Source organism: Vicia villosa, linkage group LG2 (assembly GCF_029867415.1).
Source record: "Vicia villosa cultivar HV-30 ecotype Madison, WI linkage group LG2, Vvil1.0, whole genome shotgun sequence".
Lineage (NCBI taxonomy): Eukaryota > Viridiplantae > Streptophyta > Magnoliopsida > Fabales > Fabaceae > Vicia > Vicia villosa.
Genome location: NC_081181.1, coordinates 114,322,871 through 114,394,959, shown reverse-complemented (window position 1 = coordinate 114,394,959; position 72,089 = coordinate 114,322,871). Strand labels below are relative to the sequence as shown.

General features: G+C 34.9%; 1 protein-coding gene and 1 long non-coding RNA gene across 2 annotated transcripts; both read right to left on the bottom strand.

Annotated features, from left to right (window-relative positions):
* Positions 1-24,420: 24,420 nt before the first annotated feature.
* LOC131646642 (uncharacterized) lies at positions 24,421-25,775 on the bottom strand. The gene is made up of 3 exons (XR_009297551.1): positions 25,396-25,775; positions 24,781-25,319; positions 24,421-24,646 (listed from the first exon to the last, which is right to left on the bottom strand). It is a non-coding gene; the product is annotated as an uncharacterized LOC131646642 (long non-coding RNA).
* A 7,530-nt stretch (positions 25,776-33,305) lies between these two features.
* Positions 33,306-35,561, bottom strand: LOC131646640 (myb family transcription factor PHL11-like). Its single transcript, XM_058916624.1, has 6 exons — positions 35,142-35,561; positions 34,973-35,049; positions 34,771-34,831; positions 34,446-34,518; positions 34,022-34,091; positions 33,306-33,946 (listed from the first exon to the last, which is right to left on the bottom strand). Exons 1-6 carry the CDS (start codon positions 35,284-35,286, stop codon positions 33,566-33,568), a joined length of 807 nt encoding a protein of 268 aa, XP_058772607.1. The 5' UTR covers positions 35,287-35,561; the 3' UTR covers positions 33,306-33,565.
* Between the last annotated feature and the right edge of the window lie 36,528 nt (positions 35,562-72,089).

The window sequence follows — 72,089 nt, the reverse complement described above, 5'->3', positions numbered from 1 at the left end:
TTGTTGGAACAATTTAGAGATTTGAGTTTGGTTTGTGAAGCGACGACTACGTGTGTTAAGCTTGGTATGTTGAAGCTTACTAGTGGTATTTTGGATGAGATTAGAGAAGGTCAAAAATCGGATTTAAGATTGGTTGACATTATGACATTGATTAACCAAGGTGAAGGTGGTGATTTCCGGATTGACGAGAATGGTATTATGAGGTGTCAAGATCGAGTTTGTATTCCGGATGTTATGGATTTGAGAAAGAGAATTCTTGAGGAAGGGCATAGAAGTGGTTTGAGTATTCATCCCGGTGCTACTAAAATGTACCAAGATTTGAGGAAATTGTTTTGGTGGCAAGGTATGAAGAAGGTGTCATACCCCAAAATTTGCCCTCCTATATTCAATCAAAGGGTCTTCATTACATCTCCGATACTCAAAACTCACAACTCGAGCAGGGAAGCCTCAATTGAGACAAAATCAAAGAGGTCATTTAAAGGACTCTTTGAGCTTTCTAAAAAGTCTTAGAATGCATTCATATGATTAAAAGGGAGGGAGATATGAGGCGCGCAAGTTGGCAAAATTTCAAGAAATACATAAAACCCTAAATAATGAATTTTGAAGTTCTTGATTAATGGGCCTAATATTTTTACTTCAAACATGGTCATGATTTTGTAGGAGACCTCTAAATCCATATTTATCACTTTATAATTTTATTTACTATTTATTTGAATTTTTTCATTTAAATATCAAATAAATTTACAGAAAATATCAAGATAAATGGATTAATTATATGGATCACACAAAGGCCCAACAAATGCCATAAGGAGGTCCAAATGTGAAGGGGAGGTTTTTTAACCAAAATTAGAAGGGATTTTTTCCATGCATATTCATGCAAAATATCAAGGGATTAAAACTCAACAATTAAAGCCCAATGAGAAACCCTAAAATACACATATATATTCTGAAATAATAGAAGGAGAGGGGGGGACGAAAAAGAGAGAAGGAGGCAAGCACAATAGGGTTTCCCACGTATGAAATTTGAGAGTTTGAGGGCAAGATTGAGAATCGGTTCTGGAGGTGGCTTAAGGTGAAGAGAAGCATCCAAACATCATCCTGGAATTCCCAGAAGGAGATCCAAGCGTTCACTCAAAGGGAAAGCACAATAGAACCACACGGTTCGCCCTTGCCAAAGGTAAGTGATCTTAAACTTCGAATCACTTAATTCGCATGTTGCAAATCTGTTTTTTGCGCAGGGTCACGTTCATGGAGGTGTATGAGGCAGTCTGGATGCGTCACATGCGAGTTTAAGCTCCTGGACCGCTATTTGCCATTGTTAGGGCAAAGAGCACTTTCGTTTTCGGGTAGTTTCAGCCGAAAATAACACCACCATTGAGTTCGTAGCGTCACTTTTAGTCAATCTGGGCTATCTTATATTTCGTTCATGACTATTTTTGTGAGTTTTGATTTGTAAGTTATTTAGCCACGATAACTTTGTAGCAAAGTTGCAGCAATTTCCTAGCAAATCTGGGTTGTTAATTGGAGAAGATGAAGACCAGCAAGGAGGATCCCCAAGAAACACATGGAGAAGCGTGACTGGGCCGTCAACAAGTCAACCGTCTCCTCCCTCTCTCATTCATAAGTCCCAACGCGCGTGGGCCCCAGCGCCAGATTTGTTGGCTTTTCCATTTATCCATAATGCATTATATTTATTTTATTTAAGGTATCTTAATAACGACATGTAATTCTGGTTCAGATGGCAAGTGAGCAAGACTTTGAGTTGGAGAAAGGGGGTTCGAGCCCCTGCTGTACCAATTTAATTTTTTTACAAAGGTTTTCTTTCAGATCCAGCGTGGCATGCCCTTCGCTGCCCCACAGTGCACCATCAGCATCAACCCTTAGATCTCCTATGATTCCAATCTAACGTACTAGGGTTGCAAGGCTTATCATGGACCTTCAAAGGCTATACACACAGGATCTGGGCCAGGTTCCTTTATTGTTTTTATATATATTATTTATATAATTATACTAAATTTAATATATTTGCTATATAAATTGATTTTTTAGAATTAATAATATAATCAGGGTTAGGATAATAAATTAGGGCTAGGGTTTAGAATTATATTTTCCCGATTATTTTGATTACTCGACTATTCGAGTTAATTAATGTAATTAATTTTTAACTATAAAAACCACAGAAACCCTAGAAAAGTTTATACTATTAGGGTTCGTCCAATCCCATTAGCCAAAAATCAGGATTTAATTTATTATTCGTTTCGACTAAATCTATTGGTCGTGATGGTTAATAATCGATTAATTTAATTAATCAAATCCTATAAATTAAAATACAACTATTTTGCTAAATGGTTTTAACCATCTTATTGGTTATGATGATTAGCATACCTTATCAATTTGTTATTATTTGTAATCGAATCTATCGATTATGAGGGGTAACGATAAATTAATAAATCAATAATAAAACATATTAATTCATTATTAGTGATAATCGAATCAATCGATTTGAATTGGTAATGATGCAAAACCCCAATCTTTTGACTATGGTGATCAAACCTATTGATCATTGCGGTTAATTGTGCCAAATCAGGATTGTACGCCCGAAACATCTAAAATACACTAAACCACGATACTACAGGATTTTTATCCTAGGCAACTCAAAATGCCCTTTCAAATCAAATTCAAAACTAAGATAGGTCATTCAAAAAGCCTTCAAACCATTCAAATCAAATTCAATTCTAAGGCGTAAAATCCTGTGCCCCGAACTACGTTGACTCTGATTCTCCCTAAGGAGATACGTAGGCACTTGGCAACAAGGCAAGTCCCCCTCCCTAAAATCTCATCTTTCCCCTAGTTCAAGTTTTTAGCCATAAACCTTTATCTTTGAATGTTAGCCTTTAGGAAAGGGTTGAGGGTGCCTAATACCTTCCCTCGACCTGATTATAATAACTTACCCCGATCTCTAAACTGCGTAGGGTTTCCTATTCGCCCTTCAGAATAGGTGGCGACTCTAAAAGTCTAATTTTTAGGGCAGGTTGCTACAGAAGGATATAGCGGAGTTTGTTTATTCGTGTTTGACTTGTCAAAAGTCAAAGATTGAACATCAAAAGCCGTCTAGTCTGATGCAACCGTTATCTATTCCCGAGTGGAAGTGGGATAGTATCTCTATGGATTTTGTTTCGGGCTTGCCAAGAACATCGAGTAATTGTGAGGCAATTTGGGTCGTTGTAGATAGATTGACGAAATGTGCTCACTTTATTTCGATGAGGATGGACTATTCGATGGAAAGACTTGCTAAGTTACACATTGAGAAGATTGTGTGTTTACATGGTATTCCGTCAAGTATCGTTTCAGATAGAGATCCAAGGTTCACTTCTAGATTTTTGGGAGGGTTTGCAAAGTGCTTTGGGTAGGAAGTTGCGTTTAAGTTCGGCGTATCATCCGCAAACTGATGGTCAATCGGAGAGGACTATTCAGTCGCTTGAAGATCTTTAGAGGTCATGTGTTTTGGAACAAGGAGGAAATTGGGATAGTTTCTTACCTTTGGTTGAGTTTACTTATAACAACAGTTTTCATTCGAGTATTGGAATGGCACCTTTTGAGGCTCTTTATGGTAGAAGGTGTAGAACTCCTTTGTGTTGGTATGAATCGGGAGAGAGTGTTGTGGTTGGACCCGAGTTAATTCAAGAGACTACGGATAAGATTAAGATGATTCAAGAGAAGATGAAGGCTTCTCAAAGTCGTCAGAAGAGTTACCATGATAAGAGGAGGAAGGCTCTTGAGTTTGAGAAGGATGAACATGTGTTTCTTCGAGTTACGCCAATAACGGGTGTTGGTAGAGCATTGAAGTCGCGTAAGTTGACGCCGCGTTTCATTGGTCCTTATCAGATTTCAGAAAGAGTAGGTGAAGTGGCATATCGTTTTGCATTTCCACCGTCTCTTTCTAATCTTCATGATGTGTTCCATGTGTCTCAATTGAGGAGGTACATTCCGGATCCATCGCATGTGGTTCGATTAGATGATGTTCAAGTGAGAGATAATTTGACAGTTGATACATCACCTATGCGAATTGAAGATCGAGAAGTGAAGAAGCTTCGTGGTAAGGAGATTGCTTTGGTGAAAGTAATATGGGGTGGAGTCGCCGATGGTAATATCACTTGGGAACTCGAGGATAAGATGAAGGAATCGTATCCGGAGTTGTTTGTTTGAGGTAATTTTCGAGGACGAAAATCTTTTAAGTGGGGGAGAGTTGTAACATCCTATTTTTATTAGATTTTATTTAATTATGATTATTTGATATTTGATAATTGTTTGTGTGTTTATTTAATTATTGTTTGAGTAATAATTATTTGATTGTGTGGTAATATATTACTTAGCTAATTAATAAATGGTAGAATTTTATTAGAATTAGCTATTGGGCCTAATGGGAATTAGAAATAAGAATAGTGGATGGGTTAAGCCCAATGAGATAATGAGAGTTAGAATAGAATTCTATGAGTTAACCTAAATTAGATAGAAAGATGGAAAGAAGAGTAGAAAGAAGAAAAGAGGCATAGAGAAGAGAAGAGGATTGTAGTTTCTTGAAGTTAGAAGGAGAAATTCAAGAGGTAAGGGTTTGAATCCAAGTTCTTATAGACTATATGATTGGGTAATGTGTGTTTGTGTAATCTTTCATCTCTTCATCTCATAGTTTTGGAAAACGTTAGGGTTTATGATAAAACAATGAGATTTTATGATTTGTTCATGTTTAAAGTGTTGTATGAATGACCCATGGTTAGAAACATGATTAGGAACATCATATGTGTGCTAATTTTGCTTTTAATTGATGTATGGATTGTGTTTGGGTTAATATGTGTTGTATGAGGGGAATGGGGAAGAAAATGGTGATTTTCTGAGTTTTACGCAGCATAGGTCGACCTACACAGAGGTTTGCGTCGACCTGTGCAGCCTAAAAGGCAAAAATCTGGGTTTTCTGATGAATGTGTCGACCTATTGGGTCAGCGTGCGCATACCCGAGGGTGGCAGGAGTTCAATGCATCGACCTAAGCTTTCTTTGCGTCGACCTGCAGATTCTATTTTTGGCAGATTTTTGTAAAGTCCATAACTTTTGATCCATAACTCCGTTTTATGCGCCGTTTGAAGCGTTAGAAAGCTAATGAGATTTTCTACATGATAGAGTAGGTTTGATTGGCATTTGTTTAATTTAATTATGATGTTAATTGAAAATAACATGTAATTATATATGTATGTTATGGATGAATCTTGTATGATCGATGTTCATGGATGCCTTATGAGATGTTAATACCATGAATTATGTGATTGATTGCTAAATGCTAATTGATGTGTGATATTGGATTGAATTTCATGTTGTGTAATGTTGTGCAAAGTTGTAAAGATATGATTGTGTAGTTTAAGAGATAGAGAGATCGTCTTAAATGCATGAGTCTTGTTTTGTTGCACACGTACACAAGCATGAGTCTTTGAAAGTGGCGGTAATCTCGCGAAGGTTATTTACTTGTCCTAAACCTAACGAGTATGGGGTTTGAAAGCTTAACGAGTATGGGGCTTTGAGGTGGTTATCTAGTCTTGAGAGAATGACAATCGGCATGACCGGAAACGATAACAGAGGGATCCACACGCATATCGCATAGAGTCACACTTGAGTCGCACGTGTCGGTGTGAAATATTGTTATGTGTGATTATGTGGTATGAATGTGTGGATGTGAATTTGATTGATATGCATATATGTGTAATGATGAATCATTTTATATGAATTAGAGAATGAGATGAGAATGAGATATATGTGATTGATACATATTTGATGTGAAATGTGGAATATATGTATATGTATGAGTGATATATGTGTATATATGTAAATCATTAATATATGAGGTTGTGAATTTGATTGCGATGCTTGATGGTATGGAACATGTTAACTTTATATTGGAGATAAATACATGTTTTGTGAAGAGTGATGAATTCTTGAAATGTATGCTTAATTATGCTGCATTTCCCATTATTATGTTTTCTATAAGAAGTTGAATTCTCACCCTTCTGTTTGAATGTTATCCTTTGTTGATAACGTGCAGGTTCCGACGAGTAATAGCTTGTCCGAGGATTTAGCCGAGGAGCTCCTGAGTTTGTTATTGGATTAGGTAGCGAGTCATATGCTCTGATCATGTAACACTTGGGGGGATTTCATTTAGACTTATGCTTATGTTTGGATATTGCTATTCCCTATGTTTTGTTGGATATTCGGATGTATTTGTTTGAGATTTCAGACATGTTGTTTAAGGCTATGTGGCCAAGATTGTGGATTTAAATGTTAATTCGAATTTGGTAGATGAATATAGTATGGGATATATTCATTAAAATTTTAATAGCAATTCAACTGTTTCCGCAAGCGTTTATGCATAATGTATGAAAGCATGAGATATACATTTGTGTTACAGATATGATCTTTGCGTATTAAGAGTGTTGGATGTTTTGTTTTAGGTTTTCATTGTGATGAATATAACATGTGACGCCCTTTTTCCTTTATGCATGCTTACTCTGTTTGATTGTATGATATATTTGGGGTTAGAAAAGGGGTGTTACATTAGTGGTATCAGAGCATGGTCGACCAGTCGGTCAGAGTCGTTAATGTCTTTATCTCCATTGTATTAGATTTGTGTATCTGACACGATCGATACTGTTTTTTTTGCTTCGGTTGTTGGTTGTCGTAGGACGATGGTTGGTGGAAGGAATGATGATGCCATTGCTGATGCATTGAGGATGTTGGCTAGATCTCTTGGCCAAATGCCTCAAGCTAATGCTGGAAATCAGAATGGTGATGATGATGAGTACCGTGCTTTAGGGAAGTTCCAGAGGAACAATCCTCCTATCTTTGAGGGTGAGCATGAACCGGATAAAGCTCAAGCTTGGTTGAAGGCGAATGAAAAGATTTTTCGAGTCATGAATTGTACCGATGCTCAGAGAGTGTAGTTTGGTACTCACATGCTGGAAAAGGAAGATGAGGATTGGTGGGGCAATATGGCTCAGAGATTTGATGAGGAAGGTATTCAGGTTACTTGGGATCGTTTCCGCGATGCATTTTTGGAAAACTATTTTCCGGAAGATTGTCGTGGAAAGAAAGAAGTGGAATTCCTTGAGTTGAAGCAAGGAAATGGTACCGTGGCGGAGTATTCTGCTAGATTTCAAGAGCTTATCAAGTATTGTCCTCACTACAATAATATGAATGCGGAGAGGTCAAAGTGTTTAAAGTTTGTCAATGGTTTGAGACCGGATATCAAGAAGGCAATTGGTTACCAACAGATTACCTGTTTTACTGAGTTGATCAATAAGAGTCGGATTTATGATGAGGATAGTAGGGAGAGTGCTTCTCACTACAAGGCTATGAATGATAAGAAAGGTCAATTCCGTGGAAAACCGTATGATAATAAGAAGAAAGCTGGTTTTGGCGGAAAGTCAAGTGGGGGAGGATCTAGTGCTCCGATCAAGTGTTTCAAATGTGGTGTTGAGGGACATCGTGTTGTTAATTGTTCCAAAGTTGAGGTAACATGTTTCAAGTGTGGCAAGAGTGGTCACAAGCCAAACAAGTGTAGAGGTGGTTCGAAGGTGACTTGCTACAACTGTGGTGAGCAAGGCCACATTAGCACCAAATGTGATAAGCCAAAGAAGGAACAAGCGAAAGGGAAAGTGTTTGCATTGTCTGGAGCGGAGGCTTCTACCGATGATAGGCTAATCCAAGGTACGTGCTTTATTAATGGTACACCTTTGATTGCTATTATTGATACCGGTGCAACATATTCTTTCATTTCTTTGGATTGTGCTAAGAGATTGAATCTTGTGTTATCTGATATGTGTAGAAGTATGGTTATTGATACACCTGCTATGGGTTCTGTTTCTACTTCTTTTGTGTGTTTGAATTATCCTTTGAGTATTTTTGATAGAGATTTTGGGATTGATTTGGTTTGTCTTCCGTTAGAGCAACTTGATGTGATTTTGGGTATGAATTGGTTGGAATTTAATCCTGTGTATATCAACTGCTTTGATAAGACTGTTATCTTTCCTGAGATTGGTGTTAAGGACGATTTGTTTCTATCTGCTAAGCAAGTTGATGAATCTGTGAAGGATGGTGCTGAGTTGTTTATGTTATTGGCAACCTTAGATATGCATGAGAAGAGAACCATTGAGGAATTGCCAATAGTTTGTGATTTTGCGGAGGTATTTCCTAAAGATGTAAGTGATTTACCGCCGGAACGTGAAGTTGAGTTTTCGATTGATTTAGTTCCTGGAACTAGTCCTGTATCGATGGCTCTGTATAGGATGTCTGCTTCTGAGTTGAAAGAGTTGAAGAGTCAACTTGAGGATTTGTTGGAGAAGAAGTTTATTCGTCCTAGTGTATCGCCGTGGGGTGCGCCTGTTTTGTTGGTTATGAAGAAGGAAGGTTCTATGAGACTTTGTGTTGATTATAGGCAATTGAACAAAGTAACGATTAAGAACAAGTATCCACTTCCAAGGATTGATGATTTGATGGATCAGTTGGTTGGAGCTTGTGTGTTTAGCAAGATTGATTTGAGGTCTGGGTATCATCAGATTCGTGTGAAGGCGGAGGATATTCAGAAGACTGCTTTTAGGACGAGGTATGATCATTATGAGTATTCTTTTATGCCGTTTGGTGTGACTAATGAACCTGGTGTATTCATGGAGTATATGAATAGGATTTTTCATGATTATCTGGATAAGTTTGTGGTTGTGTTCATTGATGATATTTTGATCTATTCCAAGAGTGAAGATGATCATGCTGAGTATTTGAGAATTGTGTTATCAGTGTTGAAAGAGAAGAAGTTGTTTTCTAAGCTTTCTAAGTGCGAATTTTGGTTAAAGGAAGTTAGTTTTCTTGGCCATTTGATCTCTAGTAGAGGTATTTCTGTTGACCCGTCGAAGATTGAAGCTATATCTCAATGGGAAGCTCCTAAGTCTGTTTCTGAGATTAGAAGTTTTCTTGGTTTGGCTGGTTATTATAGGAAGTTCATTGAGGGATTTTCTAAGTTATCCTTGCCATTGACGTTGTTGAATAGAAAGGGTAAAGCTTTTATTTGGACTTCGCAATGTGAAGCGATTTTCCAAGAACTTAAGAGAAGATTGACTTCTGCTCCTATTTTGATTTTGCCAGATCCGTTTGAGCCGCTTGTGGTGTATTGTGATGTTTCATTGTTGGGTTTGGGAGGCGTTTTGATGCAAAAAGGACAAGTGGTAGCTTATGCTTCAAGGCAACTTAAGATTCATGAGAGGAATTATCCGACACATGATTTAGAGTTGGCCGCCGTTGTGTTTGTGTTGAAACTTTGGAGGCATTATTTGTTTGGATCAAGATTTGATGTGTATAGTGATCACAAGAGCTTAAAGTATTTGTTTGATCAAAAAGAGTTGAATATGAGGCAACGAAGATGGTTGGAATTCTTGAAGGATTATGATTTTAGTTTGAACTACCATCCTGGAAATCGAATGTTGTAGCCGATGCATTGAGTAGGAAACCATTACATATGTCTATGTTGATGATTCAAGAATTGGAATTGTTGGAGCAATTTAGAGATTTGAGTTTGGTTTGTGAAGCGACGTCTACGTGTGTTAAGCTTGGTATGTTGAAGCTTACGAGCGGTATTCTTGATGAGATTAGAAAAGGTCAGAAATCAGATTTGAGATTGGTTGACATTATGACATTGATTAACCAAGGTAAAGGTGGTGATTTTCGGATTGACGAGAATGGTATTATGAGATGTCGTGATCGAGTTTGTATTCTGGATGTTGTGGATTTAAGAAAGAGAATTCTTGAGGAAGGGCATAGAAGTGGTTTGAGTATTCATCCCGGTGCTACTAAAATGTATCAAGACTTGAGGAAAATGTTTTGGTGGCAAGTTATGAAGAAGGATATAGCAGAGTTTGTTTATTCGTGTTTGACTTGTCAGAAGTCAAAGATTGAACATCAAAAGTCGTCTGGTTTGATGCAAACGTTATCTATTCCCGAGTGGAAGTGGGATAGTATCTCTATGGATTTTGTTTCGGGCTTGCCGAGAACATCGAGTAATTGTGAGGCAATTTGGGTCGTTGTGGATAGATTGACGAAATGTGCTCATTTTATTCCGATGAGGATGGATTATTCAATGGAAAGACTTGCTAAGTTTGCATTGAGAAGATTGTGTGTTTACATGGTATTCCGTCAAGTATCATTTCAGATAGAGATCCAAGGTTCACTTCTAGATTTTGGGAAGGTTTGCAAAGTGCTTTGGGTACGAAGTTGCGTTTGAGTTCAGCTTATCATCCGCAAACTGATGGTCAATCGGAGAGGACTATTCAGTCGCTGAAGATCTTTTGAGGTCATGTGTTTTGGAACAAGGAGGAAATTGGGATAGTTTCTTACCTTTGGTTGAGTTTACGTATAACAACAGTTTTCATTCGAGCATTGGAATGGCACCTTTTGAAGCTCTTTATGGTAGAAGGTGTAGAACTCCTTTGTGTTGGTATGAATCGGGAGAGAGTGTTGTGGTTGGACCCGAGTTAAGTCAAGAGACTACAGATAAGATTAAGTTGATTCAAGAGAAGATGAAGGCTTCTCAAATTCGTCAGAAGAGTTACCATGATAAGAGGAGGAAGGCTCTTGAGTTTGAGAAGGATGAACATGTGTTTCTTCGAGTTACGCCAATAATGGGTGTTTAGGGTTTTGGGAGTCTTGTAAGTTTTGTGTGTTTTTCTTTGTATATCACTCATGTATCTTCTAATATATTTAGGTTGACTTATTGTTTTTACTCATGAGCTTTTAAGCAAAGAGTTGAGTATTGATCTTAGTTGAAGCTTTTAAGCAAAACTAAGTATTGTTTATTGGAAGTTTAATCTTCTGTTTTTTGGTCAACAGTTAGTGACATATTTATCACTGAGGTGATTGGTTCTAGGAAGTGAGAGGGGATCTCATATCTAGAGGGTTCTAGGTAGAAGTCGCACAAGGTAGTGATTAGGCGAGAAGTTGTAAACTGAGATTGTTTAGGTTTTGAACTAATATTATCATAGTGGATTTCCTTCATGGCTTGGTAGCCCCTAGAGCAGGTGATGTTGCACCGAGCTGGGTTAACAATTGATTAGGATATTTCTTCTTCTACAATTTTATTCTTGCATAATCTCCTATTTTAGCAAGTTTTTCTATCAACAGATGATATCATAACATCTTTCTTGATATTGTGTTGGTGTTGGGAAATCTGTATTGCAAGTGCCAGAATTTCAAAATTCTAAAGACACAAGGATGATTCATATTCTGCTCTCAATTACGGAATGAAAAGGATTGTTAAATTGGTAGAGTCAAAAGTGATAAAGGTGGAGAATTTAAAAATAAAGATTTTGAAAAACTTTTTGACAAAAATGGCATTTCTCATGATTTCTCTTGTTCTAGAACTCCTTAACAGAAGGGAGCTGTAGAAAGAAAAAATCGTACTCTACAAGAAATGGCTAGAACCATGATCAATGAGACAAATATGGAAAAATACTTTTGGGCATAAGCAGTTAGCATAACATGTTATATTCAGAACATAATCTATGTAAGAACTATTCTGAATAACATTCCATATGAATTGTGGAAGAATAGTTTGATTATAAGGCACAAAAGTGTCTCAAGTTAGGGCACTCAAAAGGATACCTAGTGTACAACACTGAAACACGAATTGCTGAATAATCAATTCTTGTTAAGTTTGATAATAAGCTTGACCCTAAAATGTCAAAGCTAGTTAAAAATTTGGCAGATCTGGAGATCACAAATTCATACTCTAAAGAAAAGGATTCTGAAACCAAAGATTTTGGGCATTCTTAATAAGAAGCAACCAACACTCCACCACCTTTGAAGAAGCATAATAAAAGATCATCATATTCTAAGGAACTGATTTTCAGTGATAAAGTCGAACCTATGAGAACTAGATCTTCATTCAAACAAGATGAAGAATCTCTCATGGGTCTGGTGTTTATCATAAAACAATCATCCATCAATCAAGCTCTTGTTGACTCTGAATGGATTATGGCTATGCAAGAAGAATTAAATTAATTCTCCAGAAATAAGGTGTGGGATCTAGTACCTAGACCAAAGGGAAAACATATTATTGGAACCAAATGGATATTTATAAACAAGCTGGATGAGCAAGAAAGGGTAAGAAATAAAGTCAGACTGGTTGCACAAGGCTATAGTCAACAAGAGGGAATTAACTATGCTGAAGCGTTTGCATTAGTGGCCAGGTTAGAATCGATTCATCTTCTTATTTCCTTTGCAGTTAATCACAACATCATTTTGTATCAAATGGATGTTAAGAGTGCATTCTTGAATGGTTACATAACATAAGAAGTTTATTTTCATCAACCGTTTGGATTTTAAAATCATAAAAATCCTAATTTTGTTTACAAACTAAAGAAATCCTTGAATGGTCTGAAACAGACTCCTAGAGAATGGTATGAAAGGCTAAGCAATTTTCTTTTGAAAAATGATTTTACAAGAGGGATGGTCTATACAACTCTTTATCTAAAACATTTAAAAATGATATCATGGTAGTTCAAATTTATGTTGATGATATTACTTTTGGTTCTGCTAATGCTACTCTTTGCAAGTAATATTCTGATTCTATGCAGGCAGAGTTTGAGATGAGTCTCATGGGGGGACTAAAGTTCTTCCTGGGGATCCAGATCAATCAAAGTTTAGAAGGAACTTTGTTGCACCCCAAAATTTTCCCTCTTTATTTGAGCTATAAGTTAATAATGACGTTTATTTCGTCATTCAAAAATTGAAGAATAATAATAAAAGTTTCTCATATGAGTATTTGAGTTTGTTGATATCCAACTGAGGTTAATTGGATTGTATGTTGAGATTGCTTTTATGCTTCAAGTTAAATTCATCTTCAAAGATTGTTCAAGGCGCCATTATACTTTCAATTGTACAAGTTCAGCCTGAGTTAAGGAATTGAGAGTGAATCAAGGTCTCGATAATTCGAGTATAGATTTGATTTGATAATCTAATTGATTCTATTTTTCAAATTTTGTTAAAGCACTTTTGTTCATCAAGGTTCATTGAAGTTAAGTTCTCATTCTGGTTTGAGGTGTATGAGGCTTATTCTTGAATTTCTTCTCCACCAAATTACAAATAAAAGCATACATCATTGTTCAAGGTTGCAAGTTCAAGTATTCATTTTTTACCATTCATGAAATTTATGTGTTGCTTCAAAGATAATTGATACATGATTGATCTTGATTTAATTTCTTATGGAAGTAAAAGATTCATTGTTCAATATTCAAACTAATACATCCAAAATTCAAGTGTGATTATGTTCAATATTCAAAAGTTCATTACAAGGTCATTCAAGTCGAATTCACAACATCCATACATTACAAGTTTTGTCATCGTCCTGAATAGTGAAAAAATACAAATATTGTTAGCCTATTGACAATCTTCAAGGCCCTTCATCAAGAACTTCAACCTTGATCCATATCCTTTGGATAATACACAGTCAAGAAAAAGCCTCAAAATCAAGCCGCCTCTGAAAATAAACCGAAACAAAGTCTAGCATCAGAAAACCGGTTTAGAAACTTCACATATACATCAGAAGAAAAGCTCAAAAAAGGAGGAGGAGGCCATAACAGAAAACGAAAGATAAACGTAACAAACTCTAACCGAATCCGTAACAAACTCTCTTCAATCTTCATCTTCTCCAAGCTTCTTCAATCAATCTTCATCCAACCTTCAGCCATAACAGAAAAGCTCCATAAACCTTCAATATCATCATCTCACGATTCATTCTTCAATCCTCCAATCATCGCAAAAAATCAGAAAAGAAGAAGGAAAAAACGGAAGAATCTGTAACAGAATTCACAAGAGAAAATCGATAACACAAAAGCATAACAGAAAAGAGTAACAACCTGTAACAGAATCCAGATCCTTCTCTCTTCATCAACAAACTTCATCACCTATTCTCCACACTTCTTCAATCTGAGAACACAGATTCAACAACATTTGAATCCTTCAATCCACAACTCTACGTTCTTCATACAATTACCAGAAGACGATAACCTTCATCATCCTCAAGATTCACTCTCGATCCGTTTTTCTTCATCGCACAAAATTCTAACGAATTCACCATTTCACGTACAACAACATCAACGCAACAACGTTCATCATCATCATCGCCTCAGCATCAACAACAACTCCATTTTCTGCAACAACGCAATATCACCATCAACGCAGAGAACGAAAGAAACGGAGAAGAGAATCCTGAATCAAGAACCGTACCTGAACTTTGCGCGATGAAAGATTTACGATTTTCTTGTTGATCTCGCGGTCTTCGGAGGTGCGGCGGACGCTCTCCGGTCGGCAAGCGTCTCTCATTGCTTCATATTCGTTTGTGTTCTCCGCCATAAGCTACGGTGGCGAGAAGTTGAATCGGAACGAAGAAGTGCTCGATTGAGACGAAGACTTGAGAGTCTGAGAGATAAACGACGGAGAAAGAGATGGAATCGAGAGTATGAATCGAGGCGGAGAAGCTCCGACCAGAGAAGAGCTTGAACACCGGCGCCGTCGTGTTCGCGTGAAGAGGAGAAGCTTCTGAGTTCAAGAACTCCATGGTCCCACTTCTAACCCTAATTCCCCATTTAATTTCTTCTTTGTATCAGCATGTGTTTAATTGTGATTAATTGAGCTTAATGGACCTTTAATATGAATAAAAATTTGATTAGAAAATTGATAATCTGGACTAAGGATGGATTAACAAAAAATCCTTCGGCCTCCCTGCGAAATTCCAACGCTGCACCCCCATAAGAGCCCATTTTTACTTTTTCTTTAATGTACAGAAAATTGAAATAAAAAAGAGACTCTGATGGGCCAATTCTTTGGGTTGTAGCGCCCCATTTCTTTCTGCACACCATCTTCTGGCTAATACCCCCTGAGCCCATATAAATTCATGTATAGATCTAGTTTTTTTTCCATATTTTTCTTAGGGAATAAACTTGTAATAAAAATCACTTTGATTTTTTTTTTTTAGATAGAAAATGCTGTATAAAATCAAATACATTTGTTAGATTTTTTAGCATTTATAAAAAGGAATAATACAAAAACATGTGATCTCTTATTTTTGTTAGTTTTTAGATAGAAAATGCCATGAAAAATATTATGTTTGATTAGATTTTTGCTTGATAAAAAAAGAATAAAAATATGTAATATCTCTTGCTTGTTAGAATTTTAATATTTTGTACATAGTTTTGTTCTATTACTTTTAGATGAAAATGCCATAAAAAAAAACAATTTAATTTTGTTAGATTTTTGGTTTAGGATTTACTTAGAATTTAATTGCTAGTATTTTCTATGGTCGGTGCATGCTTCCTTGTTATTATTGATTTGGTTGTTGAGATGTGTGAGATATTTCGAGAGATCCTTCAATTGCGATTCGACTTGCTACGTGTTCCACTTTATTTGTGGGACACGAACATATTTCCGATAGATTCGTCTGATCTCTCATTCATTGAGATGTATATTCTTGTATTGTCTGGCTTGTGTCCTCCTGCAGGTTGCTTGTGTGGTTATGCTCGACGCGTACCACATGTCGCTTGTGATTTATTTTCACGACGACGCTTTCCGATTGACTTTGCTTGATGATGGCTTACGTGAAGTATTCCGGACTTCTCTGCTTGCACTTGCTAGCTCATTGCGGATTTGCTATCCGTTCGGTATCGTCTCCTTGTCCCTTTTACCGCTTTCTCGCATCATCCTTTAACATGAGAAGTAGGACCTAGACATGCATCTGGCCAAGCCCTCGAAAGAGGCTCTGTTTTTGTTGGTGTGTTTATATTTGTGCTTTGCGGCAGGGAGTCACGGTGTAATAAGTCCTATATGGCGCTCCGTTAAGTCCTCATGGAAGGCATGCGGAAAGGGTTAGCAATCAACCCCCGCCTAGTCTCATCGAGTCTGTTCAGTATGCGCACGCTACGCGTTGCTCGCTTCTGAACCTGCACAAGATCTTGTTATCGAGTATGTCAGGAAAAGGGTTCATGTAGCCGGACCCCCGCCTTTCCTATAGCTTGCGTCGCTCGATGTTGATGCTCGGTGTACGCACGCACCGTTTTCCTTTACGATCCGTGACGGCTTGGTTGCTGAGAGGGGTCCGCCCTCTTGTCTATGGCCCGATCATTTTCGCGAGGTCTAATGCTTGGTTGACTTGGGTTGAGTTGCTCCCCTTGGCTATGGCGGGACCGCTTTTCTACCACTCGGTCAGTACCGTTGGTTTGTTTGCTTTACGAGTGGAGCTCGTTTGTGTGATATACTTGTTTGCTTTCCCTTTTCCTCTCCCTCGTAGGTTGATAGACTAGTTTAGACTTGTACCCTTTGTATGACAACATTAGGTAGCAAGCTTTCTCCCTTAGCTTAGGCTTTCCTCATGCATTCTTTAAAACACAAACCACACTCTTTGATTTTCTTTTCTTAAGAGCTTGTTATTTCCGCTCCATTCCCAAGCATAAGTCTCCAAAGGTCGAGCAGCGGAGTGTGAATGTAACTTGTTCACCTAAAAAACATAAAACAAACAGAAATTAGTTAGCCGAGCTACGGTAGCTCTGATTCTGCAAAACAGATACGTAGGCAGCGGGGTAGGGCCCGTGCGAGCATAATCCTTTCTTTTCCCTACATTCTGCATTCATTTTAGTCCAGATTAGCGTAGATTTGTTACAGACCCATAGATTTAGACACAGGCGTGGATACCATCGAGTACGATGGGCGTGAGGGGTGCTAACACCTTCCCCTCGCGTAACCGACTCCCTTACCCTTTTTTCTCTGGTCGTGAGATCGTTGTGTTGTTTTGTGGTTTGCTGGCATTCCCTTCCTTTTCTGGATAAATATGTTAGTGGCGACTCTGTTAATTTTCGCGGTAGCGACAGCTGGCGACTCTGCTGGGGACGTCTCGACCTATTGCGGGTCCGGACTCAGCGAGTCGATCCTAGCGCTTGTGTGTTTATCTTTGGGTGTTTTACTGCTTTGCATATTTGACTGTTTGCATTGCATTCTATGTGCGCTTTTACTTTTTTGCATCATATTCTGGACTGTCTGGATTTTTATCTGTGGGTGGGTGTTTCGAGAGGTAAAAGACCCAATACCCAGGTCATGAGTGATACCATAGGAACTAGGACTAGAGTGGCTGTGACGGACAGAAGGCGTATGCCTGATTGATCTGATCACGTATCCACGGGCAGAGCTTGGTGGAATGAGGCAATATCGTATGATAACGCCTACATTCGATCCTCTGTTAGCTTTTTGACCTACCCTGGCCTAGATTTACCCGTGAGTGGGGCGGGAATCAATCATTGCTTAACAGGTACATTGATGGTGACTTTGGTTCTTGTTCGAGGGTTACCGCTGTTCTCGTTCGTGGGTTACCGCTATCCTCGTTCGTGGGTTACCGTGGTTCTTGTTCGAGGGTTACTTTGGTTCTTGTTTGAGTGGTTCCATTTCTGTGATGATGACTATGGTTTTGATTCTACTGGTTATGTTCTGTGATCTATGGGGTGTTCTGAAATGGTGCCGAACTTTTGAACCTGGATCGTGTAACTTTGAGGAAATCCAGACTTGTCCGGTGGGAGACATCAAAAGTCCCACCACTTTGCATCATTGCATATTTACTTTCCAAAAAATGATGTACAAAAAATAACTAGCATACATGTTCCTTTCATTTCCAAGGAATCATATCTTTAAGCCTCGTGTCGAGCTCTTCCATCTTTTGCTTGCTAAAAAATCAAAACACGAGAATTCCTTGGAAATTAAATGAACATGGCATTGCATTCATATCATGCATCTCATACATTTCATGCATGACAGGTGTTCAGGATTAAGGGTATCTTATTCAGATTTAGTACTTTCTCCAGACTCAGAGACTCGACTTGTTCTTATTGGGTGCTCAAAAATTAGTCATGGAACAAATTTGTGGGTGACCAAGAGGAAAGCTCAGTTGGGGTTCTTTTTGAAGACTTGTCTTACGCTCATTTGCTTCCATGCTTGCTTTATTTGCAACTGGTTAAGCTCCATACTGTGTGGATGTCTACAGATTCTTTGCTTGATGACGAAGACGCTTGGTGTGAGTTCTATTTTGGGGCACCTAGTCGTATTGTTAAGATCTGCAAGTATTTGAAGTTGCTTGGGGCTCCCGAACGAGGGATAAGCAAGACATTGTCTATCTTGAGCATTGCACCATTTGCATTGCTCGAATCCCTAAAGCACTGACAAATTCCGTGTGACTTTGCCAGAATCTTCCGCCAGACAGTAATCAAGAGTGTTCTACCGAGACGCCTCTCATTCTCAAGGATCTACTTCACATCCTGAGTCACCTCCTCTTTCTGGAGTTTCTTTGTCTGTAGCCTTCGCTTGTCAACCGATACGGAAAGAGTAAGAGAAACAAGCTGATGAGAATCGTAATGCCTTGTATCTGAGTTACTTCCTTGCTTGTGGGAATTTCAGTTGGTTAAGATTCGTGCTTTGGATCTTTCCCACCACATATAGCTCTCCTGATTCCAATGACAATAGTCGGTGTGTTCCAATCTGGGGGGAACCTGGTCATAATGTCAAGTCTTACAAAGTGTTGAGGTACAAAGAGTCCAGGACTTGCTCGATACAAAGATGTTTGAGTTTACTCATAATGGTTCTTACCAGTAAATCCTATTTCATCTGCTGCAAGTAAAATGTTTGTTCTTCCTCGAGGAAGTAACTCATGAGAATCACATGCAATTGGTACTGCCAGAGGTTTCCTTCCCAACAACTATTGTGTGTTCCAAGTAATGACTTTGATAGCCAAGCGTCAGAGGTTATTGTTGTTCGCTGATAGTAATACAAGTTTCCTCCATTCATGATGGTGTGTTATGTTCCAGCAGCTATATTTAGGGCTCCCGACCGAGGGATAAGCAAGACTCCGTGTTCTTGAGTTTGCATCATTGGCAGCTCAAATCCCTAAAGCATTCACAATTTCCAATCACTTTGTTTGGGGCTCCCGACCGAGGGATAAGCAAGACACCTTGTATCTTGAGCTTGTGCACCATTGGCACGACTCAAATCCCCAAAGCTGAGCACTTACAACTTTTTGTAAGGCCTCGCCGAAATCTTCTTCCGTGAAGTAATCTGAAGTGTTCTACAGGAACATATGCTGATGATTGGTGTGTTTCCACTCTGAGGGCACTTGGTTATCTGATTAAAGGTTGTCAGCCATTCAGAGACAAGGTTCAAGACCTGATTGATTCAAAAGCTATCACATTCGCACTTGAAGGCCAGAATTGAAGTTCTCCTCCGACTCAGCGGATCTTCTAAAGCAATAAGTCCATACGGAGAGGATCTCCTCAACATTAGCAACTGCCGAATCATCATGCATGTTCATGTTTAAGCTTTCTTGCTTTGTTCAATACTGTTTGCATGTAAAACTTGTTTGTTTTTGAACTCTAATCATAATGCACTGAACATGTTTGTCTTGAAAAAATCTAATCGCTTTTGCTCTTATATGTTTTTATATGCTTTTTGTGATACTAAACTCTTGTTAACAAAGCATGATAACTCCGTAGGGAGAATGATGAACATAATACCAAGAAACCTTATGCTTTTGAGTAAAACCCTGTTGATGATGTACAGGCATTGTTTCAAATTCTCAAACACTGGAGATATAAGGGAGTGAAACCTTTGTTAACCCCTCTGAGCCTTCGAAGTAGGAGTTTCTTTTCTATACAAAAAAACCTTCACATTCAACCCAGGGGCGGGTAGTGTTCAGTTAATCTGGTCGAGCGTTCGGAATTCATCAGGAGCACACATCTAAGGATACAATAATGGCTATCCATCAACAGATTGAGGAAAGTCAAATCCACAACGATTATCCCTCACCTCAGGAGGTCGAGACATCAAATTTATCCCTCACATCAGGAGGTTGAGACCGACATCAAAGCCGATGTGGTTTATCCCTCACATCATGAGGTCAAAATATGACGATACCACAATGGTAATTCTTCATCAATCAATGACTCAGACAGTCACTATGCACTTCCAACAAATATGAGATTCAGGATCACACGACTTGTTTAAAAAAAAAAGTCCGCTAAGTCAACAAGTTGAAAGCATGTGACTTAGGCAAAAGTTAGGGCATCCCGCTGGACATCCAAATCAAAATTCAAAAGAATTTGTCCAAGCAAAAATTAGGGAAACAAAAAAAAAAGAGAAAAAAGCAAAGCAAAAGCGAAAAACAAGGATTACAAAATAAAAATCCTCATCAAAAGAACAAAGTCGTGTGATCAGTCACCAAAAAACAAAAGATAAAATGGCTGTTGTGTCCAGAAGACCGCGTCGATTCCTCACTTATCTCAAACTCCTCTTGAAAGATGAATGCTTGCATCGAGTTAACTGAACTTAGGACTGGAGAACATCACGAAGGGGGTGGGCACCAAATAATTTTGAGCCTAAAAATCCTTTTTTCTCAAACCGTGAACCTGGCCACGTTACAACCCTTAAAAGTCCTAATTGAAGCAGGGTTAATTCGAAAGCAAACTATACACGAGAATACGGTAAACTGACTCCTAGGAGATCCGCTAATTACTTGAGTTGGTATCACGCCATATTTCTTTAAAAAAAACTCGATGTTACGACATCCTTTCAAAAAGTTTCTTTTAACTTCAAGACAAAACATACTCTTTGCATTAGAATTGTATTTCTCATAATAAACATTCTTTGCATATGAACAAGTGCTTGACATCAAGAAAGTTTCCATCATGAACTTCAGATGAAAAGTTTTATCCTCCTGAAGGACAAGTTGTCTTCCGAACTCCGTTGAGCAGAGGCAACAATATTTCAAAGTCTGATCACCCTCAGGGGCACAAAATCAGTCGAATACTTTGTCGAGTAAATTTTCAATCAATCTGAGGCAATCAGGTCAAGATTCGAAGAATCTCTCAAAGTGCTGAGCAAACAGGGGTATTCACCCAAGCACAGTCAAACCTACCTACAATACAAGTCAGGCAAGGGCATGGTTCCAAAGTTCATGATACTGGGGCAAGTTGGCTATGATAGCACAAATCTCAGGAAGTATTTGCAAGACAAATTTCTTCAAAGTCCATACAGGCTGGGGCAAGGCACTATGCATTGACATTCTTTCCTCATCACGAGGTGTTCAGTTTAAAGTTCGGGTGTGAGCTAAACAACTTATGAACTTGAGAACCGTCAGGGTCGTCATCCTCAACAGTTAGAAGCTGAAAGTCCAATGCTTGTTGGCATTCTTACAATCATACGAATATGCATAACACTTTGAAAGCCAATGTCTGTTTGGTATCTGTGACATCAACATTTGCTTGACCCCTTAAGCCCACTTCCTGGTGGCACTCTCTTGGAGAACCAATGCCTGTTTGATGCTCTGGCCTATACTTGTTTGGTGTTCTAATCACTGCTTGCTTGTCAACTTGTGGATCCATTGCTTGTTTGGAAAATTTCAAGCTCAGATGTTTGACAATCTGTTTGCTCTTACATTTGCCCATTATGGGTGAGCATCACTATCCTCTGCCATGTGAGGAAATCCCGTGGATGTCATGCTATATCCTGGGGCATTAACATCTGTTTATCTCGCAGGTACATCCTTTGAGCGCATCATATCAGCACATTGGCGGATCTAGTCAAGTGAGAGATTCTCATTCCCCAGCCGAGTGCATCCTAACGAGAGATTCTCATTCCCCAGCTGAGTACGTCCAGATGAGATTTTCTTTGTTCCAAGATTCTCATATCCTCAACAAAGCACATCTCAATGCATTCTCCATGCTCCAGAAGCCTTATTCCCCGGCAGAATGTCTTCTTCCCAGTTGAGTCATGGTTGGATGGTATCTGATTCCCCGACAAGTTCTTAATGTGGTTCCTTGCCCGAAACTCCTCGTTCTCCCCAGTAGAGCACTTCTCTCTTCAACAGATGGACCTGTTTCCCCAAGAGAGTTATCTTGTTCCCCAGTGGAGTTGTCTTAACAAAAGGTTCTTATGCTAAGTTCCTTATCCCCAGCGGATCTCTCATATCCCTAGCAGATCGTTGTGCAGAAGTATCCATCTTCCCCACTGAGTTTCTTTCCTCAGTAGAGATTCACAAGCATCCTCAGTAGAAGCTGTTTCCTTCAAGGACTTCCCCAGCGGAATGCATCCTACACAAGCAAGTTGGTCACTCCCCCTCAGAGTTATCTCCATGACTTGCTCTTATCTCCATATCCCCAGAGTGTCGAGAATTTGCTTCTCCAATAAAGTTGCCCGGGTAACCCCAAGCAGGATTTATTCCCCAAACAGAGCTCGCGTCCAAATTTGATCATCTCCAGCAAATTTCTGATCCATCTTTGTCAGCTCGTAGTTTGTGACTTCTGGTCACTCATCTTGTCCTCCCCGCAGAGTTCTATACTCTCTCCAGGACTGCTTCAGCAATTCAGTGCTCTTCCGTTGTCTCCCTAAGCAACGTTCGAATCATGCATCATTCGCATTGCATTCTCTAAGCGTGTAGCGCCTTCCTTCTCGGGAGCGTTATTCCATACGCATTCATACATGCATCATGCATTAATCATATCATATCTGTCTCTTTCTGCAGGAAAGTTATCCAGATTCAAATGCTCTTCAGAGAGCAATATTCGCCTAGTCATTACAGGCGCTTATCCTGATGTTTTGAATCAGAAGAGGATTGTTCTACTTATTTTCTGGCATAGCTCAGATCAGTTCAAAGACATTCCTATTCCCGATGCCCCCAGATCGGTGGAAGATATTTGTTCCTATCCTGATATCCAGCTCAGTTGAAGGAACCGCCTCAGGATCTCCCAAGATCTTCCGAAGGAGCAAGCCCTCTGATACATCAGATCAGTTGGAAATATCTACTCCCTGACGATTTAGTTCGTTCAGAAGAAGAAATTCGTCTGCCCAGTCCTGACGCCTAACCATCAGTTGAAGACGCTTTCTTTACCCGGCGTACATAGTTCGGAAGAGATATCTGTTCCTATCCTAATATTCAGATTCAGATTAGTTGAAGGAACCGCCTCCGGATCTCCCAAGATCTTACGAAGGAGCAAGCCACTGATATCATCAGATCAGATGGAGATGTCTGCCTGGTCGACTTTGTCTTTCAGATGAAGATTGTCCTACTTATTTTCTGGCATCATGTCCAGATCAGTTTAAAGGCATTCTTTCCCTGGCGTACACAGTTCGGAAGAGATATTGTTCCTATCATGATTTTCAGTTCAGTTGAAGGAACCGCCTCCGGATCCCCGTGGTCTTACGAAGGAGCTAGCCGCTAATTCCCATATTAGTAGGAATATCTACCTGATGATTTAATTGCATCAGAAGAGATGTCTGCCCAAATTCCCAGATCATGATTCCCAGACCAGAGATACTTATTACCCGTTGATGTCCAGATCAACCGATGTATCTCCCTCGATTCCCAGATCGACTTAAGACATCTATCCCGATGCAAGTTCGGAGACATCTGCTACGTCTGATACCCAGATCAGTCGAGATGTTCCTTCTCTTGATACCCAGATCATTTGAAGTGTTTCCCCTGCCTGTGGGTGCCCGTTCCTTCTTATCGCAAATTGGAACATATTTATTATCCAGATCAATTGAAGTTTTTTCTCCTCGTCTGCGGGGTGGTACATTCCTTCTTGTTACAAGATGGAATCTTCTATTGATCAAGAGCGCAAATTTTCGAGTTCATTCTGGTATTCAATCTCCTTCCCCCTCAACGGTTCGAAACTTTCGTTTCTCACTCGTCAGGTTCAAGAAGTTTGAATAGGGGCAGCTGTTGCACCCCAAAATTTGCCCTCTTTATTTGAGCTATAAGTTAATAATGACGTTTATTTCGTCATTCAAAAATTGAAGAATAATAATAAAAGTTTCTCATATGAGTATTTGAGTTTGATGAGATCCAACTGAGGTTAATTGGATTGTATGTTGAGATTGCTTTTATGCTTCAAGTTAAATTCATCTTCAAAGATTGTTCAAGGCGCCATTATACTTTCAATTGTACAAGTTCAGCCGGAGTTAAGGAATTGAGAGTGAATCAAGGTCTCGATAATTCGAGTATAGATTTGATTTGATGATCTAATTGATTCTATTTTTCAAATTTTGTTAAAGCACTTTTGTTCATCAAGGTTCATTGAAGTTAAGTTCTCATTCTGGTTTGAGGTGTATGAGGCTTATTCTTGAATTTCTTCTCCACCAAATTACAAATAAAAGCATACATCATTGTTCAAGGTTGCAAGTTTAAGTATTCATTTTTTACCATTCATGAAATTTATGTGTTGCTTCAAAGATAATTGATACATGATTGATCTTGATTTAATTTCTTATGGAAGTAAAAGATTCATTGTTCAATATTCAAACTAATACATCCAAAATTCAAGTGTGATTATGTTCAATATTCAAAAGTTCATTACAAGGTCATTCAAGTCGAATTCACAACATCCATACATTACAAGTTTTGTCATCGTCCTGAATAGTGAAAAAATACAAATATTGTTAGCCTATTGACAATCTTCAAGGCCCTTCATCAAGCACTTCAACCTTGATCCATATCCTTTGGATAATACACAGTCAAGAAAAAGCCTCAAAATCAAGCCGCCTCTGAAAATAAACCGAAACAAAGTCTAGCATCAGAAAACCGGTTTAGAAACTTCACATATACATCAGAAGAAAAGCTCAAAAAAGGAGGAGGAGGCCATAACAGAAAACGAAAGATAAACGTAACAAACTCTAACCGAATCCGTAACAAACTCTCTTCAATCTTCATCTTCTCCAAGCTTCTTCAATCAATCTTTATCCAACCTTCAGCCATAACAGATAAGCTCCATAAACCTTCAATATCATCATCTCACGATTCATTCTTCAATCCTCCAATCATCGCAAAAACTCAGAAAAGAAGAAGGAAAAAACGAAAGAATCTGTAACAGAATTCACAAGAGAAAATCGATAACACAAAAGCATAACAGAAAAGAGTAACAACCTGTAACAGAATCCAGATCCTTCTCTCTTCATCAACAAACTTCATCACCTATTCTCCACACTTCTTCAATCTGAGAACACAGATTCAACAACATCTGAATCCTTCAATCCACAACTCTACGTTCTTCATACAATTACCAGAAGACGATAACCTTCATCATCCTCAAGATTCACTCTCGATCCGTTTTTCTTCATCGCACAAAATTCTAACGAATTCACCATTTCACGTACAACAACATCAACGCAACAACGTTCATCATCATCATCGCCTCAGCATCAACAACAACTCCATTTTCTGCAACAACGCAATATCACCATCAACGCAGAGAACGAAAGAAACGGAGAAGAGAATCCTGAATCAAGAACCGTACCTGAACTTTGCGCGATGAAAGATTTACGGTTTTCTTGTTGATCTCGCGGTCTTCGGAGGTGCGGCGGACGCTCTCCGGTCGGCAAGCGTCTCTCATTGCTGCATATTCGTTTGTGTTCTCCGCCATAAGCTACGGTGGCGAGAAGTTGAATCGGAACGAAGAAGTGCTCGATTGAGACGAAGACTTGAGAGTCTGAGAGATAAACGACGGAGAAAGAGATGGAATCGAGAGTATGAATCGAGGCGGAGAAGCTCCGACCAGAGAAGAGCTTGAACACCGGCGCCGTCGTGTTCGCGTGAAGAGGAGAAGCTTCTGAGTTCAAGAACTCCATGGTCCCACTTCTAACCCTAATTCCCCATTTAATTTCTTCTTTGTATCAGCATGTGTTTAATTGTGATTAATTGAGCTTAATGGACCTTTAATATGAATAAAAATCTGATTAGAAAATTGATAATCTGGACTAAGGATGGATTAACAAAAAATCCTTGGGCCTCCCTGCGAAATTCCAACGCTGCACCCCCATAAGAGCCCATTTTTACTTTTTCTTTGATGTACAGAAAATTGAAACAAAAAAGAGACTCTGATGGGCCAATTCTTTGGGCTGTAGCGCCCCATTTCTTTCTGCACACCATCTTCTGGCTAATACCCCCTGAGCCCATATAAATTCATGTATAGATCTAGTTTTTTTTCCATATTTTTCTTAGGGAATAAACTTGTAATAAAAATCACTTTGATTTTTTTTTTAGATAGAAAATGCTGTATAAAATCAAATACATTTGTTAGATTTTTTAGCATTTATAAAAAGGAATAATACAAAAACATGTGATCTCTTATTTTTGTTAGTTTTTAGATAGAAAATGCCATGAAAAATATTATGTTTGATTAGATTTTTGCTTGATAAAAAAAGAATAAAAATATGTAATATCTCTTGCTTGTTAGAATTTTAATATTTTGTACATAGTTTTGTTCTATTACTTTTAGATGAAAATGCCATAAAAAAAAAACAATTTAATTTTGTTAGATTTTTGGTTTAGGATTTACTTAGAATTTAATTGCTAGTATTTTCTATGGTCGGTGCATGCTTCCTTGTTATTATTGATTTGGTTGTTGAGATGTGTGAGATATTTCGAGAGATCCTTCAATTGCGATTCGACTTGCTACGTGTTCCACTTTATTTGTGGGACACGAACATATTTCCGATAGATTCGTCTGATCTCTCATTCATTGAGATGTATATTCTTGTATTGTCTGGCTTGTGTCCTCCTGCAGGTTGCTTGTGTGGTTATGCTCGACGCGTACCACATGTCGCTTGTAATTTATTTTCACGACGACGCTTTCCGATTGACTTTGCTTGATGATGGCTTACGTGAAGTATTCCGGACTTCTCTGCTTGCACTTGCTAGCTCATTGCGGATTTGCTATCCGTTCGGTATCGTCTCCTTGTCCCTTTTACCGCTTTCTCGCATCATCCTTTAACATGAGAAGTAGGACCTAGACATGCATCTGGCCAAGCCCTCGAAAGAGGCTCTGTTTTTGTTGGTGTGTTTATATTTGTACTTTGCGGCAGGGAGTCACGGTGTAATAAGTCCTATATGGCGCTCCGTTAAGTCCTCATGGAAGGCATGCGGAAAGGGTTAGCAATCAACCCCCGCCTAGTCTCATCGAGTCTGTTCAGTATGCGCACGCTACGCGTTGCTCGCTTCTGAACCTGCACAAGATCTTGTTATCGAGTATGTCAGGAAAAGGGTTCATGTAGCCGGACCCCCGCCTTTCCTATAGCTTGCGTCGCTCGATGTTGATGCTCGGTATACTCACGCACCGTTTTCCTTTACGATTCGTGACGGCTTGGTTGCTGAGAGGGGTCCGCCCTCTTGTCTATGGCCCGATCATTTTCGCGAGGTCTAATGCTTGGTTGACTTGGGTTGAGTTGCTCCCCTTGGCTATGGCGGGACCGCTTTTCTACCACTCGGTCAGTACCGTTGGTTTGTTTGCTTTACGAGCGGAGCTCGTTTGTGTGATATACTTGTTTGCTTTCCCTTTTCCTCTCCCTCGTAGGTTGATAGACTAGTTTAGACTTGTACCCTTTGTATGACAACATTAGGTAGCAAGCTTTCTCCCTTAGCTTAGGCTTTCCTCATGCATTCTTTAAAACACAAACCACACTCTTTGATTTTCTTTTCTTAAGAGCTTGTTATTTCCGCTCCATTCCCAAGCATAAGTCTCCAAAGGTCGAGCAGCGGAGTGTGAATGTAACTTGTTCACCTAAAAACCATAAAACAAACAGAAATTAGTTAGCCGAGCTACGGTAGCTCTAATTCTGCAAAACAGATACGTAGGCAGCGGGGTAGGGCCCGTGCGAGCATAATCCTTTCTTTTCCCTACATTCTGCATTCATTTTAGTCCAGATTAGCGTAGATTTGTTACACACCCATAGATTTAGACACAGGCGTGGATACCATCGGGTACGATGGGCGTGAGGGGTGCTAACACCTTCCCCTCGCGTAACCGACTCCCTTACCCTTTTTTCTCTGGTCGTGAGACCGTTGTGTTGTTTTGTGGTTTGCTTGCATTCCCTTCCTTTTCAGGATAAATATGTTAGATGCGACTCTGTTAATTTTCGCGGTAGCGACAAACTTACATTCATCAAACAAAGTATACAAGAGAACTTCTGAAGAAGTTTGACTTATCAGGAATTTAATACATCGAAGACTCATATGCATCCAACATGTATTCTTGAGAAAGATGAAGCAGGAAAACAGGTAGAACATAAATTATTCAGAGGTATAATTATTTCTCTTATGTATCTGACTACTTCTAGACTTGAAATTTTATTCAACATTTTCTTATGTGCAAGATTCCAATCAGATTCTAGAGAATCTCACTTAACATTTGTTAAGTGAATCTTTAGATATGTGAACGGTACTGCTAATCTTAGCTTGATATATAGAAAATTAAAGGAGTACAATTCATTAGGTTATTGTGATGTTGACTATGCTAGAGATAGACTTGAAAAAACAAGCACCGGTGGAAGCTTTCAGTTTCTTGGTGAAAATATGATTTTATGGTCCAGCAAAAGGCAATCTACAATAGCTCTACCAACAACAGAAGCTGAATACATTGAAGCCTCGATATGCAACACACAAATACTTTGGATGAAGATTCAGCAAGAAGATTATCAAATTAAGTAATGTAACATTCCTATCCTGTGTGATAATACTTCAATTATTTTTTTATCCAAGAATCCCATTTTGCATTCAAGAGAAAAGCATATTAAAATTAAAAATCATTTTATAAGAGATTATGTTCAGAAGAGTATTTTTAATTTAAAATTCATAGATACAAACCATCAATGGGTTGATATCTTTACAAAACCCCATGCAGAAGACATATTCATATTTATTTTGAAAAATCTTAAAATGGAAATATGTCCAGATTGAAAAATTCTTCTGCCTTTGAATATGTAAAATGAGAATCTGGATATTCTGCTCTGGAAAAGTTAGCCTTCTGAAAGTTAGAAGGTTCTCTATCCAGATGGAAAAAATTCAGATTTTCATGGGAAACTCTAGCTATTGGACTCTGAGGAAAATCAAAAGGAAGTCAAAAGTTTTTGACATTCTGAAGTATGAAATCATGCATGCAACTATCAAAACGTTTGAAATGACCTTTTAGGAGCTCTATGTCTCGGAAATAGATGAAATAATTTTTCTCTCCTAATTCATCAATATTTTGGCATTATTAATATTATTTATTATGGGTGTTTTCAAAAAATTTGTCTTAAATTCATTCGTCCATTGTTTTTAAGTGTCTCTCACACTTCATTTTCTTTCCTATTTCAAAAACCATTCTCTCTTCATTCTTTCATTCATCTATCTGTCTCATTCTTTCGTGTTTAAAATCTCTTTTATCTCTTTTCAAAAATGGTTTCAAAAACTCTCCATGGTGATGAAGAACTTCTTTTTGTGATCAATGAGAAATTGGTCAACTTCACTGAACTGAAAAATATAGGTTTTGGTCTAGTGAAGTATGTTCTTAGACAAAAATGGAGAAACTATTTCAACATGCTAAACGGTCCCATCTACCCTAATCTTTCAAATAGTTTTTTGTATATTCTTTTTTGGGGCAAGATGATATGGTTGTCCACTCATATGTCTATGGTTTTTCCATCACTATCACTCCCATCCTCATTGTTGCGGAAATCAATTGTGAAAATAGGGTTCCACCATTGAACAATGTCGTTTTAACTCTACCTTCTCTGAGTCTCTCATTTTTAACATTTATGACAACTTAGACCATATCAACAGTTCGGCTTCTCTTTGTCGAAAGACCAAAGTCTGGCATCAAATTTTGATGTCAAAGATTCATTAAAGGGAATTGGAGATGAAAATCCTTACCTATGAGGACAAGCATCTTCTATACTTCCTCGAATACCATGTCCATGTTAAGATTCCTTTAACCATATTTAACTTTCTCAAGGAAATGGTCATTATTTCTCGCAGGAAAATGACTTTTCTTATTTCGTATGGAGGATTTCTTTCTGAGCTTTTCTTTAGGGCTGAGATAGTTAATAAGGTCAGAAGAAAAAGGTCATTTGTGGGTCTAATTGAAGAAATATGTAAGATGTTTGAGTTTTCTATATAATTTTCGGATTGTTCTTGTTTCATTTCATTTTGTAATCTTTGATTTAATCAATGGAATTTCATGTTCTTATCCTTTTAGTTTTCAATCTTGTGCTTATTACTCATTATTTTTTATTGATGACAAATGGGGAGTAAAAGAAATGATTTTTATATATCTGATTTCCTAAATAGAAACCCAAACATATGATATATCTTGGTTATTTTCAAGCAAATAAATATGATTGCAATATCTATTTATGTTTTGCGCTTAAGAAATATTTGTGATAACTCTGATAAATCTGATCATAACAGATCTATGTTTAACAATGCACTTTTTAAATATGATTAAAATTTTCTGGAATATCAACATCTTCTAAGTCTTACTCTCAGGGGCAGCTTGCAAACCTTAATATGAAGAAGTCATGAAAATTTTGATAATATTCTCAAAGGGAGCTTAAAAATTAACCTCACTTTGATGAAGTTGAAAATTTTATTAAAGTTTAACTCATGGGGAGCTTACAAACCTAACTCTATTGTTTTAAACTATTATGCGTTTACCAAAGTAAAAAATTGTTCATACAAAATACATGGATTTGTCATCATAAAATGGGGGAGATTGTTCGAACAAGTTTGGCTCTGCAACTAATCCTTGAGTTTTGATAAAAAAGTATAAAATGTAAGGAGAATTTTTTTTTGGTTATATAACGGTTTATTAAGTGCCCAGGATCTGATAATTAGTTATGGACTCTTGGCGAGCAAGTTGTGGACTCTAGACTAGTGAAAGTTTTGGACTTGAACGAGCAACTCTGAACTCTGGACACTAAATGCACTTTGAACCAATGATTGAATACAAGATGTGTTTACATGCGAATCTGCATCTAGAAACATCAAGTTAAATCATGAAAATATCTTATCCAAAATATCTCTGATTCAAGACTTTGAAGTCTCAACGTTCTTAAAGCATTGAAGACTTTTTGATCAAGCTTCAATTTTTTTTATTAGAAGCCTTTAACTCAAGAAGTTAACGAAAGAGAGAGAAAATGACCCTAAACTCTGATCAAGCTTCAACAACTTTATTCATAAGCCTTTGACTCAAGATTTTTTCACTGAAGGAAGATAGTGTGGAAATAATATTATAATACAAAATAAACATCATTTATGCTACTCTGTAAAAAAGGAAAATGTGTTAGTACCAACTTTTTCAATACGTCCAATCCTTCCTCTCACTGCTGCTAGCGCCACTCTACTTCTGTGCATCAAACGTCTTTTTGTAGCTATGATTTGTGAATTTCCAACTTCGCCATCCAACGGATATATTCTTCATCTATATAAAGGAGATCTGTAAGCAATGAAAAAATATACTGGAATATTGAATAGAAAAATAACTACAATGTACATATTCAAAGAAAAATCAAGAGCAAAACACTGAGAACAAAAAGTTAAGCATCTACACAGAGAAGAAAGCCACTACTATCTTGAAAGCTCTATAGCTTTCATTCTTTGTAAATACTGTTGCATTGTAATTGTGTGTATCGGCTTTTTAAGAAGCATTTCATAAACACAAACCTTGTAACTTTAACCAATTGGTTAAATTGCTTGAGTGACTACATGTTTAGTCAGAATACTCGAGAAGTCATTGACGGGTAGTCTTTAAGTTGATTTCCTTGAGGGATTAAGGTTAGTCACGATACTTGAGAAGGCATTGACGGGTAGTCTTTGTAGTTGTAATCAAATTTTTTTATTAGTGGATTAAGTCCTTGTGATAAGAAAAATATACCTTGGTGGGTGGACTGGAGGTAGAATAGTTAACGGTGAACTAGGATAAATACTTGTGTTCTTTATCATTGTTAAATTTGTGTTTTTTGTATTTGGGTTCACGAAAAAGCTATGAATCAAGGAACACAATTAAACCCCACATTTCTTGTGTTTCATTGAACCTTCAATAACAAATATTTGTTTTTCTGATGACCTGGTCCTTTTTGCTTGAGATATCAATTCAACTCTTGATGAATGAACTCAATCAATTCTCAGAAGCTACTAGGCTAAAGACAAATATAGCAAAATGTAAAGTTTATTTTGGGGGTGTGCTTGAGCAAATCCAACAGAAGATAAAAGACACTACATATTTCTCTATAGGCAAGTTCCTTTCAAATACCTAGGTGTCCCTTTATCTAGTATAAATCTGGTTGTGTATCCATGTGAGCCTCTAATTGATCAAATTGTGAATAGAATTAGACATTGAACTGCAAAATTATTGAGTTATGCAAGGAGATTCCAATTGATTAAACATGTATTTTTCTCTATAATTGCTTATTGGACGCATATCTTTCCAATGCCCAAGAAAGTGATTAAGAAAATTGAAACTATTTGTACAAACTTCTTATGGAGTGGGACAAAGGAAGTGAGGAGAAAAGCTCATGTGGCTTGGAACAGAGTTTTTTATTCTAAGAAAGCAGGTGCGTTGAATGTCAAATCTATTATAGAATGGAATATAGCGACCATTAACAAGTTGCTATGGAATCTATAGGCTAAATCTGATAAGTTGTGGGTCAAATGGCTGAATGAGTCCTACATCAAAGGGGAAGACATAATGAGATGGCAGGGTGCAAAAAACTACTCTTGGATTGTAAAAAATATTCTAAAATGCAGGGGAACTGTAGAGAAGATAGAGTATTGGGAGGAAGCAATCCAAAATGGTAAGTATAGCACAACTGCCATGTACAAGGAGATATGAGGTGATAAAGTTAATATGGAGTGGCATAAAATGCTACACCCAAATTATGCTAGACCAAGAACTAAATTTATTCTTTGAATGACTCTGCAAGATAAACTGCCAACGGACAGATTGTTGAGGTTTAGGGTTAAAACTGATGGAATTTGTATCATGTGTAATCAGTCTGAAAATTTGGATCATCTCTTCTTTAACTGCGCAAAGACTAAGAAGATTTAGAAAACTATTTTGATTTAATTTAGATCAGTTATCAAAGAGACCCTATAAGTTGGTCTATAGAGAAAGGTTGGCTTACTCAAGATACCGAGAAGAAAGAGTGGAAGAGACAATTGCTGAAAGTTGGTGTGGCCGAAACAATATATATCATTTAGAAGATATAAAATGAGATAAAGTAGATAGAGTAGAAGGCTTAGGTGTTTGGAGTTTCTTGGATTCCTTTGGAATCAGTTGTAATCTCTATTTTAGAATTTATCAAAGTTTATTTTATTCCAATTTTTTTTTTTAATTTTACACTTTTAAAACTTTTTTTCTCTAAAATGAAAATCAAACATACATATAGCTTGTGCTTGGGAAATATAAAAATCAATTATGATTTATATGGTGTACACAAAGATAGAAAATTAAAATTTATAAAAATCAAATATGCATATAGCTTGTCTAAGATAGAAACTTAGACTAGAACTATATGAGAGAAATCATGAACATTTTATGATTTATGTTAATCCTAATATACAACTTTATCCAACAAGACAAAGGGTGAGAATTATGGAATATATGGAGGGGAAGTAGAATATTCAAAATTAATGGTTAAGCATATGATAATTCAAAATTGGAATACCCTATATGAAACCATCTTGGATTCCATTTCAGCTCCATCTACACATAAAAGTTCATTGCCACCTTTGATGTTTAAGTCTAGCTGAATTGAATCCCCTACAACTTGAGGCTTTAGTTCTTTATTTTCTTCTGTTCCTAGTACTTCTTGATAATTGAAAACTGAAGTATGATTCTTATTATAAAACTCATTCATGTCTATTATGTTTTCTTTACTATCTTTGTTCATATTTTCCATGAAATTTGATAAAGCTGAGTTGAATTCAAGATTGCTTTGTCCAACTTGTGAAAGACTTGTTTGTGCTTTCTCTAACACTGCCTGAAAATACTTCTCTTGTGCCTCTATTCTCATTTGCAATTTCTTGTTTACCTATTGACAAGGAATTATTTGGAATTGAACAAATAATATATAACTTGGTTAGAAAAGTGATAGAAATTAGAATACCTCAAATTGCTCTTCTAATCCCTTTTGAACTTCAATTTGTTGCTTAAGTGCCTCAGCTATTGGGATTTCCCTATTAATTATTAGGTAAACTAGTTAGGAAGTTGAATTAACATAAGAGTTAAAATGCTAATTTCATATGCAAGAAGTTTTAGATGGTAATTTAACTCATGAAAATTATAGTCATACTCGTACATATAAACTATGAAGCACAACAAACGAACATTAGACACGACATCGACATTGACATGTAACATCGATAATAATTTTAAAATATAATTTATTAAACATAAATACAAATGTCAATATCCGTGTTTGAACCGACACTAACACTAACACGCCTATTTTTAGAAATGTCGGTGTTTTAGAGCGTATAAAAAATAAAAATTAAACATAAAAAGACATAATTGGTTAAATTCCAACATACCCCTCTTCGTTATCACCTCCATAACTGGCATTAGTCTGTGAAGAATGGTTACTGAAATTTACATAGGAACACCCTAAAAAGTTGAAACACATAAAAAGTAACATTATTAAAAAATAGTTGTTTTCACATAAACTATAAACTAAAAGCTGCTTTTATAAGTTATCTTGGATAACTTAAAGTAAGCTAAGAATAACTTATTATGAGCATGTCAAAAACACTTTCAAGAAGTTGCTTCAATATTGTCTCACAAGTATTTAAGTTACTATATAATTTTAACTAAGTAAATTCCAAACATGAATTGACTTATTTGTAACTGACTACTCACTGTTATTCTCTTTGTATTGTTCTTCATATTGTTTCCGACCATTTTGTCCAAGTCTATACTTCTGCAAGTTAACACAAAATCTCATTTTATGCCTCTAAATAAAAATTCATAAAATGACTCACACTGTCTTTTCACTTCTTAATCTATTTTTAACATAACTTAAATCTATCATCAATATCTAAAAAAGAATACAAATTGTTACCTGTAAATGGCTCTTCAAATGATATAATGTCAATCCTTTTAAGCCCATTAACCTTAGAACAGCCTTTGGAGTTGCCTCTAAACACAATAACATAACAAACAAACAAAATTTTCAAATAAATATCAATATGTATCAAACAAAAAACTCCATAGAGATTAAATGAACTTACTATCAGGACCACCAAGCTTTGTGACAGCATCGACAAACCGGTCGTGAAGATCAGCTGTCCACCTCAGCCTCGGCTTCGGGTCTCGTGTCATCGTCATCATCACTCCATCATAACCTTCTCCTCCTCTCTCACCACTCTCCATCATATACCCTCTTCCTTCTTTTGTAGCCAATAAAAGAAAATCTTCAATTCAAGTGTCAATATGATTTTTGTATTAAAAATGGAAGAATCTATAGTTTCACAAGACAAAAACCTGACTCTGATGAGTAATCATAACCTATTGGAATTGGATTACAAACCAAACGAGTCAGAAGAACAGAACATTATTGATTAAAAGAAAACATAAGATTGGAGTTGTGAAATATAAATAATATAGAAAAATGGCTCAATGGAGTAAGAAGCAACAAATACAAAAGCGTCAAATACAGTGATGAATGAGGTTTATATAATTGTGTTACAGTGATTCAAATAATTGTCACGCAAATTTTTCTAATAATTAATTTATGTCAATGTTAAAGATTATTATTAAAATAATATTATACAAACATCATTTGATTAATGCATATTCAGCTCACCTCGTAGAAAACAACAGGTCCTATATTGTTTAAGGAACATGTTAGAGGAAATATCGGCGACGAATCTGAGGTAACATCGTGAATAATATTATAGTACTAGTATGTTTTTTTCATTGAAAAGCTATGGTATAACATGGTGTATCGTGCTGCTGCATGATCTCACCGTTGGATCTGTGTGATGGAAGAGAGATGAGTTTGTTATGGAAATTGGACGGTGGATGATGTGAGGTGAGGAGGGTGTATGGGATTGAGGTGGAATGGATGACAGCGTGGAATATTCGAATTTGGACTACACAGGGGAAGGTGAGTTCTATCACATGGATGATGGAAATTGGAATTGGAGAGAAAGAGAGAAAGAAAGTGGAGCCCATCATGATGATGACCATGTTTTGTTTTGTTTGTTTCTGGCTGCCGGCAGAATATTCCTCCTCCGTCTCTGGCGGAGGAAGCCATCTCGGAGAATTGGAGATGTAACATGATAGAAATTATTTTCTTTTTAAAAAAAGAATAATTCAATGTATTGTATAAAAATATTCTAGTGTTTAATATAAAATGAAAATAATATTCCTACACTATTTCATACACTATATACATCTATATTTTTAGAAATAACAAAGAGAGAAAATTTATATATATTTAAAATTTAATTTTGTTTCGTTTTTAATTTAAATTATGAGGTGGTTGTGATAACAGAGAAGAGACACAATTTTATTTTTATTTAAATTACGTGTTATGTTTGTGTCTATCTAAATATTTTTCACACCATATTTTACTGTTTACCAATACGATGAATAGTAAAATATTATAATAATATAATATTTTAATATATATATATATATATATATATATATATATATATATATATATATATAATTGTGTGATTAACCAATATTTTATATTTTATTAATCAACTTTATTTTATTATTAAAAATTATTTTTAATATAATGGCGTTTATTATCCAACTCCCTCAATTCGTTAACCAACTTTTTATATTTTATTAATCAAATTTGTTTTATTACTAAAAATTACTTTTAATATCTGAGAGTTTATTAACCAACTTTTTATATTATATTAATCAACTTTGATTTACTATTAAAAAATATTGTTCACGACCATGGCAATGTTTACCGTATTTGTGAATGTTAGACGATAGGGATGGTCTAGAGGGGGGTGAATAAACGACCTTTTTCCGACTTAAGAAAAATTTAGCTTTTGAAACGTGATAACCCGGAATCAAAGTTATCGTCTTGAACGATCAAGTTATCGGGGACCAGATATGTGAAATAACCGAAACGGATGAAAACGATGAATTTTAATTACTCGCTTTAACGGAATTATCAATTGGCTAGCATACACACTTAAAAGAGTCTTACTCGCAATGAACTGTTTAACTCAAATTGAACAAAAATTGAATGTGTACTTTTATCAAACACTTGGTGAGCAATTTTCACCAAGCTTCAATTTTTGCTCAACTCTGAATTTTTACCGAAAACAAATATTGAAAAGATAAAACTAAAGGCGATAAAGAACACGAGATTTGTTAAGGCAGTTCCTCTATCGTCCTCGCAGGAGTACGTCTGCCCCTAATTTCAAATGAAATTAGGAAAGTTTTATTTGATTGCAAAATGTTTAACAAGGAAAGAATTTACCAATCACCAACTACACACATGCAGTAAAATTGAATACAATTCTTTCCTCCCCTTGATTCAAGTAGAACCAAGTCAATGTCAATGATCTTCACCGATCAAGACCCCGATCCTTCCTTTTTCAATCCTCCGGTTATAGCAAATTTGATGAGCGAGTCTACAATCCCTCAATTCCTTATGCTCGGCTGAATTGAACCCAAAGCGAAGCGATCGTCAAAAACCTTCAAATCAAACCCTTGATGTAGAAGGAAAAACCCTAAGGTTTTATACAAGAAACACCCTCAACAATCTTCACTCGAACAAGACAATTGTCTACCGTCGAACCTTATCAACGCATGTTCCTTACTCCGATCGAAAAAAATTATTATGTGTGATTTTCGGTCAATTAGCGAAAGGTTGAAGATGAGAAGAAGCTTGAGTATATCTTTCACGTTTCTTGTTAATTTTGCTTGAGAATGATCAAAGAATATATATACCACACCCTTTGCATTATCCACTTAAACTCAGCAGAAAAACCAGTAATTTTAGCGATAGGTCGACCTGTCCATCTGTGTAGGTCAACCTTATGTAGTTCTACACTAGTTTTTGGATCAAACATGACACATGCGTCGACCTGAAGGGTCGGCGTGCGCATACCCCAGGTTTCCCCAAAATTCCATGCGTCGACCTGTAGGGTCGGCGTGCGCATACCCGAGATTTCCTCAAAATGCCATACGTCGACCTGAGCAGGCAATGCGTCGGCGCATTCTGCCTCAACATGGAATTTTTCTCAAGTCCACCAATAGGTCGACCTGTAGTACTGGTGTGTCGACCTGTTGACAACATTTTGCCAAAATTGCCTTTCCTTAATGCATCCACTTGATTCCTTTGTTTCCACATGCATTTGGTCAAGTTCACAATGTTTTGACATCATGAAAATACACATTTTCCCTCACAGTGAACAGTGACTATTTTTCGGTTGAAAAAGTGTTAGTCGGTAAGCTTTTGCGACGAATTTAATGACCAATTTTAGTGTTCTTTTTCATAAAGTAAAATTAAAAGTTTTGATACTTAAGAATCAAACTTGTGACCTATGCGTATTTTAATAAGAACATGTCACTACACCACGTCACATCTATTGTTAGATTTTATATTTAAACATATATAGTTTTATATAAATATATTATATGTTAAAATAATAACTAATATGAAAATTTTAGTAAAGTTTAAAAATTGAAAGAGAATTAAAAACTTAAAAAAATAAAAAGGAAATAGTAATATAATAATATGGATTAAAAATAGAAAAAGAAAATAAAAAATATTAGTGATCGAAATTTCGGTCTCTAATTTTTATATATAAATTAAATTGTATATAAAAATATTTTTTCGTAACCGATTTAGTGACCTCTTAAAATTGACTCATGAATATCAAACTTTGGTGGCTAATTTGGTCACTATAATGACCGAAATTTTGGTCACAAAATTTTGGTCTCTAAATCGGTGGCTGATTTATTTTAGTGACCTCTTAAAATTGGCTCATGAATATCAGATTTTGATGGCTATCGGTCACTTAAAGTGAATTTTCTAGTAGTGAAAGAATGGTGTACAAATATCATTGCTGATATAAAATCTAAAATTGAACATGGTAAAAAATAACCAAGATAAATTATGCAACTTGCATTGGACATGAATCTACGACATGAGAGCTAAGAGTCTGGTATGGGATGAGAATAGATCTGAATGACTTACAAGAGCCTATAACTTAATCTATTTTAAAAAAAAAAAAACTTATGCTTTTTTAAAAGTCTATTTAATTAAATAGATCAAATTTAGATTATTAAAATAAAATCTATGAAAGCTTATAGATCGGCCTATTTATTCATATGAGGAGGGATATTCTTACTCCAATAGTAAGTAATCAAGACTTACTCCTCATCATGACTATTGATTCTTCTTAATCTAATGGTTAAAATTAATGAGTATTATTTTTCTCTCTCCATATTTAATTATTTATTAATTTTAACCATTAGATTGAAAAGAATCAATGGTCATGATGAGGAGTAAGTCTTGATAACTTACTCTTGAAGTAAGAATATCCCTCCTCTCTCTCTCTCTCTCTCTCTCTCTCTCTCTCTCTCTCTCTCTCTCTCTCTCTCTCTCTCTCTCTCTCTCTCTCTCTCTATATATATATATATATATATATATATATCTCTCTCTATATATATATATATATATATATATATATATATATCCTAAATAGGTTGGTCTATATTTCTCTATTTTATCAATATTTTTCCATATTTTTCTCTATTACTATTCTCCTATCTTTAATGACTTATAAATTATGGTAGCTAATACTTTTTAATCTTTATATATTAGATAAACAATTAAGAAAAGGGTTATTCTCTTATCTTCAGGTAAAACTTTGACAGAATTTAAAAGGTTTATTTTTTGATATATTGTAAAGAGAGAAGTTTTTTAAGAGATCGAGGGTCTTAATGAATATGTATGTAGCGTAGCAAGAGATTTTGAGAGCGTGGAAGGGTGATTTGGTCTAGGGGTGAATGTAGAGGATAAATTCATCTTAGAGTTTTCATCGATTTTGGACCTAACAATAGCAAATACATGGTTTAGGAAAAGAGATGAACATCTTATCTCATATAAATGTGGGGTGGCACGTTCTCATATATATATATATATATATATATATATATATATATATATATATATATATATATATATATATATATATATATATATATATATATATATATATATATATTTCTTTCTTATTTGTAAGTCAGGTAGGAAGATTTGTTTGAATTGTAAATTTATTCCGAGAGAGAGTTTAACTATCCCAGATAAAGTTTTGCTTATGCATGTAAGAATTAAAAGGAGAGCAAAGATTAAAAAAAGTCACATGGGAGAGCTAAGGATTAAGTGGTGACATTTGAAGGGTAAAAAACAAAGAAATTTTTAACCCAATATCTAGGAGGAAGGGTTTGGACTACTACAAGAAATTGCAAAAGATATGTGGAATAAGATGACCCAAAAGATTGGAAAAGTTACTAAAGAGACGTTGGGTGAATCAGGAGGTTTTGGACTTAGGGGTAAAGAATCACGGTGGTGGAATGAAAGTGTTTAGAGTAAAGTTAAAGTAAAAAAATGATTATTTTAAAGAATGGTTGGTCTAAGTGTAAAAGGCCGAAACTTGGAAAAAGTACAAGAAAGTTAAGAATGAGATCAGAAAGGCAGTCAATGAAGCAAAAATCTCAACTTTTGACAGATTTTACCAATCTCTAAGAATCAAGGAGGGAGACAAATCTATATATAGGCTTGTTAAGAGAAGAGAAAAAAAACTAGAGATTTGGATCAAGTGAAATGTGTTAAAGATGTAGAAGGAAAATTATTGGTTTAGGAATAAGATATAAATTATAGGTGGAAGACGTGTTTCTTTATTTACTTAATGAAGGATATGACATTGGACTCTAGCATACTTGACATTAGACTGGAACTATAATTACTACTGTCGAATTAAAAAACAAGAGGTAAAGGAAGCGTCGAAAATAAGGAGTAACAGAAAGGTGATTGGACCAAATAAAATACCTACTAAATTATGAAAAATTCTTAGAGATATAGGTATTAAGTGGTTTACAAATTTTTTTAATAAAATTATAAGGTTAAAACACATGTCGGATGAATAGAGAAGAAACACTTTAGTTTCAATCTATAAGAGCAAATGAGATATATAAAATTGTGCAAATTAATGGAGAGTTAAAAATATGAGTCATACCCTAAAATTATGGGAAAGAGTAATTAAACAAAAATTAAGAAAAAATATTCAAGCTATTCAAAGTCAATTTAATTTTATATTTGAAAAATCGGTCATAAAAACGATCTATTTATTACATAGACAAAATTTTAAAGACGAAATATATTTAATGTAAGTATTTAATATTTTAAGAAGGGACAAGAGTATGTCTTCAAACTTGTTGGATACAAAATATAAGTATTTTAGATACAGATTTTTTCTGTCTATCTATGAGTTCAATTTTCCTAGTAATGATGAATGTCTTTAAGAGTGTCAACATAATTGAAATGTTAAAATTTCACTTTGATGTCTTAATGCTCATTGTTTATTTATAATAAAAAAAGGTATGAGTTTGATTTTTAATAATGCGTACATGTTAAAAAGACTAAATCTTTTGTTAGCAAAATTATATTAATAGGATTATAAGAAGTACTACAACCCATTACAACATAAACAGTTTATCCACATCAAAGTGTTGAACATCTATCCACCTTCTATGAATCTAGAATATATTTAAAGAATAATATTTGCATTACATTCATGGATACAATCCTTTACGGAAACTAGATAAATTAAAGTACAGTTAAGTTATAATAACAGTCAATTACTGATTATGTTTTTTTTTTAATTATTTATGAAAATTATAAAATCAAATTAATTTAATTGATCAACAATCAATTAGTGATCAAAGGATGGAGAGTACCATAAACTTTCCTTTATTTATTCTCAATTTTCATTATATGCCAAAACTTTCATTTTTTTTATTTTTCTTTCAATTTTGTTTATAGAGTGGTCTCCTTCCTTTCGTACTGACTAATCCACCCGAGAGCATTACTGTTCCACGTAGCCTCCGAAAGTTTGTCCTAAGCTCCTTCAAACTCAGGACCTCAAGAGGAGCATACCCTTGAGACCCAAACATCTTCCCACTAGACTCAATCTTAAAACAGCATGTGAGTCCGCTCATTTCCTAAAATTTTTAAATTAATTTAACTTATCCTTTTTTATCATATTTGTTCACTTACAACCAAAAACAAAGCATAAGAATCATTTGATCCGTGAAGAAATAGTAATCCTTCAAAATCTAAGACTTTGTGGTTTTAAACATCCTTTTTATCATCTTCTGCTCACTTTTGAATGCCTAGATTTTATTCTTTTGTTAGCAGATCCACTTTCCCTTGACCCACAAACACAACAAATAACTCTTATACTGTATTAATTATTGAAAATGAGTGAAACAATCTTCGCAAGGAATTAGTTATAAACAAGAAGCGTAACATATAGAACCAAAAATCAGAATTTTATATAAATTAAATCATTTTTATTTAGATAAAAAAGAACTCTTTTAGTTTATATTATTTATGAAAACGACACGATAAATTTAAATAATTGATCAAGATCAAACAAATTATATTCAATTTTACAATATAAAAGATCAGTTTATTGTAGTTGAGTTTGCTTTGTTTAATCATCGTCGCATGTCTGCGTCAAATACATGATAACAATTTTTTTTAACAAAATTGTCTATTAAAAATTTAAATATAATAATTAAAAATTATTGATTAATAACACTAGGTCACCCAGCTCCAGTGGCGGAGCCAGGAATTTTAGATAGTCTGGGCAATATTGTGCTAAATAAAATTAATTGAACATGCGAATATTGTGCTAAATAAAATTAGGAGGTAAGTGCCCTCTCTAAGACCTCTTTGCGGTGAATGTTCGGATAATATCAACATCTTTAATTGACTTGAATATCTCCCGCTCGGTGTAACATATCATCAAGTCATTGAACCACAAATTGTTGATCTTGTTGAGCAAATTAGACTTGATAATCCTCATTGCTGAAAAAACTCTTTCAACGGATGTTGTCGACACCGGTAATATCAAAGTCAACTCAATGACTTTGTAGACTAATAGATTACTTAAGGAGAGACTAATGCAGTTGGAATGCATGTGAACCTGAACTCTCAGAAGATTCGGAGTTATTTAATTTATGAATGAATTTAATTGTCTTAAATTTAATAAAACTTAACTAAGAAAGAACTTGAGGAGAGCTTACAAACCTTATCTTATTAGACTGTTTAAATTAGGAGGAGCTTACAAACTTCATATCGTTAGTAGACTGTTCTATCAATTAATTTACATAGGGGATATAAAACTATTAGAAATTAAGTAATCAAAAAAAGAAACAAACAGTAACAAAACAAAATTAAATAAAAAATTTATTGAATAATAAAAACCTAATCAAATAAAATTATATGTTTTCCATTTTTTTAATAAAATAAATAATCTACTAATAATAGAAGAAAACATTTTGTGTTTTTTAAAATATTTTATAACACTAGAATAAATTAAGTAAAATAGACAAAAGACTAAATAAATTAATTCTAATAAACTAATAGGGACTTGTTTTTGCTTTTATTTATTTTGATTTAAGTATATGCATTAAATATTTTTTGGGCTTTTTTTTATATATGTTTTACCGAAGCAATACATTCATGTTATAGAATTATCATATATGTTTATTTTTATGATAGTCATGACTAATAATAAAAAATAATACTGACGTAGGAATATATAAGACAAGTGTTGTATATTAGGGAAATGTTAACAGGTGCTCCAAGAGCACTCTTTAAGTAATTAAAATGGTAAGTTTTTTTTAAAGATGTGTGTATTTAATCTATTAAAAATGTATTAGAAATTAAAATATTGACTTTTTTATAAAAAAAAAAAAAAAATCTTTATTGAGTATCTTAACGAGTGCCCTGAGGACACTCGTTAGCAAGAACCTCTGTTATAATTATTGTTTAATTTTAAGGGATTTTTTTTTAATTTCTGTTTTGATTCATAAATAATTAATTGAGTTGGGTCTGGACCATTGGTTAATCATCTGTTTTAATTTCCACACTCTATTTTTTATTAATTTTGCCCCTTATTTTATCTAATAATTGGTCATTAAATTGGGAAGAGTACAACGAACATAGGGGTTGAGCCTGGGCGCATGCCCGGGCTGGCTGGGCCATAGAACCGCCAGTGCCCAGCTCCATATGTAGTTAAGTTTTTTGTAAATGAATTTAGTTTCATCTTCATGTCATAGTTTCCTCTGCATTTTAATGTTCTATTTTATCGTTAATCCAATAATAATAATAATAATAATAATAATAATAATAATAAAACTAATAATTATAATAATAATAATAATAATAATCCGATAATAATAATAATTATTATTATTATTATAATATTAATAATTATAATAATAATTATAATTATAGTAACAATAATCATAATAATTATTAATATTATTATGATAATTATAATAATAATTATAGTAATAATAATTATTATTATTATAATTACAATTATTATAATTATTATAACTACGATTACAATTATTATAATAATAATAATTATTATTATTATAACTATAATTATGATAATAATAATAATTAGTATTATTATTATTGGATTATTATTATTCTTATTATTGGATTATTATTATTATTATTATTATTATTATTATTATAATTATAATAATTATTATTTTATAGTTATAATAATAATAATAACAATAATAATGCTAATAATTATAATAATAATTATTATTGTTATTATTATTATAATAATAATAACAATAATTATAATAATAATAATCATTATAATTATAATAATTATTATTATTACACTATGGAAATATTCTTTGGTAAAAAGGTTGTTGATTTTATTACATAATAAAACTAAATCAATTGGATAACTAGCGATTTTCGTTCAGCATTCTCCGGCAAGCAGCGTTGTAGATTGATACTCTAGGGTTGATACTATTGAGGAGATTTAAACTCATAGTCTTAAGACTATGGATCAATTCAGTAGGAAATTAACCCTGGAAGCGACGATTAGGCGCTATTAGGGTTGGCTATGGGTCGAGGCAGGCCAAAAAAGAAGGCGGTGAAGACACCAGCAGCGAGAGTTAGACTTTTCTTGCCAAGTTCCAATGAGAAGGGGAATGCAAGTGGTTCAGAGGATACTAGAACCAATTATAGAAGAGAAAGTTGAAGAAGACCACGTCATTGAAGAGGAAAAAGATAAGACAGTTGCAGGGAGTGCACAACCGCAACTGTGGGTGGATGTGATAAAAGGGAATAGGATGTCAGCTAATGGGATGGGACTGAAATACACGTCGTCGAAAATAGTTAACAGCGAGATTGAGGTCGTAATTGAGGAACAGGATGTCAAATGTGAAATGGAATTCTGGAAAGATGCTCTCATCATATATGAAATTGGAGAAGGGCTAACTATGAATGCAGTTAAGAGATTCATGATGAACACGTGGAACTTTGTTACCTTACCGGATTTATACTACCATGACGAAGGATACTTCCTGATTCGATTCAGACCAAGAAAAGATGGGGAAGATGTGCTTAAGGGAGGCCCATACTCAATTTATAAGAAACCTGTGCTCCTATTTGAATGGTCACCAACCTTTAACGTGAAAGAAGACATACTTAGGGTGCTTCCCATCTGGGTAATTTTCCCCCAACATTTTTGAATTTATGGGGAGATGAAAGCAATAGTTTTAGATGATGACATTTTATTCTTTACTTTATAAAATTAATTGAGAAACAACATATGACATGGGTTAAATAAAATAAAATATAAAATTCTTTTACATGGGTGTAAAACGAATATCGCTTACATTATAAGTGGTATTGTATATTTAACCCCTATAATAATAATAATAATAATAATAATAATAATATGAGTTTTATATCGATTATGTATGGCTACACGTGTAAAATCGGTATGTGGGGACCGTCGTTCCAACGAGACTCGATAAATTTAATTGACGTTAGTCTTTACATTAATATATTTTTCTGGTTCCAATTTTTAGTTTTAAAGATTAGAAAGTTTTGCGTGAGAGCGGAAACACTTAGGCACAGGTCAATAGCACGACAGTGTGAACTCGTACCAGATAGTAAAAATTGGATTTAATTTTTTAAAATCAGCAAAAGCGCTTAAGTGATTAATTAGGATTTATTAGTTTTCAAGAATTGTTCTGAAATGGTAAATGAGTGAGCGACAGCAAAACATTTACTTAAAAAGCCTGTGAGAGTGAGTATTGTTTTTAAATTGATATTTCCTTCCAAAAATTATTTTATCAAAACAAAAGCCAAGGATTTGTTGAGTCCCAAAGGTACACGGGAAATTACATACCGGTCTCCATTGTTTGATATTTTCTAAAAATCGATTTAGTTTTAATTTTTAGTTTTAACTCTCTCCTATTAAAAGACTTTAGCCTTAGATTTACAAAGCATCAATAGATAACGGTAGATTGATTATTAGTTCTTGTGAACTCGATATCTTTTAAAACTACAACAGATCATGTGCACGTGCGGACAGCGAATAAATATCACATCAAATCAAAGATACTCCAGGTTGTCTTAAAATCTCAATATCAAGTAACACATAATAATATTGTGGTTGAGACAACTGGAGGCATATTTTTCTTCCACTATGGATCTCCGGATTGAACAAGTTTCTACCCTGGAGGATAGTATTCCTGAGACCCAATTCATGATTGATGAGAATAATAAGACTCTTAATGAAGTTCATATTGACTTTAATACATAGGTGTGAGTTAATCTAACTAAAAATGACAAGGATATGAAGCCTCCTTTTACTCAATATGTATCCAAGAACCAAAGAAAGAGAAAAAAAACTAAAAGTGTGCACATCCAGGGACGGAGCCACATTACTTAAAGTGTAGGCATGTGCCCCCACTTAATTTTTATGTCTATGTGATACTATTAATCTACTATGGATTGCAAATGCCATATCTAAGCGTAACAGTGCAAAACCATAAAGTATATGCCCATTAAAGTCATATGTTTATATGCAACTCCGTTTTTTTTCTATTAATTTAACTTTTACAAAGAAAAAAAACATACCATTAATAATACATATATTTTTCTATTTGCTTTTTCTTTTTCCTAGTTTATTTTTTAAAATATACATGTCAAATTTTTAGCATTTAAATTTTGCATATTATTTTTAAATATAAAATATATTATTCAATTTAATTAATCATTTCAAACAATTGTTTTATTTCTTTTAATTTGAAAATAAAATTATTTTAAAAAATTATAAATTTATATGTAATATTGCCCCCACTATTCAATTTTTCTAGCTCCGTCCCTGTGCACATCCACTTTAATCATGGAGGTGGAGCCCATTTCACCTAAGTGTTGCATACAGTCTTTGCAGATATGCCACCCCTTTCAATGAGCTTATTAAAACAAACACATTTTTGAGCGGTGGCAAAACCACCTTGGAACAGAAAACATGGAGTCTACATTCATGCAAAGGAAGAAAATATATTAGTGTCAAAATTTGTAGATATATATAATAAGTATCAAAATTAAAAAATAATTGAATTTGTATATATATTAGTGTGAAAAATTGTAGATGTTATTTAATAAATTACATTAAATATAATTGGAATCAACAATATAGTTTATAATCAAATTTACAAAGTTTAATAAAAAAATCACTTGAAAAAGTAAAATTGCTTTAGAAATAATGGATTATAAATAGATGCTATTGACAACACAAAATGTTGCCGTGAATTATTGATCTAAGGATGGCCTATACAATAAACTAAACTCTTTTTATTCTCAATTGTCAATTTGAAAACTTTCATTTTTCTGGGTTAAAACTCTTCAATCCTACAACAGCATGTGAGTCCACTAATTTCCTTTTTTTTCTTTTTTCTTTTCTTTTTTTATTATATCAGTTTTTTTAGCTTTATTTAGTCAGTGAATAAATAGTAATCCTTCAAGATCTAAGTGTTTGTGTTTTTTAACATTCTTTTTATCATCTTCTCTTCACTTTTGAATGCCTAGATTTTATCCTTTTGTTGGAGGGTCCATTTTTTCTTGACACGCAAACAAAAGAAACATTTCTTATATTGCTTTGTTCCCATGATTAATTCTTGGAAATTCTCTTAAAAAGTGAAACAATATTTAAGAGTAATGATTATTTTGGTTACAAAGTAATGTTTAACAATAAGCAGTGTTAGTGTAGTCTATCAATTTTCTTAACTGGTTTCATTTTCTAGATTTCGCATCTAACCTTGACTTGAGAAGCAGTTAATATGGTCAAAATACAAAAAGAAATTAATGAGAATTTTATACGGCTATTAATTTTAAACCACGTGAAAATTATTGGCCTGAAAACTTAATCTAGTAAGGCTTTACATGTTTGGTTTGGTTACAACCAACATTTTGATAGTAATTGTTAGAACAAGATTTGTTCTGATCAATGTTTTTAGTTTTGATGATAACAATGTATATGAATTTTGTATGAGATAATGTGGTACTCTAATACTATGCAATTTCCATTTCAAGAATTATATAAAGAGTATGCACAAAATCAGCGCAAAAAGCACTGACTCAGAAGGTTCAGCATGCAACATCAGAACATGGTCTGGGAAGACATCAGAAGATGGTCAAGCAGAATCAGAACATGGTCTATGGAAGCATCAGAAGGACTTGAGTTCAGAAGCAGAAGCACTGAAGTTCTCATGGTATCACGCTCAGAAGCACTTCAAGGTCAGAAGACAAGAAGATGTTCTGCACCAAGCTGTTTGACTCTGATGATATTCAAACGTTGTTCACACAAACATCAGATCAGAAGCAAGTACTAGCTGCACTACGCCAAATTTGAGTTTTGCCAGCACAGCTACGAAAGCGCTTTTAGACAAAAGCGCTGCTATAGGTTTCGCTAAAAACAAATCTAAAAAGTAAGGAAAAAAAGCACTGTTGTAGGGGAACATTAGAAAGCGCTTAAAAAAAGCGCTGGTAAAAGGTCCCCTTGCGAAAGCGCTTTTCAAAAGCGCTGGTATAGGTCCCCCATTTCAAAGCGCTTTTGAAAAAGCGCTGGTATAGGTCCCCCATTTCAAAGCGCTTTTGAAAAAGCGCTGGTAAAGGCCCCCATTTCAAAGCGCTTTTAAAAAACGCTGGTAAAGACCCCATTACAAAATAAAAAAACACCCCAAAGCCCTAATTCATTTTCACTATTTTTTTTCTCCTACAGTACGAACTCTCTCTTCTCCGGTGCCCCTCTGTTTCATTCACCCTCTCTCCGTCGTCCCTCTGTTTCGCTCACCCTCTCTCCGCCGTCCCCAGCTTCGATCGTCCCTCTCTCCGCCGTCCCTCTCTCCGTCGTCTCTCCCTCCGTCCGTCACGAGTACTACTCCCTCTGACCACAATCACCGCCACGGCATCAGGTAAACTCGTGCTCTCGTTTTTTTAAACTCACAATCAATAATGCTATACTCTCTTTAAAGAGTTTGATGTGATCAAAGACTTGAATCTTGACAAAGGCACCAAGGTAAGTTGAGGTTTAATTTTGAAAAACCTAATTTTTGGGGGAAATGGGAAGATTAGGGTTTAGTTCTGACGATAACCGTTTTTGTTTCAATGTTTTCTCTTCAATCTCCCACTCTTAGTAGTTCTCCTAATTCTCATTCAATTGGTTTTAGGGTTTTCCACCATGAACAACGAAGATGACATATACAAGGTTTGGGAAATCAAAGCTATGCAGGCGAGGCCATGTGCACACCAAGCTCAGAAGATGTTGGAGAACATTGCCAAACAGGTTCAACCTATTATGCGCAAACATAAATGGAGCATCAAACTTATCTCTGAGTTCTGGTAATTTACCATTTTTTGATCTTTGGTTTGTTTTAAACTTTAATAAAAAAAACTTTGAATCTTTGGTAAGTGCTTTTGCTTAATTTTAACTTTAAATTTCCTGTGGAATGCGACTGCTGCAGAAAAGAGATCGTGGTTGGGATATCGTATTGGTGGTGATAGTCTTATAATGAAGACATTTACTCCAGGACAAGCTGCTATGTTGGCCGTAGAAAGGAGATTACAGGATGACTTATGGTGTCGTTCTCAATCTTCATATCATGAAGTTGAAATCCATGTAAAAAAGAAGATAATTATGGGAAGTTCAAAACCGTCTGAAAATTCTACTCTGACATCTTGAAAAAGAAGTCGGGACAAGGTAATTGCTGCTTGGTTTTTATGTTCTGTATACCTGCAATGAACTTCAAAAATGGTGCCTGCTATACCTTATTTTATCTATACAAATGTTAAAATTTGACTTTGATATGCAAGCTTCATGAATTCATGGCCACCCTATTTTGAAATTTGAAATTGTCATTATTCCTGCTATTTTATTGTGTTTGTTTTGTTTACTATGCTCAACCTGAAATAACTCTGTTTTCATTCTTTTGTTCTGATTAATATAAGAGATTTTCAATGTAAGTTAGTAATTGGACTCTTAAAAAACATGTGTTAAATAAGCAACTGCTAGATATATTCCCCCCATTTGAACTCATTTATGTGACAGCTTGAGTTCTTTAAAATTAAACAATGTTACTTTTATAAAGAACGACCGCATAGGAATAAAAAGTAGATTTCTATCTTTAATCAACTAACCTTCAGAGCAAAAGTATGAAATCTCTGTTGCTGGCATAATAAAGCCACTTATTAATTGAAGTTGAAGTTGAATATTTAACAGCTAAAGGCTCATGAAAAGTGGGGCTTGAGCTTGCAGTTACGCTCTTTAAACTGAATTGGTTATTTTTTCTAGTGTTTCACAACTAGTTCAACATTCTGGTTGTTGGGTTCTGCATAAAATATGGATGCACGCTCATTCTAACAAAGAGCATTGAGTTATGAAAGTCGCACCTGGTTTTTATAAATAACTATATACAAGTAAAATAAAAGAGATACTTATTTTGTCATCTTACACTTCTTGAATATGGTTTGGTGAAATCATGTTATAGTAATAATATTCTTGAAGAGATACTTATTTTTTATATCAAATGAGATTTTTCACATTTCAATTTATAACTAGGAATATTTTTGATAAGTTAGTCCATGTGGATTGGTAAGCTGAGCTTTGGACTCTGTTTCATACTAATGACATAAAGGAGAGTAAATGAAGCCTAAAGTCTAAATGGTTACCAAGCATGTGTGTTAGTTATATACTGTGGATTCTCATTTCTCTTTGGCCACTGACCATGTGACTTATTTCTATGTGATTCGGTGTCGAATTGAGTGACTTATTTTGCAGTGCCAGCTTTAACCGTGATGGACAGAGGACTCATACCTTAAAAGGTTGGTGACTTTTTGGCATTTATTGATGCACCCTTTTGATGTGTCTTCTTATTTTTCTTATTCACTATAAGTCATTTAGTCAATATGTATTATACTCCTTTATTAACTTTTTTCTTATTCACTTATTCTTACGCAATTTATAGTTTTTCTGATGATTATTTTTTTCTGGTTCAGAATGGAGTTTGTATGAGAAGGTTGTTGTTGCAACTATGGATTGTCAATTGACCGGTAAAGATTTTGAAATAGAATTAATTTCAGTTGTGTATTATAGAATTAATTCAAATTATATAGTATAATATGAATTAGAGGTTGACTTATGGTGTTCATAGGTGCATAAAAATATGACTTAAACCTTAAAATCAATAGTCCATTACACAAAGCTATCGCTCCACCCTATTACACATGCTTAATTATTTCCATAAACGTGCATAGTTGCAAAATTATTATTTGGCAGATGGCATGTTAGGCTGTATGATAATGGTTACATCTATTCAAGAAGATATTTTGCCATGTAGATGATAGGTACTTGAAGGGTAAGTAGTAGTAACCAGTTGTCATGTATTATTTGTCATAGAAATTAATATTCAACTTTTATTTGTTGTTCTTGAGGGTGTCTGTGACACGATTATTGTTAGTGATCTATATTGCTTTATCCCTCTGGGCTATATGGCGTGGCTGGGTTAAATTTAAGGTAAACTTTATGTACAAAATTTGTTGAACTAATTTACAATAAATGATATTTCATTCCATGTATTCAAGTTAGATATAAAGTCCTAAATATTAATAAATTAATTTGTATATATATAGAACGAGTATATATATATATATATATATATATATATATATATATATATATATATATATATATATATATATATATATATATATATAGAACGAGTATATATATATATATATATATATATATATAGAACGAGTATATATATATATATATATATATATATATATATATATATATATATATATATATATATATATATATATACTCGTTCTATATATATATATATATATATATATATATATATATATATATATATATATATATACTCGTTATATATATATATATATATATATATATATATAGAACGAGTATATATATATATATATATATATATATATACTCGTTCTACTTTTTACCTTCTTATTTTAGAGCCTTTATATAATAATAATAATAATCTTATTTTGATTATATTATTTTTATTTTGCAGATTGTGAATATTTTCAGTCATTTGAAGATGTTCAGACTTTGCAGGACTATGACCGATTTAGTTGATTTAGTTGTTTAGGGATGATTTTCTTATTGTTATAATGTCATGTGAATTGGTTTAGTTGTTTTCATGTTAGAAATATGTGAATCGGTGTATATATATTTTGGATTAATTACAATGGCATATAATGTAATGGTATAATTATAATGCATGTTTAGTATATAATCGAAATCGCTTCTTTGTTGAAATAATGAGATTTCTGAAATAATATTACAATTGTAAATTATAGGTTTATATAAATGCAGGTTTAGAAATTATAAAAATAATAGGTTTATAAAAAAGCGCTTTTAGAAAGCGCTCTTAAAGGTCCCCTACTAAAGCGCTTTTTTACAAAAAGCGCTGCCAAAGATCAAATAAAAAGAAAAGAAAAAAAAACCTACCAAAGCGCTTTTGGAAAAGCGCTCTAGTAGGGGGGCTACCAGAGCGCTTTTTCCTGAAAAAGCGCTCTGGTAGACCCCCCCTATAAGAGCGTTTTTTCCAGAAAAAACGCTCTTATAGGGGGGTCTACCAGAGCGCTTTTTCTAGAAAAAGCGCTCTTATAGGGGGGTCTACCAGAGCGCTTTTAAAAGCGCTTTCGTAGCCTACGCCAGCGCTGGCTTTGGCAGCGCTTTAAAGCGCTGTTAAAGGCCAAAAAAAGCGCTTTTAAAGCCCTTCCGTGTTGTAGTGCTGGCAGGCTACGCTGACTGACAAAAGGAACGTTGAAAGCTATTAAAGGCAACGTCAGTAGACACAGTGAAAGCAAGGCTCAAGGTAGTTGACAAAAGAGTGAAACATTAAATGCAATGCTGTACGGAATACGCAAAGCATTAAATGCTCCCAACGGTCATCTTCTCAAACTCCTATAAATATGAAGTTCTGATGAGAAGCAAAATTACGAAGTATGAATACAAGACTATATACAAAAACGCTGATACTCTGTCAAATTCAAAAGCTCTCAAACTTCATCTTCAACCTCGCTACATTGTTGTTGTAATATTTTAGTGAGATTAAGCTTAAACTTAAGAGAAAATCACAGTTGTGATAATAGTTTTATAAGAAGCATTGTAACTCTTAGAATTTGTTTACATTAAGTTGTAAGAACTAGAGTGATCAGGTTGTTGATCAGTATACTCTAGAAAGTCTTAGAGGGTATCTAAGCAGATTGTTCCTAGAGTGATCAGGTTGTGATCAGTATACTCTAGAAGACTTAGAAGTTGTCTAAGTGGAAAACCATTGTAATCTCGTGTGATTAGTGGATTAAATCCTCAGGTGAGGTAAATCACTCCAAGGGGGTGGACTGGAGTAGTTTAGTTAACAACGAACCAGGATAAAAATCATTGTGCAAATTGTTTTTATCTTACAAGTTTTAAAGCTACACTTATTCAAACCCCCCCCCCCCCATTTCTAAGTGTTTTTCTATCCTTCAATTGGCATCAGAGCGCCGGTTCTAAGGTGCAAGCACTTAACCGTGTTTAGAAAAGATTCAGGAAGAGAAAAACGCTTAAGTCAAGATGGCTGGTGAAGATCCATCAAACACGTCTACATCTGGCTCTGTTGAGCAATACAATGGAAATGGTAACAATGGTTATACTAGACCACCAGTATTTGATGGTGAAAACTTTGAATACTGGAAAGATAAACTTGAAAGTTACTTCCTTGGTTTAGATGGTGACTTATGGGATCTGCTAATGGATGGTTACAAACATCCAGTGAAAGCTACTGGCGTAAGGCTTACAAAACAAGAAATGAATAATGATCAAAAGAAGCTATTCAAAAATCATCATAAATGTAGGACTGTTTTGCTGAATGCTATCTCTCATGATGAGTATAAGAAGATATCTAACAGGGAAACTGCCTATGATATATATGAGTCATTGAAAATGACCCATGAAGGAAATGCTCAAGTCAAGGAGACCAAAGCTCTTGCTCTAATCCAGAAATATGAAGCCTTCAAGATGGAGGACGATGAAAATATTGAGAAGATGTTTTCAAGATTTCAAACGCTAACTGCTGGATTAAGAGTTCTGGACAAAGGCTACACCAAGGCTGATCATGTAAAGAAGATCATCAGAAGCTTGCCCAGAAGATGGGGTCCAATGGTGACTGCATTCAAGAAAGCAAAGAATCTGAATGAAGTCTCTTTGGAAGAGCTAATCAGTGCCTTGAGAAGCCATGAGATAGAGTTGGATGCAAATGAGCCTCAGAAGAAAGGTAAGTCTATTGTATTAAAATCTAATTATAAAAAATGCACTAACGCTTTTCAGGCTGAAGAAGTAGATTCTGAAGAATCAGAATCAGAAGAAGAAGATGAACTGTCCATGATCTCCAGAAGGGTAAATCATCTCTGAAAGAGCAAGCAAAGGAAGTTCAAGAGCTTCAGAAGTTCAAAGAAGCCTGATAGAGGAGAATCTTCTGGAGGCAGAAGATCTGACAAGAAGAAGGTCATCTGCTATGAGTGCAATGAGCCTGGACACTTCAAGAATGAATGTCCAAAACTTCAGAAGGAGAATCCCAAGAAGAAGTTTCATAAGAAGAAAGGTCTTATGGCAACATGGGATGATTCTGAATCAGAATCAGAATCAGACTCTGAAGGAGAGAAAGCAAGCCTTGCACTGATGGCCACAGTGGATGATGGATCAGAATCTACATCAGAATCAGATTCTAAAGAGGTATTTTCTGAACTATCTAGAGAAGAGTTAGTTTCCAGTTTAACTGAACTTCTGGAACTCAAAGCTCATCTTTGTATCAAATACAAAAAGCTAAAAAAGCAATTTGAATTTAAAACTAAGAAGCTGGAAGTGGAAAATTCTGAACTGAAGGAAAAAGTATTAAAATTATCCAAAGATATTGGATCTCCTTCTGAATCAGAAAAATCCATTCCTAGTATCAATCATATTCTGAAAGAATATGACTCAAGCTTCAGAAAGTTCCTATCAAGAAGTATTGGCAGAAGTCATCTTGCTTATATGATATATGGTGTTTCTGGAAACAAAAGGTTTGGTTTTGGCTATGAGGGTGATACCTTACACAAATTTGAACCTGTTGATGATTTGAAAATCACATACAAGCCATTGTATGATCAGTTCAAATATGGCCACTCACATGATATTAGGCTCACTTCATATGCCAAAAGCTTTAACACTACACACACCAAAAAGCAAGTGACACAACCTAAAAAATATCATGCTGCCAAACCTAAAGAATATCATGTTGTTCCTTCTGTTACTTATAATGCTAAACCCAAGTTCAATCAGAACTTGAGGAAAACTAACAAGAAAGGACCCAAGAAATTGTGGGTACCTAAGGAGAAGATAATTTCTGTTGCAGATATCCTTAGCAGCAAAGAAGACAAAGCACAAAATGTCATGGTACCTGGACTCTGGGTGCTCGCGACACATGACGGGAAGAAGGTATATGTTCCAAGACCTGGTGCTTAAGTCTGGTGGATAAGTCAAGTTTGGAGGAGATCAGAAGTGCAAGATTATTGGCTCTGGAACCATAAGTATTGGTAACTCTCCTTCCATAACTAATGTACTTCTTGTAGAAGGATTAGCGCATAACGTATTGTCCATAAGTCAATTAAGTGACAATGGTTATGACATAATCTTCTATCAAAAGTCTTGGAAGGCTGTAAGTCAGAAGGATGGCTCAATCCTATTTACAGGCAAGAGAAAGAACAACATTTATAAGATTGATCTTTCAGATCTTGAGAAGCAGAAGGTGACTTGCCTTATGTCTGTTTCTGAAGAGCAATGGGTCTGGCACAGAAGATTAGGACATGCTAGTTTGAGAAAGATTTCTCAGATTAACAAACTAAATCTGGTCAGAGGACTCCCAAATCTGAAATACAAATCAGATGCTCTTTGTGAAGCATCTCAGAAGGGCAAGTTCTCCAGACCTGCATTCAAATCTAAGAAAGTTGTCTCTTCCTCAAGGCCGTTAGAACTTCTGCACATTAATCTGTTTGGACCAGTCAAAACAGCATCTGTCAGAGGGAAGAAATATGGATTAGTCATCGTAGATGATTATAGCCGCTGGACATGGGTAAAGTTCTTAAAACACAAGGATGAGTCTCATTCAGTGTTCTTTGAATTCTGCACTCAGATTCAATCTGAGAAGGAGTGCAAAATCATAAAGGTCAGAAGTGATCATGGTGGTGAATTTGAGAACAGATTCTTTGAGGAGTTCTTCAAAGAAAATGGTATTGCCCATGATTTCTCTTGCCCTAGAACTCCACAGCAAAATGGAGTTGTAGAGCGAAAGAATAGGACTCTACAAGAAATGGCCAGAACCATGATCAATGAAACCAATATGGCTAAGCACTTCTGTGAAGAAGCAATAAACACTGCATGTTATATTCAGAATAGAATCTCTATAAGACCTATTCTAAATAAGACTCCTTATGAATTGTGGAAGAAGAGAAAGCCCAATATTTCATATTTTCATCCTTTTGGATGTGTTTGTTTCATTCTGAATACTAAAGGTCACCTTGGTAAGTTTGATTCTAAGGCACAAAAATGTTTCCTTCTTGGATATTCTGAACGCTCTAAAGGCTACAGAGTATACAATACTGAAACATTGGTTGTAGAAGAATCAATCAATATCATATTTGATGATAAGCCTGGTCTTGAAAAGCCAAAGCAGTTTGAGAATTTTGCAGATATACATATTGATATATCAGAAGCTGTAGAACCAAGAAGAAAAGTTTCAGAAGCTGAAAATATCAGAAGCAAAGAATCAGAAGATCAAGTTGCTGCATCTTTAGAGAATCTCAGAATTTCTGAAGAGCCAACAGTCAGAAGATCTTCGAGACTCACCTTAGCTCACTCAGAAGATGTGATCCTTGGCAAGAAAGATGATCCTATCAGAACTAGATCATTTCTAAAGAATGGTAGTCAGAATCAGTAACCATAATCAGAAGATGAAAAGTTCTATTCATCATCAGAAGCAAATGCAATGCAACACAGTTGTCATCAAGTGTTTCTGATTGTGAACACGTGTTTGCACGAATGGTAAAAGCATGAGTGAATCTGATGGGACGCCGCCCTAGGTAACTGTGTAAATCATTTCAATTACCATGTTCTCTCACCTAACGTCACTCATCATTTAATGCAGTTGATTTCATTTGATTCTGTAACTGTTCATTCTCATAATTTTATTGCATTCTTTTTCAAATCCGTCTCTATAAATACATTTCAAATCATAACGTTTATCTTTTTCGCTCCCATTCTCTCTCTCCTTGTGCATGCACTTTTGTAACCTCTTTGACCTTTTCTCTAATCCTAAGCGCAAACCCAGAAATATTTCTTGCAATCTCAATACTGTTTCAATGGCTGCCTCATCTTCTCTCAACGCTGGTTCATCTGCTCTTCTCCATCTTCAAGAAGAAGATCAGGAAATTGTTCCAGTTATCGCCTGCTCTATTTCCAAAAAGGAGTTGGAGGTCATCTGTGAACTTATGGTAGACTTTGATAGTCTTGAAGAACATGAGTTTCGTCTTAAAGATGATATCATTTTTCAGGGATGGACCTCATTATTTGCTGAGTTCTGTGGACCGGTTTACCCAGATCTTGTAAAATAATTTTGGGTGCACGCTGTTGTTGCTCCTAAATCCATTCTATCCTTTGTTCATGGGAAGTTTTTAGTTGTTACTGAAAACATCCTGAGAATGATGTTTGATCTAAGAAACCCTGAGGGTGCTCATGAAATTGATCTAAGGGCTGATTGGGATGAATTATTGGCTACTCTCTATAAAGATGTGAAGAAAACTGATCGTGTCAAGGGCATGAAGGATCTCTACAAAATATGGACCAAGATTCTTCTGGGGTGTTTCTATCACAAGAAAGCAACCCATTCTGCAGATTTTGTCAACAATGAGCAGAAATACATTCTGTATTGCATTGCCACTCAGAAGAAGGTTGATGGTATCTACATAATCTTCAACCACATGTGGAATGCTGTGAGGGATTCCAGAAATGCTTTCAGAAAGAAGAAGTGTACTATTATTCCTTTTGGAAGAATTATTACAAATCTTCTGGTTCATTCAAAGATTGTTGAATACCTGGAAGCTCAAGGGACCATCAAAGATCCGGTTGTTGATACTGGAAGTTGCTTGAATGCTCTCACTTTGAGAAAGATGAGTATTATTGATGTTGTCTTTCAAATCCCTCAACCTCTTCCTGGGGCAAGAAGCAGAAGAGATCCTGTTCTTGCTGACTTTGAGTCCTTCTTCAGAAGTGAGATCCCAGAAGTCAGAACTATATATCTGAACTCACTCAAAGAAGAAGAAGGCAAAGTTGCTCCTGCTAAAGGTGGTCGCAAGAAAGTTTCCACTTCCAGGCCTGCTGCTTCAGAAGATGTTTCAGAAGCTGCACCTGATGTTGTTGTCAAGAAGGAAAGAAGGACAAAGAGAAAATTTGATCATCCTTCTGTTAACCAGGAAAAGGTAGTCCAAAGTGTAGCTGCTGCTACTGAAGTTGTTGAGAAAGCTGCTCAAGAAGAAGTTGTTGCTGAAGAAGTTCAGAAAGTTGTAGTTGAAAAAGAGATTGCTGAGAAGAAGAAGAAGAAGAGAAATATGAAAACTAAGAATGTGGAAAGTAAAAAGGCTGTTGAAAAGAAGGAGACAAGAAAAAGAAAATTAATCTTAAATGATTCGGATGCAGAAGAAGAAGATCAAGAAGCTGTGAATCAGCCAGAAGGAACTATTCAAGGACCAACAACTCAAGTAGTTGAAGGTCAGAAGGCTGCTGAAAATGAGAAGGAGAGACTGGAATCTTCCAGAAGAAGAGAAATTTCTCTTGGAAAGGCTAAGATTGTGGAAGAGCAGAAGAGTAAGAAACAGAGGAAACTGGAGGCTGTAGTTGAGGCTATTCAGAAGGTGTCCAAAGGTATACATCTCTCTGAACATGATTCTGTTCCTGCTTTATGTTCAGAAGTTGCACCAATAGCTGTTGCTCGAACCCCTGAACCAATAAATCAACCAGAAAAAGCCCCATCAGAATCACCCATAAACATCCATGTTCTCACACCTCCTTATTCTCCTGTAACCAAAACTCTTACTTCTCCTCATTCACCCATCACAAATGTTCTCATTCCTTCATCTCCACCCACAACCAACGTTGCTTCTGACCAGACCATTGAAAATCCTGTCCTTGATATACCACCCCTTCAAACTCTCTTTCCACCTCACACAAATATATTCACTTCTCAACCCCCACCTCATGCAAACTATGAATCAATTCCTTCCACCTCTCAAAATAATTCTGCTGTATCTGATATTCCAGATTCTGCATCACATGAGCAATTGCTCCGTGACTGCAATTACACACCCAAGCCTCGTCCTGAAGCTGAGATGGTAGTGTTAGATTCTGAGAATGAAGCAGAATCATCTTTTCGTTTGGATAGAGAGCCTCAACCCTATTTTGTCCCAAACCCAGATTCCCCCATAACCAAAATAAACTCCCGCCGAGCATACCCTACTGGTGTAATCTATGAAATGGTAAAGAGGAATATCAGAAGAATCTTTGATACTCTCAGAATAGTTGAAGATGCTGGATTAAACGATGTTGCTATGCGAAAGTTCTGGAGAATCTTCCGAAGAAAAGCATATGCTTATTTTGAAGAACTTCAGGAAATTTGTGTAGAACTCGCTCCACGACCTTGTGGAATTCTGAGACCCTATGAAGACTTCTGGTTCAGTCGTCTTGGAGGGAGATATATCTTTGAAGAGAAAGAATTCACTGATGAACTTGTAGAAGCACGAATTGCTGCGGAAATGGAAGCTAATCCTTATAGAGAGATTGTGGTGTGGAGATCTAAGTATCCAGTTCTGACTGGAGACTTCAAGTCCTTGTTCGACTTTCTGAGGGAAAATCCTTCTGAGAAAGACCCCAATTTGGTCATTCCAGAAGTTGTTGACCCGCCAGAAGTTGAAGGTCCTTCTGCTCCAAAGAATCTTGCTGTCATTCTTCAAGATCTTGAGAATGGAGATTCTGATCTTCCTGCTGCAGAATATGAAGGAGATGCTTCTATGGAAGAAGCTGATGTTGAAGATCATCCTGCTGGGACTATTCCTGTTGAGGAAAATCAAGGTGATGATCTGACTATGGAAGCTGCGGTTCAGAATGTTGTCCCTCTGAACAGAAGTTGTGAAGCTTCTTCTGGTGAACCCTCTCTTCTGGTGAACACTCTAGAGGTTATTCAGAAGAACCAAGCTGAGCTATCTTCTCGCATGGACGCGCAAGATACTACCAATGATGAGCTCCGCACTTTCATGGAGCGGCAGACTGAGAGCAATGCTGGGATTCATGACATGCTGGCCAAGATTATGTCTAAGCTAGGGTCGTCTTAGTCTTTGTGTCTTAGTAGTTTCTCCTTGTTTTTTTTGCATCTGCTTTCTATGCATCCTCCTTGTACTTCTGGCAATTCTCCTTTTGCTACTCAATGAAAATTATCTTTCCTTCTCTCATATTGTTTGTTTTTCATCTGAATCTTTTATGTTTTTGATGTTATGACAAAAAGGGGGAGAAAATGTGATAAATGATCTGATTTATATTATCAGTTGCTGGGAGAAAGTCTCCACATTTCTAACAAGATATTGCAAGTTTCTATGTCTTTGAGTGTTTTGCAGGAAGTGAAGATCTTCTTAAAAGCTCAACATGAGAAGCAAAGACATGAGGAAAAGCAATTTTGTATGGAATCAAGCTCATGGAAATTGAAGCAAGCTGAGTGCTGTAAAGCTTCAAGATCAGAAGCAAGAAGGAAGAATGTTCTGATATTCTGATGATAGAATATGCTCTAACACATTCTTATTCCTTAGATGTTCTGATGCATGTTTTAGTTCTAAATATGCTCTGAAACATTATTGTTTTTGCTCTGATACATATTATATGTTCTGATACATATTTTATGTTCTGATTCATTCATGCTCTGACTGTTGTCGTTTAGTTTGTTCTGTAACATTTCAGGATGTAGAGATGTTCTGATGATGCTCTGGTATATTCAGCAATGTTCTGATACAATCTAGCATGCAATGATTCAAGAAGAAATTCAAGCTCTGAAGTTGTCCTATGGAAGCAAGAATCAGAAGCTATGAATGTTCTGAAGATCTAAGCATATGTGATCGTCTCAACTGAAATGGAAAATACTCAGGGAAGTCCTTTATTTTTAAATTTCTTCCAGTTTTTATTTCAGGGGGAGATTATTTATCTCAGGGGGAGATTGTTAATCTCAGGGGGAGACATATTCACACACTATGTTTATATGCTTATGCTATAGCTGTGTAATTTTCTTTAGCTGTCTGATATTCTGATCGCAAATTCATATCATTTATGTATGTTTTTGTCTTCATCAAAAAGGGGGAGATTGTTAGAACAAGATTTGTTCTGATCAATGTTCTTAGTTTTGATGATAACAATGTATATGAATTTTGTATGAGATAATGTGGTACTCTAATACTATGCAATTTCCATTTCAGGAATTATATAAAGAGTATGCACAAAATCAGCGCAAGAAGCACTGACTCAGAAGGTTCAGCACGCAACATCAGAACATGGTCTGGCAAGACATCAGAAGATGGTCAAGCAGAATCAGAACATGGTCTATGGAAGCATCAGAAGGACTTGAGTTCAGAAGCAGAAGCACTGAAGTTCTCATGGTATCACGCTCAGAAGCACTTCAAGGTCAGAAGACAAGAAGATGCTCTGCACCAAGCTGTTTGACTCTGATGATATTCAAACGTTGTTCACACAAACATCAGATCAGAAGCAAGTACTAGCTGGCAGGCTACGCTGACTGACAAAAGGAACGTTGAAAGCTATTAAAGGCAACGTCAATAGACACAGTGAAAGCAAGGCTCAAGGTAGTTGACAAAAGAGTGAAACATTAAATGCAATGTTGTACGGAATACGCAAAGCATTAAATGCTCCTAACGGTCATCTTCTAAAACGCCTATAAATATGAAGTTCTGATGAGAAGCAAAGTTACGAATTCTGAATACAAGACTATATACAAAAACGCTGATACTCTGTCAAATTCAAAAGCTCTCAAACTTCATCTTCAACCTCACTACATTGATGTTGTAATATTTTAGTGAGATTAAGCTTAAACTTAAGAGAAAATCACAGTTGTGATAATAGCTTTATAAGAAGCATTGTAACTCTTAGAATTTGTTTACATTAAGTTGTAAGAACTAGAGTGATCAGGTTGTTGATCAGTATACTCTAGAAAGTCTTAGAGGGTATCTAAGCAGATTGTTCCTAGAGTGATCAGGTTGTGATCAGTATACTCTAGAAGACTTAGAAGTTGTCTAAGTGGAAAACCATTGTAATCTTGTGTGATTAGTGGATTAAATCCTCAGGTGAGGTAAATCACTCCAAGGGGGTGGACTGGAGTAGTTTAGTTAACAACGAACCAGGATAAAATCATTGTGCAAATTGTTTTTATCTTACAAGTTTTAAAGCTACACTTATTCAAACCCCCCCTTTCTAAGTGTTTTTCTATCCTTCAGTAATATGATTAAAATGTTTGAAATTCCATGCCAACTACATATGTTGTTTCTCAAAAGGACACACCAAAAACTTTCAAAAATGCTATTCTTACACCAATTCTTACACCTACACCGTATGTACGGACGATACTGTTTATGTACGGACGACACTGTTCATGTACGGACGAATATTATTCATGTACGGACGAATACTATTCATGTACGGACATTTATTTTTAATACCTGGACGTGCCTTAACCAACTTCATTACTGCATTAACCAAATTTTTACACAACATTAACCAAGTTTGATGACTGCTGTGGACCTCCGTTTTTTAATACCGGGCCATACCTCTGTTCTGGAGAGATACGTGAACTGACTCTTTTTTATCGCTTAATGCTTTCGCATTTTTGAAAATTCACAGAGTCGCCACCGACCTTTTATTTTATCCAATTAAGGAAAGGTTTATAAAAGACACAGAAAAAAGACCTTTAAGAAATTCTGGGTAAGGGGGTAGGTTATACAAAGGGAAGGTGTTAGCACCCTTTGTATCTATGGTTATCCATGGGCTCTTAAGTTTGCTTAGCTCACTTGTTTTTCGATCACTTTTCAATTGCTCTGAAATTGCTCATATGTGGTTCCAAATACTTTTGTAAATTGAATTTTGTAATGATCCGTGTGTGGATGTATACAAAATGCTTGTTTATCTTTTGAAAGTTGTTTTTGAAAAGAACGTTAACTTTGTAATAATCCGTGTTTGGACGTATACAAAGTATTGCCTTTTTGGAAAGTTTTGTTTTGAAAAACAACAGTGTATGAGAATTTTGTTTGTTTTGATTTGAGCAAGCAAACTAGGAGGTCTACCCTGAGTTGTAAGGTCTTTATCCTATTTCCTTTAAAAACCTATCCTTTCACCGGATATAAACGCAAGGTTCGATTTTGTACTCAAAACAATGGAATTTTGACTTTGATTTTGAAAAGAATGAGAAGGGATTTACCTTAAGAGGTGCAAGTGTGATTGTGTTTGGATTCAGATATTTTATCTTTGAAGTTAGTGATCTAACGGTTCAATTTTATCTTTGACATACACGCAGTTTATATTTGCTGGAAAGTAAAATGCGGAAATGTAAAGTGCGGAAAGTAAATCTACGCTATTACATCGATTGTGCAGGAAATGTAAACTAGCCTATTTACATGAATTTGACATCCTATACATTTATCTAGGAATTTAAATTGCAAGGAAAATAAAAAGCCTGTTTTTGGATTTTTATGATTGATTTTAATTATAATTAATGCATAATTAATTAAATTAAAATGAAGAAAAAGATGAAAATAGATTTAAACCTAGAAATTAAGTTTAAAATATGTACAAAATACTTGTTAATTAATTTTAAAACAAAACTAATTTTTTTTGGAATTTTTTGGAATTGATTTAAGTTAATTAAAACATAATTATGTAAATAATTATACAAATAATTAAAACTTAAAGATAAAATTATTCAAAATATGTACAAAATTAGTTTATAATATATAAACAATATTTAACATAAGGAACAATTTTTTTTTATGATTTTTGATTGGTTAGAATAATTAAAAAAAGCAAATATATAAATATATACTAATTAATTATGCAAATTTTGAAATTTTGAAGAAAAATAAAATATTTTTATTTCAGAAAATAATATGTTATTTCAGAAGTCTAAAAATATTTTTTGTGTATTTTTTGGATTTTTAAAACTATTTTTAATTAATTTAACAAAGAAACTAAAATAAAATAGAAAATAAAATAGAAAATAAAAGGGATACTTATCAGGTGTGATGGGCTGGAAAGTGCATGGTATGGACTGCTTGTATGATGCGTTGGATTGGCTTTTGAGATTGATCATATGGCTCAGATCATGAGGGAACATGATAGCCATATGGAAATCAGTGCATATGATTAGTCAGATATTCAAAGTCCACGCTGGGACCCACACTGGCTGACCAACTAATGAAGAGAAAGGAATATGCCACGCATGCAGATAGAATGGTCAATTTTTTGACGGACGAACCACGCTTGGACGCGTGGTCGTCTTCAACCTCCATCTGCATCATTTTTAAAACAAATAGCGGGGGTTTTAAACCTCCCCTATTTGTACGTCAGAAACGCAACTTTTGGTAGCTTCCCACACCTGCAAAAATAAGCGTTATGAATAAAAATTAATGACCCAGATCTACTTAAAATCACCTCCTGAACACGATGGTGGTGTTAGTTTTGCTATTTGGGCGCTGTATCTAGGGATTCGAAGAGGTTGAAGCTTAAGCATGTAAGAACACTTGTTAATGGCATAGAGTTATTCTCACGTGGAAACTCTCATGTTAGAGCCCAGATCTACCCTATGAGGCCTTATGAACTCATTAGAATGATTAGTTTATATTGAGGTTAAGTAAATATAGGAAAACGAAAATTGTTCATGTATGAATATGAAGAACGCTTATGCACGTGATACGACTCTCATGGGACCACACAAAGAGTTTGTTCTTACTTTATATGATCTTAGAAGATGATTGAAAGTGTTTGTTTGTATTAATATTGATTGGAATATGGAAATTGAAAATTACAAAGTTTGGAAATTTTTGTGAGGATTATGATGTTTCTATGCTATGCTTGAGCTATAATTTCGTGGTGTGTTGGCCCCCTCTGTTTGTGAAATATGCAGCTTCATTTATAGGCCTTGAGGTGCTTAAAATTGAAGCTAAAAGCAATGATTGCTTTTGTTGAATTTTGACTTTCAAGCTTGGAACTCAAGCAACCTTGGCTACTTCTTTCCTTAGCCTTTCCTTGCAGCTTCCTTGCTGCATAATTAAGCCACATGTGCAAGCTTTAGCTTAGAAAATAAGCTATGATTTATCCTTCTTTTTTTTCCTTTTTAATTTAATCTTAAATGATAAAATTAAATCAAAAATGGATAAAAAAAGGTGTGGGCTTAGTCTTGGTCGTGGGAGGCCCATAACATCATGGAAATGATGTTTGAATGCTGAAAACTTGGCCCCATTTGGAAAAAATACATTTTTGAGCAATGTTGATTTCATGTATTTTCCCAAAATTTAGCCAACTTCAACAAGGTGTAAATCCTTCAATTTTTGTCATATGAAGGAGATCTTGCACTTTTTGGAAACCTCAAAGAGTCCTCTAACCAATGCCTTTGGTATCATGTCAAAATGATTTTTGAAGCTCCTTGTGTGTCCTTTTGAAAAAAGTGTCTTTTTGTTGACTTTGAAAATGACCTGTAATGTCTTTGATCATAATTTTCAAATGGTGAATCCAATGACCATGGGATCAATGGCATTTGAAAGATAATTGAATTTCCTTCAAAACAAGCTTTGGTTTGAATTTTTTGGATGAAGGATGAGAGAGTTATGATCAGTCAAAGTTGAGTTGACTTTTCAGGCAAAAACCCTAATTTTGAATCTTAGGGTTTTGTTGATTTTTGATCTTTCCTTGATGAATTATGATCATCCAATGATCAAATGATGAATCCTTTGACAAAATATGGACTTTGACAAAAAATTTCATTTTTGACTGTCTGTTGACTTTTTTGGTCAAACGGGTCGTCTGTTGACTGTTTGAGCTGCTGACGGTGCGTCTGAGTGAATTGAAGTTTGAAAATTTGTATGATGGTACTTTGAGATATATGGATGTGTATGAAATCCATTTGAGCTCTCAAAAACTTGTTGCTCCTGTAAAAACAAGAAAAACCCTAGTCAGGGACTGTTTATGTAGGAGACAGTTAAGCGTACCTGATTTTTGTGCAGTGTTGAGTCTCTTCTAATTGCGTGATATTCAGAAGACTTCTAGAACAAAAATCTTGGAATTTTGAATTGTGAAAGATTGATTTGATTGATGGTACAAAACACTGAGAATTGTACTGCCAGCAGTTTGGCTGTCAACTGACTGTTCAGGTACTGAAGCAGCAGTTAAAGTGAAAAATCAACAGTCAAAGTTAATTTTCTTTTTTGTTGTTTTTGTTTTATGTTTTATGTGAAAAATGAAAGTTTATTTACATGACTTGTTAAAAACACAGACATAATAAATAACTAATATACTGTTACCAGTACAGTCTGAGTTTCCTGATTCTGCGCCTGCAAAAAAGATTTTAACTCTGTACCAATTGTGTCAGTACTATTTATCTGTAAATAAATAAATAGCATGTGTGAAGTAATAAACAGTATTTGGCGTTTGCGTAAGAATAAATTCAACTGCAAGCCAAATTACTGTATAAGAAAAATTCTAAAAACTAAGTGTTTCATATATCAGGATTTTTGTTGAAATAAAAATCCATGATTATATGAGACTTTCAATTTTCAGATTGGAGTTTTCTTGAAAAATAATGCGGGCAAATTTTGGGGTATAACAACTGCTAAAAATTATCTTTAATACCTAAATGTTGTATTAACCAACTTTATTACTGCATTAACCAAATTTTTACACCGCATTAACCAAGTTTGGTGACTGCTAAAAATTATTTTTAATACGTGGATGTTGAATTAACCAACTTCAGTACTGCATTAACCAAATTTTTATACTGGATTAACCAAATACGATGAACAGTATTTGGTGTAAGTATTTGGTGTAATAAATGGTGTAAGAATAGCATTGCTAAAAAACTTTATGTGTATTTAATTATAAAAGTTGACAACCTTTGAAGCATTTTCTGGTGGAGTTATCATATGTTCAATATAGAAGCTTGCTTGTCTTATTCTCATTGAGTAACTTGCAAATTATTAGTTTATTCTTAATCTTTCATTAAATTTTTTTGCTATTTATTGTAATATATGGCCGGTCTTGTGCATGTGTAGGAAGTGCTACTACACATGGCCCCAAATTTAGGGAGGCCTCAAATTTTTAAAATGTCTAGTTTTTTTCATAAATATTAATTGAAATATATAAAATATTATAATAAATTTAAAAAAATGTTATGATAAAAACTCAATGCATACAAAAATTGAGATAGATCAAACCTCAATTTTTGTGAAAAATTACTTTGAGGTTTGATCTATCTCAATGGTGACATTCAGCTGAGAAAATGATTCATCTTGACATTTCCAAAAAAATGGTACATGGCCCGTAACCAACTGAAAAATGGACTCTAAAATTTAATTGGGCCAACACTAAATGAAGAAAAAGTGTAAGTCTATACCCCTGGTCCTTGGAAAATTATTATTATTTGACATATTCATGTGACATTGGTGAATAGGTGGTGCAAATACTCAATTTGAGATTGGTAGCTATAGCATTCTCTTTGCATGGAAGAAAGTGAAAACCGTACAAATAAAGATGGAATTGGGCAAGGTTGTTAAAATCTCGATTTAAAACCTAAATTCTATAGATTTCACGTTTTTAGGTCTGCATTTCGTGTTAAATCGTAGGTAAAAACCTTTTTAGGTAAAATCGTATTCTCGAACGATTTTAAGTGATTTAAATCATTCTGAAATCGGTGAAATCGTGTAAAATCGTGTAAAATCATGTAAAATCGTTGGATTTTACACTTTGACCTGATTTTACTTTTTTTGGTCAAAATTTATAAATCACGTCTTATATTTTGCCCTATAAAATTTTCTCTATGAATATTTAATTTTATTCATATTCATATCTTGGTTATAATATATTAAAGAATCTTTAACATTTGAAGATGGATTTAATCAAGTTGAATATGAATGCTCTAATGAAGACGATGTTGTAGAAGAAATGAACTTTTGATTAAGTTGAAGATGAACATGAAAAAATTTGTTTTGTTGAACTTGATAAACTTATGAAACTATTGTTTTTTTATAATCTTTTGGATGTTACTTTTTATGATTTGGTGGACAATTTATTGTGAATATTATACTTTATTATGATGATATAGTATATTTTTGCTTTATAATTAAGTTAAAATTTTAAATAATTATTGCATTTAGAATATTCTATAAGTACATATATGTCATATGTATAAATTTAATATAATTTTTATATGAGGTAAACTCTATGATTTTTCGTTTCGATTTTACCTAGGCAAAACGAGTCAAGGTAAAAACTCGATTCTGACAACCTTGGGAGTTGAAACATGTACAAAACAAGAGTGTTAGTTATCATGGAATGAGAATGGGCATATCAAATATATTCTTCCACTCTTCCAACCATAACATTTAAATAGTTTAACCTACGAAATAGAGACCCCTACTCATCTATATATAGAAAATAACTATTGAATCACAACACAAAATATACTCTGTTTTAACCGTGTAACAACTATTTTCATACTTAAGTATGTGAGTCATTATAATCTTTAAGTTTATTAAAATTATAAATGTATTTGTATTTCTAAATATTCGTTTTGTATGTAGTTTTAAAAATGAAATTGATTAACGAATTCTTCACTAATATATCTTTATATTTTGCTTTTTGTTTTCTATCAATAGTAGAACTCATAAGAATATAGGAGGACTACTACTTATCACAAACATTAATATTTTATTTATATTTAATTCTCTTTAAATTTAAAATATTAAGATATGTATATAGTGTTTTAAAAATCGGACCGGACATCAAATCGGTGAGGGTACAATGTCACTGGTTTATTGGTCGAACTACTGAGTCACTGATCGAACCGCATAACTAAACCGGGTTAAACCAGATAACTCGGTTGAATAGACCGGTCGTTATAACAAAATTATATAGGTATAAAATCTATCGAACCGGATCATTCAGTCTCTACAAAATATAACTAGCACTTAAATTTTTTGAAAACATCGTGTTATAAAAAAATTCACAAGTTCATAATTTAAATTCAAATTTTATATATAGGTATCACACACAATAAAATAGTACATAATTATAAAATATAATTGCAAACAAAAATTTAATTGCAACACAATATAATTGAATAATTTATAACAAAATAATTTCATTCTCTATTAAATTTAATTTTAATAAAAGAAAATTATTTCAATGTTGGGATCTCCTTCAATATCAAAATTATCGGTAACAAAATCAACTGCATTTGCAACAATTTTTTTATTTTTATTTTATTTTATTTATTTTTTATTTTAACTTTTAATTAAAATAGTCAAAACGACGTTGTTTTAATTTTTTAAAATTAAAAAAATTAAAAAAAGATTTAAACCGCTGGTTTCCCCCGTTTTAGCGGTTTACATTAGTTTTAACCGGTTCAATGACATTCTCGATCCATAAAAGTTCAACTTTATAAATTAATATTTAAAATAAAACATTTTTAAATGTTGCACTAGCACTATGTTTGATTTTTATGGAAATATACAAGGAGGTAAGAGTGGACAACAATTAGTTTCATTTAGTTATTGATAGCAAATTTTAACTGTGTGTGATTGTTTTTATGAGTTGGACGGAGTAGATGATGAAAATTCTATGTTAGTTTGTAAAAGATATCTTTAGTTGTGGAAGATCTCTAACAGAGAAAGAAGAGATAGAGAAAGAAGAGAGATGAAAGAGATAAAAATTTAGAGTTGATACTCATTTACACTATGTTTGGTCTAACAGAAAGATAGAAAGAAGAAAAGAAAAGAAGGCAGGTAAAGAGGGCGGAATGATTCCAAATTGTGGGTCCTACGGCAAGAAACCTTTCTGCTTTACTATTAAAGGAAAGTATGATTTACGATGAAAATGTGCGAATTTTTTTTTAATAACCATTTTTTAAAAAAAAAATATTCAAAAATAACCAACATTTTAAATTATTTATGCAAATGACCACTTTTTTGCTAAATATACATGTTGTCGCTAGAGGGTGGCGACAACACCCATTTTTAACACATGGTCGCTGTCATACCCCAATTTTTGACCTAAGATACCACCTCATATCATTGCATATGCATCATTTGCATCTCTAACAAATTGCATAGCTTGTGTTTGCTACTTGTGACTCAGCAGGGTTTAATCAAGAAACCACTCATCAGTACAAGTAACAATCAACTAGGGTTTTGTTCTCCCTTCATTTCAAATGAATCATCTTCACCAACAATCAACATTTGGTCCTCAGAAATCCATCTCAACAGGCTCAGAGGCTCTGAACCAACCAGATTAGGGTTTTGACTGAAGATAGCATACTCCTGACTTTTGCTCAGAGACTGACATAATGACTTGGGACATGACCTCAAGACCCCAAGTACATCATTTTGACCTAATCCATTAGCTCAAGACATCTCCTACACAAAGATTGATCAGACAAATCCTCAGATCAGGGTTTTTTGAACTATCAGGGACTGAAATCAGGGATCACATTTGGGAAACCCTAAAAATCCCCAGGGAGTCAATCAAAGGTTTCAATCATCTTCAAATAATCCCTATGACAATATACAATGGAAATTGTATCTCAATCCAAGACCTACAGTCATCAATTTCGTCTGGTCGACAATTAGGGTTTTTGACCTAATTCACTGAGCAACTGACTTTTTAATCAGGACATGGTGCTACAACTCAAACCATGGCTCAATATCCTCTAATGCTTCAATGTGATCCATTCATACTATTCATTTGATGAGGATAGCCTGTTTCACTTGAAATCTCAAGAAACGCGATTCGTCTGAAAAAAGTCAACTGTACAAGATCACCATTGACTTTTGGGGAATTTTGGTCAACCATGACTTTTGAAGTTTTTAATCATCAATATATGATATGAGAAGTCATTTGATCAAGGAAAATCAAGAAAATCAATCAAGAATCAAAAGTCAAAAGTTTGACTTTTCATACTTAGAAAAATTTCTAAGTGTTTTTCAATGGTTTTTTCCAAACTTTGGAAGGGAATTTCTCAAAATTTCACCTACAAACTGAAAAAAACTTCCAACATGAAAGTTGTAGATTTTGATCCAATAAACAACTTTGACACATATAAATTTTTTCCATAAGATCAACCATTTAAGAGATATGGTGCTTCAAAGTTGGTACTTTTTGAAAACTTCACTTAAAACTTCATTTTTCTCAAAGTTCATGGATCTTTTTCACCCA

Excerpts from the sequence above, each read along its gene's own strand:
- LOC131646640 (XM_058916624.1), bottom strand. The coding sequence starts at position 35,286 with ATGATGGAGAGTGGTGAGAGAGGAGGAGAAGGTTATGATGGAGTGATG. Across the intron at positions 34,832-34,972 it reads ATTTGAAGAGCCATTTACAG|AAGTATAGACTTGGACAAAA; the intron begins GTAACAATTTGT and ends GTTAACTTGCAG. Across the intron at positions 34,092-34,445 it reads GGAGGTGATAACGAAGAGGG|GGAAATCCCAATAGCTGAGG; the intron begins GTATGTTGGAAT and ends AATAATTAATAG.